General features: G+C 37.6%; 1 protein-coding gene across 2 annotated transcripts; it reads right to left on the bottom strand.

Moving 5' to 3' along the window:
* Positions 1-14,997: 14,997 nt before the first annotated feature.
* On the bottom strand, positions 14,998-69,008 carry LOC132846725 (gamma-aminobutyric acid receptor subunit pi). 2 transcript variants are annotated; one of them, XM_060871432.1, is made up of 10 exons: positions 68,856-69,008; positions 52,315-52,404; positions 23,921-24,033; positions 23,162-23,229; positions 21,890-22,107; positions 20,588-20,670; positions 18,333-18,470; positions 17,622-17,774; positions 16,573-16,766; positions 14,998-15,439 (listed from the first exon to the last, which is right to left on the bottom strand). In XM_060871432.1, exons 2-10 carry the CDS (start codon positions 52,365-52,367, stop codon positions 15,083-15,085), a joined length of 1,377 nt encoding a protein of 458 aa, XP_060727415.1. In that variant the 5' UTR covers positions 52,368-52,404; positions 68,856-69,008; the 3' UTR covers positions 14,998-15,082. The 2 variants fall into 2 exon arrangements, with proteins under 2 accessions (XP_060727415.1, XP_060727416.1); XM_060871433.1 differs by lacking the exons at positions 52,315-52,404; positions 68,856-69,008 and adding an exon at positions 40,314-40,343.
* Between the last annotated feature and the right edge of the window lie 3,081 nt (positions 69,009-72,089).

Raw genomic sequence — 72,089 nt, 5'->3', positions numbered from 1 at the left:
AGATGTTGATTAATTTGTTAGAACAGCACAACTCTCACAGCAGGTCTTTTATATTAAAATGCTTGCTTTAATACGTTATTATTTCTATACAAACAGCTCGTCTGCAGCTCTCTACATAATTCTAAGATTAGAAATAAGCTGTTAAAAAGAAACCCATGAAAATTCTCAGCAACATTTTTCTGTCTTATTAACTTCAATAAAAAGTCAGGAAACTTCCATTTATATCTGCTCTCAACTTGATTCACAGACATTCCATGATATTAAATGTAGCTATAAAGTTCACTTGCCTGATATTTTTTATTGCTGTGTTAAGAGAAATTGAACACTTAAGGATGTTCATTATTGGAAAATATATTGTACAATTTCTTTTCTGATTATTTTCCCATAACAGCATCTCCAATGATGTATTATTCCCTAAATAAACTTTAATGTGAGTTGTAAATAGTCTTGGATCTTTAAATGTGCAATACAGAGACAAAGTAGACTATGTGGGGTTCAAAGGTTTATGATATTTCTAACTACAGCTTTGAGTGGTTAACCAATCATTCAAGCTTAATTGAGTAGCCTCAATAAAACAAATTAGGAGATCTGACTCTTTTTTTTGGTATGAGTTATAGACAATTTGGATGGAGAATCTCGTAAAGAAGCACATGTGATAAAAACCAGTGTAAGCAATGACACATACCAAACAACATTTTCCTGGTAACCAGATGTCCTTGTGGAATAAGTCACCTGCCTACCTCCCTCGCAAAGGCCTGAAAAACACTGGTGTGTTCAGTCACTAAAAATACCAGATGCAATGCTCATTCCCTCTCTCTCTCTGTCAAAAGGGACAAAGATGTGTGGACTGTTGCCACAGATAAATGAGAAGATACTTTCAATTTATGGTTGTAATGTAAGACAATGCAAACCCAGGACAAAGTGTGCACCCCTGTTTCTGTGCCTGAAACAGCTTCCTGAAATGAAGACCTAAGAGGCATGCTAGTAAAGCTGTGTTATTGAGCGCATAATATTAATGAATAGAAGTCTAAATAAGAAGTTAGGCGAAGTGCCATGAGTTGCATTAGACTTTTTATTATAGCACTATTTATAAAATGGGAAAGACTTATCAATGTGATTACCTACAATAAAATTAAGGTAAGAATACCATGAATATAAAATCATCATGAGAATTATATAAACTCCCTTCTACAAAATTCATTAAACACAGAACTCATTTTGATTTTAATCCAAAACAAATCAGAGTCGTAAATACATATAATGTCATAAATATGCTATAAAAAAAAATGATCTTCCATGAGTAAAATCTAGTATGCTTGCTGTAAAAGATATCAATTCTAAAATATCTCTTTAAATTTCTAAATAATAATAACAATAAAATATTGTAAAAAATTGTATAAAAATAAAAAAAAAAGAAAAAGAAGAAGAAGAAGAAGAAGAAGAAGAAGAAGAAGAAGAAGAAGAAGAAGAATGGCAATAAAGGCAAACATATATTTTAAAAATATATTAAAAAAGTGTAATCACAATAATCATGCTCCATGACACCTCCCGCATACAGATGAACAAAAACATAAATAGCAATAAATGAACACGCCGCAGCAGTCTATACCAGTGATGTGACAGCCATCTGTGGCATGTAGTTCAGTTCTATTTGAGAAGTTTGGTATTGCTTCATGTCCTAGAGCAGAAGAAGCACATGCTATCTGTCACCCACTGAGACTGATTATGTGATAGGACAGATTGACATAGGACCTGGCAGCAATTTAATTAATAGGAAATAGACATTTAAAAAGTTTAATAGAAATTAAATAGAAGTTCTGTATTAGCGTTCTGTATATGTAGCGTATGTATGTAGTATTATGCATGCTGATGTCACTCTTCTGTGTATCTGCGCATGTGTGTGTATGTGTGTGTGTGTGTGTGTGTGTGTGTGTGTGTGTGTGTGTGTGTGTGTGTGTGTGTGTGTGTGTGTGTCTGAGCAGTGTTCCAGAATTGCCTGTGTATCCACTGAAAATCTTGGATCCAAAAGGACAAAGTTATTATTGGATATGAACGAATGAATGAATGAACGAATGAATGAATGGATGAATTAATGGATGGATGGATGAATGGATAAATGAATGACTGACTGAATGAATGCTGTGTTAAGATAATAAGCATGCTAATTCACAGTGTTTGTCTAACCAACAGAGGCAACTTCCTATTAACTATTAAACAATGCGCTTAACTTCATTTATCTCAATTTATATAAATGTTTAATTTTTACAATATTGTTTGGTTCAGTTCTGAATATTAGAACATGCGCTTTAAATATTTATATGCATTATAAACAGTATTATACGTATTATAAACAGACTTTATTTTAGAGGAAATAGTTTACAATATATCTCATATGTAGAGAATAAAACTGGTTAACTTCAGCCATTTGATTCAGTGATTCAGCCTTCTTCTAGTGCTGATGATACTTCTCTGCATGATAGATGTGTGTGTTAATTCATAATAAGAATAGAGAGGATTTGGACATATGTTAAATGTGTAGTCAATGACCAGCTTGGCAGTCAGCACAGAAATAAAATGGACACAAGTTTAGTCGCATAAGGGCCAGTTATGGCAACAGCATGTGTATTGTGGGCCAAATTTTTTAACCACATTTAGATTTTGGGCCAAAAATGGAAGTGTGAAAAATGCTTGTGTTTCATTTCAGCTTTTTATTATAAATGGTTCAGCTTTAAGCATACAGTCCAAATGAGGTGGAGTTATGGCTGTGAGTGTGATCTTTGAGTGTGAGTGTTATTGTCCATCCACTGTGATTTGTATGGCAGATGAAGTGCTAAGTATGAGCCACCATTGAGCCATTACTCATATATCATCAAGCTTTGTCAATTACACACATTTATTCAGTCATTCTTGACTCGCTAAACAATAATTGGAAACAAAGAAAGACAGAACGCTATGGTTCACATCAACCCAAATTCAGTTTGATCTTTCCCCAAAAGTAAACATGCCTGCAGACGTTATTTACAGTAGCTGGGTAAAATCTAACTTAAAAACAACAGACAAACCTAAAAGCAAGTTCATTTCAGTGTACTAAACTAAAAAAGGCCCACAGTGTCTGAGTCATTGCACTCTAAAGTTTTGATTCTTCTGATAAACCCACATCTGACAGCTGACCTTGAAATCAATATAAAGATACTAAAGTTTCCTCAGTTGCTTATCTGGCCTTATAGCCAATCCGAAGGCAATCGAGCTATATCTAATCCCACAGATAAAATCTAACTGAAGGAAAGTGCAAACAGCTGATATTGTTACATGTTATTTCATTAATTCATTTCTGTTTCTGATTATTAATTGATCAATTAGAATTACAAGGAAAATTTGGACTTTATGGGGACCATATGAAGGTCTGAATATACTTACAATACAATATTCATTCATTCATTCATTTTCTACCGCTTATCCGAACTACCTCGGGTCACAGGGAGCCTGTGCCTATCTCAGGCATCATCGGGCATCAAGGCAGGATACACCCTGGATGGAGTGCCAACCCATCGCAGGGCACACAGACTCTCATTCACTCACGCACTCACACACTACAGACAATTTTCCAGAGATGCCAATCAACATACCATGCATGTCTTTGGAGTACCCGGAAGGAACCCCCGAGGCACGGGGAGAACATGCAAACTCCACACACACAAGGTGGAGGCGGGAATCGAACCCCCAACCCTGGAGGTTTGAGGCAAACGTGCTAACCACTAAGCCACCATGCCCCTTTACAATACAATATGAAATGGTAAATAATAAGGAATTATCCACGTATTATATACAACATAGCAACTGTACACATTTTGTTATTCTTTAAATGAAATGCTGGTCTTTTAGGAGTACTGCTCAGTGCCATTGCCTGGAGGATAAATAGCATGAGAGTAAGCATGAGCAAAATCAATATTATGGTTAAAATATGAATGAAAAAAGAAAGATATAGCTCTAGGGTCCCTGGGTTGATTCTGAACTTGGGTTGTGTGGAGATTCAAGGCATGTCCTGAGTCCCTCCCACAACCCAAAACATAGTTGGGTTGTGAATGTGTGTGTGCACCGTGCTCACCCAGGGTGTATTTCCGTCATCATGTCCAGTGTTATAACACCGATTACGATAAAACGGGTTGCTACATGAATGAATACCTGCATAAAGGAAAGACAAGCAAGCAAATAAAAGGGCACTTTCCTCTGCTATATGAACAATTTGGTCATTAGTATATGAGAAAATCAGTACTGTTACTTGCATTACTGAAAACTGAAAAGCTTTCTAGCAGAATATGAGGCTGCCTACATTTGTACTGTGTGAATAGTTTTTTGTTTGTTTGTTTGTATTTTATTTAATATCCATGATCCTGCTTGTACTAACGCAATTAAGGCTTTCTTTCATTTAACAGTGCAGCACACCAAAGCTAATTTAGTAAGAGCTCCCTAGTGTAGATTAGCTTTAGCATGTTAAACCTGTAAAAAAAAAAAAAAAAAAAAAAAGCAAAGATCTATTTTTTCAAAAGCACCATGAAAATCATCATAAAGAACATTTTATTTAATAGAGATAGCATTAATATGATGTTTGTGCTGATGCTTGTTCAGGAAACTCTGCAGTAGCTGATAGTTTTAAATGTAGAAGTCACTCACTCATTCTTTCTGCTTTAACATGGATCTGAGCTGCGGCTGTACGGGAATACATTTTGCTCAGGAGCAAGAACGAGTTGTTGAAGATGAAAGTGAGCCTTTCAGAGAGCCAAGCTGAACTGGTGAGCCCTCATCATGGTCGATGTCACAGAGGCAATGCATTTTAACATAGAGATGGCAGAAGGTGTGGCTGAAATATACATCAGAGCTGAGCTCAAGGATGGGAGCAGAGGGATGAAGCTAACAGCAGCATGGAGGATTGGCTCATGAGTAAAGAAAATTCTATTAGGATATTTTTGTTACTCGGTTACTCTTACCACTACACAGTTGTGTTTTTTCTTTTTTCTTCCTGTACCAGCATGTCCAGCCTAAAGAATCTAAAGAATCTATCATTTCTTTTATTAATTAACAAATGAGATGCTTTGCATTTCTGGTTACATTTAACAACTTAAAAATACATTTATATCATAATTTACAACTCTTATTACATCATTTACATTACTCTTAAAGTGTTCTTTCCTAAAAGTCCTGCCCTGGCAAAAAAAACTTACACAATTTTACATATAACATTAAACACAAACTGTGTCACTCACCGTGTGAGTGAGCTGTGACTATAGAAATGATAGTGTATTGAAAAACTTTCTGTGTGTGTGTGTGTGTGTGTGTCTGTGTGCCCAAAACTGACAATGTTTTTCCTTCCTTAAAGTAAATTAATATGGACCTATAAATCAGTTTGCCACTAGAATGTTGAGATGATAAATTCCATATCTAAAGTGCAAACAGGACCAATTCAAATCTGTTCATAGGACAGAGATTGTGGCAACCAAAGGCTAAATTGTTTGGGCTAGTAATTACTCAAAATGCATCAGGAATGCCAACAATGCAAATTTGCATCCTTATATTCTCAATATTTTTGGCCACCTAATTCTATTTACCTACAACATTCTAACATGTAAATGTTCTAAACTTGTTTTGTTTTTGTTTATTTAAAGGCATTATTTACATATTTGGCTCATCATAGCACCATTAAATCTCCACCTATCTCTTAAATAAGGTGGAATTCTAACATCAAAACAAGCATTTGATAAAAATTCTTGGGGTTATCATTTCCTTTTATCTGCATTCTTTCCTTTGTTGATTTGTTAATCCATTAGATTAGAAGTTGTTGAGAAATGTGGTAGGAGGTAAAGACTATTCAGATAATGTAATATGTTTTATCTGGGCTGTATTTAGATCACAACAAGCTTCAATATTAATAAACTAGCATTATTTAAAATTTATTTCAATGTTATTGAAATACATTTGTATTCACTAATGTTTATTCAGTTCATGCAAATAAGTTCATTGAATTATCTTATTATATTAATTGAATTCCTTTTCAGATTGAGTTCAGCCCGTTTTTACCAGTTAACAACCACATGTTCATTTAGGTGATTATTCTATTTATTGTGCAATTTCCTAACATGATGATAGTTTCCCAGTATTATTATTGGTTACTAATGTTGTTTGATGTGAAACTGTACAGAAACTGAACTAAATCTTCTTGTGACTGTCTTGTTGAATATTAATGGAAGCCCCTCAACATCATCCACTCCAAGATTTCACCAATACATTTTGATTGTAATAACCAAAAATGTGATTCTACAAGCATTAGTGAAGTTTTCAGAAGATTTTTTTGTGCTTTTTTTTGTGCTTTTTATTGATTTGACTGATTTTCATTCTACGATTGACTGATTTCATTTAAAACAAATAAACTGAATGACATCAAATCACAATTTTTAAAATTGTAATCTACCACAAACAAAGGAGATAAATGCATGTAATGTAAATGCATGCAGACAGTGTATCTATCATGAACAGAAACTTTTCTGCTGTAGGATATAATGTAAAGATTGCGAGAGGAAAACAGGGATTGTGGAGTGGATCGTTTCTGTGTCTGTACTTTTTGTGTCATGTTACTTATGAGTTTTTTTTAGCTTGCTAGATGTTTTATGTCTGATTTGGATCAGGCCACACAAGTGTTAGTTCTGTGGATGAATGTATATGTCGTATTTTGCCTGTCCTACAATGCCACCTAAGTAAAGACACTAACATGGAGTCCGCAATGTCTATGCCTGCTTTTAAGTGAAGGAATGAACAATGTTTAATGTAAGTGATGATTAGGTAATCATTGTATTACATACAATACAAAAAAAATACCACTTACAAACAATCATACTGATTCATGTGTGTGGATGTGTCACGCATACTTCTGAGAGCTACCTTGAAAACAAATATTATTGAATAGCGCCTTCTAGTGGTTACAGCTGATGTCTAGAGTATTATTATATTACAGGGGTTAATTGGTTTACTGAATTAATTTTCCACTGCGACTGTGTCATGGCATTTGCCTTGCAGAAACACGACATGGGTTTTAGTCTTCAATTTCAGTGATACTTTGTGGATTATTAGGAATAATTAACATTGTTTAACATCCAAAAACACAGTCAGTGATTTTTAAGGTCAAGTTTTCATTTAAAGTATGTTATGAATTTTGCTCTAAGTAAAAATAAAATTATAACAGATAATTATTCTGCACTGCTGTGAATAAGAAAAATGAGATTCTTTCTGTTTATTTATTTTATTTTTCATTTTTTTGCATTGTTGACCGAACTGAGCTGAGCTGTGTAAATAGTGTCTATGAGGAGTCATATCCTTTTTGTATATGCTGAGTTGGTTACATATTTTTTCTATACATATACAGACATGATCTCTGGGTCTATATAGTAGTCTACAGGCAGGAGCTATGTTGTAAAGGTCATGTCCTTGTTGTGTTCTGTAACTACATCCTCCACACTCTGAATTTAATTTTCTTATATCTTTGACCTTCCAGACTGCTGGGAAATATACATCCATATCAGAGAAATAGCAGCCAGAGGCAGTTTTACATAACCTGCAGACACAGATTGAGATTTCAGTCTTGAGGAACAAAAACAAGATAGAAAAGAACTGTTGTACCATGAGTGGAGCAATCTTAATTTTCTTTTATTCATCTTAAGAAACTGCTTTATCTTGGACATCCAGCACACTGCAGGTTTTAAAACAGTTACTTAAGAAACATAAAATAAATTTCAGAAATTAGTATAACTTTGTATTAATTTGGCACCTCCCCATTGCTACACACCCTCCACTGTCTTCCTTTAGCTGCCTGCATCAGATTAAAACACTGATCCTTGCCTATGGAGACAAAAAATAGACAAGCACTCAGCTAACTTAAAGCATTATCACAAACATAATCCTCTGATCCTCAAACCCTGCTCGGTTGGACGCACCAGCTCTCAGGGTCCAAGGGTGAAGAGCCTTAAGGCTTTTGAAAAATTAGGCCTTTGAATGAATTTCTCCTAGATGTCCAAACAGCAGGTTGACTGGCTGTATTCAGATGCTGACTAAAGACCAAGGCCTGCATGAAATGAAATGAAATTGTTATTTTTAAAAAACATTTTTTTTTAAAGAAAACATTTTTTAAATTCTTATTTTTTTTAATACTATACATCTGATATATATCCTAGACTCAGTTAGTCCCTGCCCTAGTGAAGCATTATGAGGATGCATTTATTGATAGAGGCTTCAAGGCTCCTGTAATTCAACATAGATAAGGGCATCTGCCAAATGGCATAAATATAAATGTACATGTAAATTTGCAGTTACTTTTCAGAAGTGGACCCAAACCATGCCATCAAAATGGTTCCCACAGCATAATGTCAGCATAGTCAGATCGTTTTTCCCTTTAAATAGTCATCATATCTGTAGTTTTGGTCTCATTCCAGAAGTCATTCACTTTGTGCTAATGTAATTTCCTTTTTATGCATTATTGTGTTTATACATATGGATCACATGCTCACAATAGTACTGCCACAGAATTCTCATGTACAGAGGTGCCAGGTGTGGATTATGTGTGATCCATATGCAGATTTATTAAGAGTTAGACACAAAAATCAAAGCTGTGAAACAGAGTTCAAAAACACATAAGAATCATTCCTCAGGGCAAAAAAATCCATTAAGCACAAAGAACAAGCAGCATGTGGTCATAAAACAGGCAACGGTTGAATATAACCCGAAGTAGCAAGGTAACAGCTTGGTATGCTTGAACTGAGGCAATACTTCTCGCTGGCAATAGCAAGAACACCGTATAAATACCTAAAAACCTGGAAGTGCTCCTAAATCTGGAGTTACTAAAACCCAGGCTATGGCTCTCTCTGTTGGAGAGAAAGGGGTATTGTCTGTGGAAACGTTACAGAATCCCCCCTCCTAGGAATACTTCTTGGTCTTCTTCTACAGCAAGGCCTCATAGCGGGGCACTCAGAGTGGTCTCTGTTTAATTCCTTGATGGGGAAGATCCAAAACATCATCAGGATAGACTCAGCATCACTCCTCTGGGCTATATCCTTCCCAGTCTATTAGATATTGGAGATGTGTTCTCCTCCTTCTTGAGTCTACAATAGACTGTACAAGTAATGCTGAGGCCCCATCAATCTCCAGAAGTGGAGGGGGATCTGACTCAAGACTCAATGGAGGAAGCTGATGGTAGCTGTAAGTGGTACATTACTAGGTTGGTTTGGCAAATGATCTTGAAAGGATCTTGAGTGTGTACTGAGTTTCTTGCATCTTAGTTTGAGTCTATTATGGGTAAATAGCCATACTTTCTGTTCGGGTTTAAACTGTGGATTGGGGTGTGAACGTTGATTCACATGCACCTCTTGCTGTTGGATTGCTGTCTGCAGCCTCAAATAGGCCCTCTCCAAGACTTATCTGCTGTCGTTAAACCATCCACTAAATCATAAGTTTCACCTAACCATGCAGCAGTAAGATTGAATGAACCATCCCACCTCTTGGTTGGTTCAATCTACCTGGCAGTTGGACTAGGATTGATATCTGAAGGTAAGGCTAATATTAATTCCCAGGCTCTCACAGAAAGCCCACCACATCCTGGATGTGAACTGGACCTCTAAATCCTATACTAAATCTTCAGGTATATCATAGTTTCAAAAACAGGGTTCATTAGCTCCTTAGCAGTTTCCATGGTGGTGGGGAACCTATTTAGAGAAATCAGCTTACAGGCCTTGGAGAATTAGTCACCCACCACTAAAATGTTGTTATATCTATAGAGCTTGGGAGATCTGTAAGAAAGTCCACCGCAATGTGACACCAGACTATGTGGAAGTTGTCATGACGTCTTCACTTGTGTTCAGTTCAAGCAAGATTTTACATAGGCCTTTATATAGGCTGTAAAAGACATAGATCTGTTGGATTCTCAGGTGTCCTGAACTCAGTGTTGTGTGATCTAAATACATAATTTGTGTTCGGACAGATGCAGGAACATATTGCTTTGTTGGGAATCACCCCAGGGGGCTTCCTTGTTGTACCTCCTCCATGAGTTCCCAACTGATGGGGGCTATGATGCCTGAAGCACTTACAGTACAACGGTTTCCAGGAAGTTGTTTCTATAGGGGGTAATAGCTATAATATATAAGAATGTCATCAGTATAAACATTAGCCAGTGCATACGGCATCACAAGCTATTTGTAGTGCCCTGTGTGGTGTGAAAAACGGTTTTCCACTCATACTCCTCAGACAGAAGGAGGAATTGTTGGTGAAATTAGTCCATCTACTATCATACAGTATTTGCTTTTATACCATAGCACTGACTTCAAGTTTTGATCAGTAAGTGTTTATGTCATATCACAGCCTTGGCAGTAGTTGTTGTTGCAAAGAAGTTTAGATTAATGTCGGTTATTGTTTCTATCTTAACAAGTTAGGCTAGGACTCGTATGATGTATACTCCACATAAACAGATTTAAAAAGCATATAATTGGTAATATATATTCTTTTATGCAATCTTTTTGTGAGACAACTGTTAGATGTATCTATAACCAGATAAATGTATAACATGTTTTTCACACCACTGCATTGTTGATTATTTTCCTATAAATTTAAAATTCAAACATAATGGTTGGCTTTTTATTTATGCTGAGACAAAAAATGTTTTATCCAAAAATAAAGAGGACATTACACTTGTATTTTTTATTCTGAGTTCAACTTTTTCAAGAGACATCAAGTAAACATGCAGTTTAACAACATATTTACATCCATTTTTTTAAGCTTTACATCAGTTTAAGAATAGTATGTCCTGATGTCAGCACACTCCATCTACACTGTAAGCTCAACTGGCATGTCATGCTGAAAAAACACAAAAGCGTTTTAGTAGTATAATGCTACTGTAGATTGTTCAAAAGGCTGGAGCCCTGAATAAATACTTGAATAGTCAGATCTACTAAAATACTGAATCAATGTTATGAGTCCCAAAATTGATCTGCGTATGTTTTATCAAAACCAGATAAAACGAAGGAAGGAAGGAAAACATTAAAAAAGATTTTTTTTTTTTTCAGATCAGCAGCTTTAATAGACAGAAAAATTTGTGCTCTTTTATGGTCTGATTGCTCTGATTCTTACTAAACAAAATGCACATGCTACTTGCTGAATAAGCTGGCACTGATCTGACTCCTATATAAGTGACCATTTTGCACAAGGTAATACAACTTTAGAACAAGAAAATCAATACGAGCTTCTATTGTGATTCTAGTAACTATAATACAGAATGAAATCCTGGATGCTCCAGTTAGTATTTGCTACAACAAGCCAGCTAGATTTCACTACTGTAATTGAAAAGGATTTATAATAACAGCTTATCTATTACAACAAACACCATGTCCATCATGTTCTCTTTTAATAAAGTCAAAAACAGTTTTTTGTAACTGTTTCACAGTTTCATCTGTACAGCACTAGAGCCTTAACATTTCAAACCCTTAAGGCACGTCCAGTGTGACATACACTGTGATGGGCATGGATGCAGCTGCAGCTGTATAACATCAGTTAGAGATGGAACAATGGGAAGCGGTTGCTCAGTGATTAGGATGTTAGAGTACTGATTGGAAGAATGAGCTCAAATCCCAGCACCACCTAGCTGCTACTGCTGCCACTTCGGCTTAACCCTCTGAAGGGCTTAAACCCTCAACTAAATAAACAAGATAAATGCAAGTCGCTCTGGATGAAAGTGTCTGCAAAATCCTGTAAATGTTATGGCCATGTGAAGTAGTGCTTATTTATACCTTAATAAAAGGAAGGAAACTGAGGTTTTATCACGAATCAAAATACATTCAGAAATGTACTTCAACTTTGCTAGTAAATTTCCAGCGGTTCTGCTGAATGTTGATTAAAAAGGTCCTATCTTCAAGGATAAAACATTAATTTTGAACTCTAAATGGAATTGTCCTTTAGCTAAGTCAGGCGAAACATTATACACATATAATTCTATGGAATTACTCTTCCATCAGTTGGGGTGGGGTGGGGTGGGGGTTTCTTTATTTTTGGCAACAGCAGCATTTCCAAAAAACTATATGATACACTGATAGATATATAATGCAAAAATTATTTGAATAGCAAAAATAATGAGTCCTTTTTAATCTAATCTTATCATCAGTGTGTAAAGATGTAATGAAAGGTCAGAGGTGAGCTCCTACTAACCAGTGAAAAACGCTCATTAAAAAAAATACATTACATACAAAAGCGCTTATCCTACACTGGGTTACAGAGTTACAGAGAGTCTATCACTCGCTACCACATCACACACACTCTGCAGACAGGTTAGAGATGCTTATAAACCTACAGTGCAATTCTTTGGACTGGGGAGGAAACAGGAGTACCTGAAGGAAACCCCCACAATATCCAACACCAGAGGTGTGTGGAAAATATTTTAAACATGAAGCCACCACATTCGATACTTTCAACATTGTTCTGAGCTACGTTTCGGACATAAGTCAACTAGTCAACAACAAGTAAAGCATACTGTAAGTTGCATTTTTCCATAAGATAATTGAAAGGAAGTCATAATTATAGAATTGTTGAATATAAATCAGATTAAAATGTTATTTGTTATTCAACATACAGTACTGCTGCTGCTAAAAATCTTTTTAAATAGGCTTCATGTAATAAAGATTCATGTTACAATGGGTGCATAAATCCATATTGTAGACATTTCAATTTCAACTGTTATTTACATTATATAAACACAGAGGCTCTACAGCAGATAGCATTTTCTGAATTTTTACAAATAGATAGATTTATAATTACATATCATTGATAAACATAAATTAGAAGGCCTAACACTACATATTGCCATGTATTGTGTATAGCCAAGAAGGAGATAAAATCCTTCACTCACAAATACAAAATATATCACATCTAGGAAGGTAAATGTAAAACGATGAACATCTGCTACATCTTTAGTCAGTCATCCCATTTTGTCTGCTTCATATTTCATATAATCAATATAATCATTTTTTGGAACATCATGCGCATAAAGTTGAAGGTTGGACTAAATGAATTTCTCACTTGTGTGCTACATTTGAGAGTAGCTAGAGCAGAAAGATTCATCTGTTCTGGGAGATCCAACTGTAAAATAATATTAATACCATTTAGAAAATCAAGCACTTGTTTGTTGACAATGTTTGATAATGATGCCATTTGCTGGTTTTCTTTTACAATTTGAACCCTGAAGAGGAACCGTGCATTAATTAGGGTACATCTGATTTGTTTAGATCAAATGTAACAGTGGCCTCAGGGTTGTAGATCACACTGCACCACAAATCCAAGATTATTTGCTAAACTTACACAGCTTGCTAAGGAAGAGATTTACTAACATAAAGAGTCCCTAACTGTAACTGTCCAAGCAATCCAGTCACATATCAAGGGTACAGAGGATACAGTATGGTGGTCCCCAAGCTCCTGTTTGGACCATTTCTCTGCAACCAGACGTGTTCTGGGCACTTTTCCCTTCTTGTAAAAGGGACTACATAATGAATAATTTATTGGCAAATCGTATAAAATCATTTACACTGGCTTATGCTGAGAGTTAATCCTCATAATGTGTAAGAGGGGAAGGGAGCCCAGGCTGGAGAATTTACTGAGGCAATAAAAAAGACCAATAGTTTCTGTTTGCCCCATGCAGCACCAACCGGCAATTCAACCAGGTCACTAACTCAGAGAGCAAACCATTCACTGGCAGAACTAATAACTGGAATCACAATAATGCAGTGACAAGAAAGGAATGCATTACATGTCTGTAACACATGAGGAAATACTATAAAATGTTGATGCTAATATATATGAAGATAAATAGTTAACAGTTGCACCAACACGTACTGTTTAGCTGTAGTGCTTTCTGACCTCATGCTACAGCAATACTAGAAAAAATATGCAATCCTTGCTGTCTCAGCAGTCAGACCAACATATACAGTATATATATATACACACTGTAAAACATAAAATTCCCCTGACTGAAAAATTCTCTCAAGGGGAAAAGACATGGATGTGGGAAAAAAATGCAATAGGCTGAAATTAGTTGATTTTGAAATGCTGGTGCGGTACACAGGAAGGTGAATATACTGTGTGACAGAGCTACTCAATAGTAACTCAATAGTATCATGGGATTAATTAGAAATCTTGTTGAATCGGAGTCGGAGAAATTTAAATCAGTTTAATTTAGAAACAAAATGTATTTTGTGAAATGTAATTCTTTTATTAAAAATAGTACTTTTTGTATATCTGGGTTAACAGATTAGAACTTTTTTGATAAATAGAAAGAGACCTTTGTGTTCCACTTTTGAGGAGACAGTGTGTTTGAATTGTATGAAGTTATGAAAGTGCAAAGATCTTTAAAGTTTGTACAGTGATGCCCAGATTTACAAAAAAAAAATGTCCGTTAATAAACAGTAAATGTTTCACTACAGTTTTTGATGGTTTATTATTATGTGCAACATGTGGCAATTGTTTTGAATTAAGATGGTCATGCATTTTAATTATGGAACCATTTTATACAGTAAGCGATTGTGATCAGCTGGTTGCTTGTAAATCCAAATATTTTTGCAGATGAAGTTAAATATCAGTTCAGTCAGTGCATGTTTTATCACTAATCCATCGAGATGAATTATACACTGACTTACTCTAGGGGTTTGTGGTCTTTTATTAGTATGAATTATTATCTCTATTATATTATTATATTCAGTTTTCTTAGCAGTGTTGGCACTTTTGCATTGCAGATGAAGTCAAATGACACCTCAATGTCTCATATTTAATCAGCCTTCTCTAACATATTATTGCATAATTTTAGCATGTTATGCCTTTAGCATTGTCTGTAAAAGAATACCGAACCTGATACTCAAAGGGTTAATATGTAAAATAAAAAAACAAACTCAAATTCGCACTGTCATGCATACACTGTTACTTCCTCTCAGATTTAAACTAAGACCGCCTCATGCTCAGTCAGACATGAGGTGCACTCTTTTCTGTATTCACTCCCACCAACACACTCTGAGAGATATTAAAAGTACAGGTAGTAAGTCCAGTAGAGCAAGTTGACTACAACAAAGGAGAGGGGAAATGTTACACGGGAGTAGTTGTCTATGTAATGTGGATTCTCCACATGACAGCAGTTTACAGAGCGGAGAACTTTTCGTATGAGGGATAGGTTTCTGATGCAGCGGTTAAGAGGGTCCTCCAGGGCCTCTGGGGTCCTAGGTCCTGAGTGAGATGGGGTTTGGGCCATGAGATCAGGCTCTCCGCTAGGGGTTGATGTGGGAGCAGGGGTTGGGGAGTCTTTACGGCGCTTTGCTCGGCTGGAATCACTAGCAATGGTGGTGACAATGCCGTTGATCTCCTCTTCACAGTCCTGCATGTGCTGAAACAGAGAAATAGAAAGAGAGATTGAAAGAGAGACAATACAATGACCATGCAATGCTAGCAATTAAAAAAATACACTGAATAGAAATAGCTTGAAATGGTGATTTAACCAAAAATGTCAGAAAAAACGGACCTACAGATTTTCCTTCCAGATAAAATTCAGTTTCAATGAATATAGAAATTAAAATCATCAACACACTCCATTCCTACTCCTGATAAACTAGTGCCATATGGCCTGCATTGGCATAGTGGAATTTGATTGGCTTTTAGATTTTATGACACAATTACACGTTTCATACTAGTATCAAGGTTGTTAACTAGTATCATGGTATGTCAACTAGTATTAAAGTTACTATTAGCTTATCATAGCGGTAAGTTGTATTGACTGGTCACTTGGATAATCTAGAGTTAATCTAGGTAGCTCAGTTTATCTCACTTTATATTGAAATGTGTATATAGTTCTGTACTGTAGCTCTGTGGTTTGTGTAGCACCAAGATCCTGGAGGAACTTTGTACTTTGTTTCATTTCACAGCACACAATTATATAAATATATATATATATATATATATATATATATATATATATATATATATATGTATATATGTATATATATATATACATACATATATATAGTATATATATATATATACTATATATAGTATATATATATATACGTACACACTATATATGGTCAAAATAATGATAAAAAGCTTATTGATCTGATTCTTAATGACATGACTTAAAAACCTGACATGTATAAATAATCTATATAACTAAATTTAATCGAACCCTGCTGTTTATATGATATACATTGTTTTGAGTCTATATCTGGTGAGTGTAATTTTCACAAATACAAAACCTTTAATGGCTAAAATAAATAAATATGACGGTATTATTAAATATATCATATTTACCCCATTGTTTTAAAATTAACATATTTTGCGAGATTTTCCTGGATGCAAAAATTCTGAGAACATCAGCATTAAAGGATTGGCCATAGTGGCTGCCATAACAATTTTTATTTATTAAAATAATTTATATTATTAATATTCTAAAATAATGATTTTTAAAATGTGGTAATAATGGTCAATGTAATTATATAATATTATGTAATATTCCTGTGGTCTCACCGTAAACGCACTGTTGCACTCTGGGAGCTGGAGTGTGCAGAAGTGAGCGACAGCGTACTCTATCAATGCTCCAAAGATAAAACTGAAACAAATTCCCAAATACACGTCTATTGCCTTGATGAAGCAGTTAGCATTGGGTAGCGACGTCCTTGCACCCATCATCAGTGTGGTCATCGTTAACACTGTTGTAACTCCTTTAACAATGAAAGATAAATACAAAAACATTACGTTTTATGTGGAACAGATTTCCTAAAATCTCTGGATAGCTTTCAAAATGTGAAAGGTAATAAGAATTCAATCTGAAACAAACTCTGAAATTTTTTTTTTGTACTGGAGATTTGTTACTAATTTATAAGAGCTCTTACTGAGCTTCATTTCGTGGCCTGTTATTAGAATTACACACCAGGGATGAGTTTTATGATCTTTTTTTTAATCTAATACTATGTATTCTATATATATACCATATAACACTAATAATGCTTTGCACATGGGTTTATAATGACACCCTCCCTCCATGCCTAGACCAGGACACTGTTGTTAAATTTTGATATTTAGATCTTAGGTCAACACATTATTATGTTGCTAACTTCTACAACTAATAAAAAGCATCATTCAGGGCATGTGCATTTTTTCATATTTCCTTGTAATTTTAATCGCTCATCAGTCTTTGCCTACTGTATGTCCCATCATTGCTGTGGTAACTCATTGAGTCCGTGTGTTCTATGGTCTAAGTAAGATCTCCATTGTGTAGCTTGTTAGGTCCAAGCATTAGATTCTCGTGTTCCCTGACTTTTATTTCTCATAAATCCTGATTTTCTCATGTCTGCGTAAAGTGTATTCATTTTACCTCCCCGTGCTCTTATCCCTGGTATGAGGAAAATCACAATGGTAGTTATTTTTTAACAATATCAAGCTTTAACATCTGTATATCCTCCATTATACATCCGCATGTTACATATCCATGGTACCATTAAATACAGATTGACTGCATTATAAGAACTGGTAATTATTGAGGCATTACTGGCCTGTTATTGATGGAGATAATTTACCTATACATATGCGAGCAGGCACAGATGACTGACTGATCCAGAAGGACACCCAGGAGAGCACAACCAGCAGACTGGAGGGTACGTAGGTTTCCAAGATGAAGTACAGAATGCTCCTCTTCAGCTCAAAGTGGAATATAAGTTTAGGATAATTACCTGAGAGGAAAAAAATATTGCATCGTTCATTTAAAATATACTCATAAAATAAAGTTTGTCTTATTTGTCTAAAATACTTTTAAACATAGAAATGCCTGAGGAACTAGGCCAACTTAGAAATTCTCATAGTAATATTGACATAACTAATAATTTATTCCTAAAGCTCAAATCCACAAGCAATCAGAGGTCTTTTAAAGAACAATACGTCAAAGTCATATAATTTACAATATAGCTTGACATTCATGGCCTTTTCATGCAAGGCTATTACATGTGTTAGGAAATCTCTAGTTGAACCACTGTAGGCTCTGGGGTGAAGCTTCTTTGTGAAAATAATTTATTTAAATCTGATTTAACTCAAACTATCTAACCATTAGACAAACATTACACCTGCAAAGGTTTTTACCATATTGTAACCTCTTGAGCTATTTATGGGATCACAAAGATTGTTTCGTAAGATTATTGGCATAAAAGTACTTTCTCTCAAAAGACAGAGCATTTCCTGCTAGAACTCAGGCAAAGTTTATTTGTGTTGTGTTGTGGTGTTGTGTTTATGTGTACCTGTCTCATACACAGCCTCTGAGGCAGAAGTGTAATGATCCTCTACTGTGTACTGGGCCAGACGCAGAGTGTCCAACCCACTAACCGAATCATTGCCTCTTGCCCAGTAAAACATCACATCGTTGACATTATAGCCCCCTGATAAAGAGAAAGAAATCCAGGTTATGCAGGATCACTAAAAAAAAGAATGGGATTTGTGACATATCAGAAATGGATCCAAAGAAATTAATAGGTGGCAGCATCTAAAAAGCTACTTTTGGTGCAGAATTATAAATGATCAATTCTTATGTGTTGTATTTATAGCATGCACATCCCACCATAAACTATTATAGTCGGTGCGGTTCTAGAGGCGGGGCCACAGGGGCCCAGGCCCCTGCTGAAATCTGATTGGCCCCTGATTGGCCCCCGTTCCATCAATCGTCGACGAGAAGAGCAACCGGAGATCACAGATGCACAACGATCACAGATGCAATTCCACCCCCAAACAATTGGTGGCACTTAAGCGTTTGAAAAAGGAATGACTGCCGAAATGTATTTGCACCATACTGAATAAATTATTTTGTGTGCTTGAATGTATCCTGTACTTGGCCCCTGAATGTAACATGTGGCCCCTTAATGGCCCCTGTTACAGAAAAATCCTAGAACCGCCACTGATTATAATGTACACAAGTGATGAATTCAGAAATCTTTTATGTTCTATTGAATTGTAGCACATCACTAAAAGCAGTATCAATGTATTTCCTCAAGAGGGAGCTCTGTAATAAAGAGTGATCACTGTAGTCTAACTTCTCGCTTCAGCTCATGCAACACAGCACTTTCACACAAATTCTCTCAATAAGAAACTTTGGTCTTGTAAACGGGGCGGTATTGCATCCCACATCATGAAAAAGCTTTTGAATAGGTAATTGATAGGTGATTATTTAATTCATAAATACTTTAAAAAGCAACCCATTGTATCACTGTGGTTAAAGATTAGCTACTCTTTTAAGGCAATATTAAATATGCATTGCATTATTCTTCTATGTCAACTTTTTTCTAGACGATAGCAGATGGTGTGGGAAGGAGAGGTGAAATGTAACATGATACTTTTTTTTGTTACCAGAAATCAGTAGTTCAGAGGCTGCCAAATGTCAGTGCATTCTGATGCAAGACTATGGACAGACAATATTTCCATATTTAAAGTAACTGGTGTGTTATTTCAAAGTAGTAAAATAAGAAATATTGATTTCTGCACAACTAATAATCCTTGTGTTTCTACACCACGGAATATTCCAAATTGCTATTTCATAGTTTATGGCAATATCATAGTATTATTCTTATTTGGTATAAAAAAAATTATAGGAAACCTTTAATGCAATCTTAATGTATGCAGAGTAATTTTAGTAAAACTGTACATTTTTGTGCACATGTGCTTTGTGTCTGTGGATGAGGAGGCTGGTTACAGTATAGTGAAAGAACTAAATATGCAGGAGGATTGATCTGCCTCTCTCTCACTGTCGCTTTCTGTCTCTTTGGTTCTTTCACTGATTACAGCTTACATAACACTTGACAGAAACCATGACAGAAGCCCAATCCCAGATGTACAGGCATATGTGAAAGAGAGGTTTACAACAACAAAAGGGTTTACAAGCTTGGAAGATTTAAAGGATAAAATTTTCTAAATAGACTAAACAGACTGCTGCCACATATCACTCGCTGTCCTACAACTTCAGATGTATCATTATCACAGGCTGCAGAAAACTGTCCACAATCCACAAATATTTCCAGTAAATATTAGAGTTGACTTTTTTTTGGTTGTATGTGTGTTGGGTTTGAGTTGATCATGGTGTTTGGTAATTTTTGTATTTTAAGTAAAAATATGCAAATGCATATTTAGCAGGGAAACTCACTTTCTTAACCAGACCAAGCATTACAAAATACAAACTAGATTATATAGCCGTACGTTGCTGATGCGACAAGCACGAGCTGAAGACTAAAAAACAGCTTATAGCTTGTTGCCACAGCAACGCTCTCATTAATGCCTCGGAAAAGAGTGTGTGTGTGTGTGTGTGTGTGTGTGTGTGTGTGTGTGTGTGTGTGTGTGTGAGAGAGAGAGAGAGAGAGAGAGAGAGAGAGAGAGAGAGAGAGAGAGAGAGAGAGAAAGGGAGTGAGAGTGAAAGAGAGAGAGAGAAAGAGAGAGAGAGAAAGTGAGTGAGAGTGAAATAGAGAGAGAGAAAGAGAGGGAGTGAGAGTAAAAGAGAGAGAGTTGCTCTTACAGCTTTCAAGTTGTAGGGTGCATGTCTGTTTATCCATGGGGTATTTAGTGAGGTCCATATTGCAGGCCACAGTAGTAGTGATCCTGGAGAAATACACAAAAGCTCATGAAATATTAATGTATCATTAATTCTGAAATATTCAGCAACTTGTCAGAGTAAGACATCTTAGTTTGTGTTTGCCTGAAACTATTTCTGCTCTCAAATTAATATATAATATCAGTACCACTTTATTCGGAGGGAGAATATAATTGATCTTTTTTCTAAACACACATATGTACACCCTAGATCTCAATTAAAAATCCTTTTAGATAAATAAATTAGAACTGCTTATCTTTTAAGAGATGCTGTCAGCTCTAAAATGTAATTATTTAGTTATGGAAAAACATAAAAAGAGAAAAATAAAAACAACTAAATGGCAGTACATATGATGATGCATATATAGGTCAAGAGTGTCAAATAATATTCAAATAACAGTCTGTACATATAGTTTATACATAGAGTTTACATAAAATAGTGAACACTGAGTGACAATTCTGCAGGCAGAAGCATCATGTTAATAACAGATCAGAGGTGAATGGCCAGACTAGTTTGCATTGACTGGAAGACTATGCTAATGATTACTCTTTGCAGCCATGGTAAGCAGAAAAGCATCTCACAATGCACAGCATGCTGAACCTGGTCGGTGGGCTACACAGCAGAAGGGCATATTAATTTTGTCTCCTCTTAGCCAAAAACAGGTATCGGGGACTCTAATTGACATAGACTCACTGAAATTAGGCAGCTAAAGATTGGATAAAGACCAGGTGATGTTTTGGCAATTGGACAAAATTTTGGGTATTGTTCTTCAATTGTCTTGTTTAAGTGAGTTTCTATTCATTTCTATTCTTGGCTATTAGGAGTCAAATGCAGTGTGGTCTGTTGTCCATCTCTTGTTTTGTAGTCCATCTGCCTCCATGCTATACCTTGGACTAAGCTGGTATAACAGAAGTGCTAATAAAACATGATTCCACTTTTCAGTAGCAGTTCATGCTCTGATTATATTGATGAAGATATGGTACACGAGATTTCTTCAAAACCAATCAACATGTTCATTTTCTCAAGGTTGGACATTTATACTTTGGTTTGTGGGTTTTCATTTCCAAATTCTTGCATGGGAAAAATCTACAATTATGAGACTTGCTTATTTAAACCTATAGCATTGAGAAATTCTCTGCTTTTATAGAAATATCATTTAATATATACTCTGTTGGAGGTCTGGTTCACGTCCATCCTTTAGTGCTGAGAGGAATTAGGTCAACTCACCGAAGAGCATAAAGCACAGTCCCATTGGGAAAGATTCGGATCAGCCGGTTCTCCACTGTGATATCATGCAGGAAGGATTTCTTGGAATCCACAATAAAAGTATCAGGAACCCATAGCAGCTCCACCAGACGCCCATCCAGACTCAAGCTCTTATTGCCTTCAAACACCAGCCTCTCGTCTGTCCAGCGTTGCCGCAGGAAAATGGTAGCGGTGTAGTCCTACACAGGAGAATCAGTGACACAACTTTATTGTGATGGACTTCGCAACAGACTAAAATTATTGAGTATTTAAGTGGATTTCATAATGGAATTCTCTTAAAAACATCAAGTCATTAACAAGATACATACTAGAAGACATGCATCAAGCCTCTGTACATGAAGAATGGAGTTCCCCCAACTGACTCCAAACTAACATTGATGACCTTCCTCTGCAGCAAGCACTTCCACACTCATCGAAGAGACCCAACTTGTACTATTTTAGTTGCAGTGTTAATTCATTGTACTGACTTTTCTTAAACAGAGTTTTAGCTTGATATTTTTAGACCCAGGCCTATTCCTAGAATAAGGGTGTTTTTTGATGGAAACTACGAAGCACTTTTTAAAAATTCTTTGGATAAGTCTGTCTGCCAAATGCTGTACATAGTTGTCAATATGTGGAATATTTAAAGGCAGTTGTCAATTCTAAAGATCAAGTGATAATGACTGTGCCATATTCCCTTCAAAGATGGCATCCTTTAAAGTGAGAACCCTTCAAAGTGAGAAGAAGGGTCTCCTTAGTAGGGTTTGAAAGTAATGGCCATTTGGAGCACACTTGACTATTGTTTTATAAAGCTGAGACTAGTGTCTCACTAGCACTATGACCTGTTCACACTTGAGCAAGCTTCTTGGTTCACACTTGAACAAGCTTCTTAATAATGAATAAATAGTCACATTCCCTCACTGCCTCGTTTTAATTTTGGAGCTGCCATTCAACTGTCAGATTTTCTATATTTTAACCTGAAACAAAATGCAAATAACAAAAGCCACTGACTTTTACCAGAAGTAATGATAAAAAAAACTACACCAAACACTACTCCTAAAGTATTCCCAACTGTTTGATTAAGTTAATTTTACAAAATATTGTGTCTAAGCTACATTTAAGCCCATCTCTTGACACTGACACCTTTTACTCTCGAAAAATCTCAGAAGCAAAGTGTTCCCTTGCTCAAAACATCAAATAAATAAAACATCCAATATAAGTATTGAGGGTGATCTTTAATTTTTTTATTCTTACCATGTTGATCTCTGATATTGTGTCAATGCTGGCAATGTCCAAACTCATCCCCACAGTGACAGGACCATCTCCAAAAAAAATGTGGAATAAAAAAGAGAGACAAAGCAATATGTTTGCATGTTTATGGCTCTCAACAAATATAATTTTGATGATGAATGAGCATTCATAACTATTCCTGGCAGAATAAACATTACCACTCACTGAGAAACTTACACACAAAGTTTGAAATACATAAAAGGCAAAAAAAAAACACAGTGCTAATAGCACAGATTAAACAAAATTACTTCTCAAACAATCATAGCTGAATTTCTCAGTTTCACTTGGAATAAAGATACACTGTGTAATCATGCCCTATCTTCTCTGATAAAGTGCATCTCATGAGGCGGCTGCAGAATTCAACATGATCGAAAGCATTAGAGTTGGATGTTATTTTTGTGGGTAGGAGAAGTCTGGCTAGCAGTTGAGCAGGCACAGGGTGGTGCCATGGTGAAGAGATAATGAAAGATTCTTTTTGAAGAGATACACAAAAAGACAACTGACTGACAAATGAGAGCAGAGGGTAAGAAATAGATGCAGTATGGAATTTACTGTACTAAATTTGTCTAAGGTTTGTGTGTTATCAATGTAGGGTTTTTCATGTGTCAATCGAAATTAAAATATTTTGTAAAAATATTGATTGAATTTGTTTCTCTGTGTGTGTGTGTGTGTGTGTGTGTGTGTGTGTGTGCTTTTGTGTGTATGAATACAGACTTTGCTTACTGTCAAAGAAAGGCCTCAGGTACTTGTTGTATCCTTTCATCAGCTTCTGAATGGTGGGAGGCAGAATCTCTCCCTCCTTCACCTCAGCACTCAGCAGTGGCTTCTCCAGGATGCTGCCGGCACATAGGGAGATATAATGAAAGGAAAGAGAGAAGGAAACCAAATCTTTTGTCTCCTTTTTTTTTTTGATGCGATAGCTGGGGGCTCCAGCTCCTGCTGAACTACGCCACATTAGTGGAGCAGTGGAGTGATGATGAGTGCAGTGTTACAGCCCAAATTGCATACTAACAGAGAACAGGAGATTAAAGCTTCCAAAGCTACTTTAAATTAGAATTTTGTCTGTCAAAGGCAATGTTCTTATGTAAGAGAATTGTGTATTATTATCATAATTGGACAGGTAGTGCAGAGGACTGGGATATTCCCATCAGTGTGTTGACCATTTTTTGATTCCCCTAACAAACTTCCAGGATGTTTTAGAATTTTACAGCTAGAATCATTATTTACCAAGTTTGGTAATGAGTATTTTGCAAAGCCCAGAATAATGCACATCCGCAGAAGGGTAGAGTATTTATAGAGCATGGTGCTTGGCACCAACTTAGCTTTACTACATGAGAAACCTTCATACGCAAGGCTATATTATAAAGCACAATGGGTGAGGGGGTTGTTTAACTAAATAAAGCGAGTGATTTAATACCCACCCACTCACTTTATCTAAGTCAGAAACTGCAGCAACTTCATAGTTGTGTTTATACTTTATTTATTTGTTTGTTTGTTTGTTTATTTAATGCAAATTGTTCTGCATAATGATTATCCTCTAAATCAGGGGTTCCCTTTTTTGTCAAAACCCCGCACGATTTGTCGCAAGCAAACATGAAGTCAAACATTTACTTGCTGAAACTTATCTGTCTTTTCTAGCATTTTAAGCAATGCAACCTTCCAGGAAACATTCAACTGGTTTGTGTCCAAGTGTCTTCATACAAATAAATTGTAAATTCAGCTTGCTTTATTTTCAGGATGTTTTCCATGCTGGAACATTTGTTGTCATGGTTTTTGTGAATTTATCTGTAGTTTTAGGCATTGATTTGTATTATTGTCTTGATAAAATAAATAAATATACATACTATTATACTATTTTAATTATATATAGTATTATATAATTAAAATTTAATTTACTGTGACACTGGTTTTCCATCACAGTCTCATGAACCCCTGGTGTGGAAACCTTTGCTATAGATTATTGCACACATTCTAAAAACTAAACATAAACATACACATACAAACCTACAATCATTAAACTGGTTGGTTGGCTAGGAACAAAATGTAAGGAAGAGTCTAAATTAATCACATTTCATTTCATTTCATTTCATTCTTGTTTTAGGTTTAATCCAGAAGTCTCTGCATACTCTAATGCACATGATATGGTATTAACTAAATACATATTGTTCCAATATATACATTTTCTGCAGAAGGACTGTGGGTATGTGAATTAATTAGAAATAATAATAGAATTTGTAAATGTATATTTAGTTCTGGGATGAAGATGTTCTACAGGCTCCACAGTCTAGGGAGTCTGCTGACGGGACTTTGTCATTCAATGAGTTGAGCACTGGAGCATGTAGAGATAGTAATATAGCAATAATAATACAGTCCTATGCAAAAGTTTAGGAACCCCTGACAATTTCCATGATTTTCATTTATAAATATTTGGGTGTTTGGATAGATATTTTCAGTAGTGAAATGAGGTTTATTGGATTTAGAAATTAGACAGGTGCATAAATTTGTGCACCCTTGCCCTTTTGTTCATTTGAATACCTGTAACCACTTAGCACTGACTAACTGGAACACACAATTGGTTTGGTGGCTCATTAAGCCTTAAACTTCATAGACAGGTGCATCCAATCTAGAGAAAAGGTATTTAAGGTGGCCAATTGCAAGATGTTGTTCTCTTTGACTCTCCTCTGAAGAGTGGCGACATGGTGGCCTCAAAACAACCCTCAAATGACCTGAAAACAAAGATTGTTCAACATTATGGTTTAGAGGAAGGCTACAAAAAGTTATTGCAGAGATATAAGCTGTCAGTGTCCACTGTGAGGAACATATTGAGGAAATGGAAGACCACAGGCACAGTTCTTGTTAAGACCAGAAGTGGCAGACCACGTAAAATATTGGAGCGGCAAAGGCGAAGGATAGTGAGAGCAGTCAAAAACAGCCCACAGACCACCTCCAAAGACCTACAACATCAACTTGCTGCAGATGGTGTCACTGTGCATCGTTCAACAATTCAGCACACTTTGCACAAGGTGAAGCTGTATGGGAGAGTGATGCAAAAGAAGCCTTTTCTGCACACACGCCACAAACGGAGTTGCTTGAGGTATGCAAACACACATTTTGACAAGAAAGCTTCTTTTTGGTATAAGGTGCTGTGGAGTGATGAAACAAAGATTGAGTTATTTGGTCATAACAAGGGGCATTATGAATGTTGAGGAATCAGTCACAAAGACAAAGCTACGCCAGGGCTGGATATTTCAACAAGACAACGACCCAAAACACTGCTCAAAATCTACTCGGGCATTTATGCAGAGGAACAAGTACAATGTTCTAGAATGGCCATCCCAGTCCCCAGACCTGAATATCATTGAACATCTGTGGGGTGATTTGAAGCGGGCTGTCCATGCTCGGCAACCATCAAACCTAACTGAACTGGAGATGTTCTGTAAGGAGGAATGGTAAAAAAATACATTCATCCAGAATCCAGACACTCATTACAGGCTATAGGAAGCGTCTAGAGGCTGTTATTTCTGCTAAAGGAGGCTCTACTAAATATTGGTGTGATTTTTCTGTTCGGGTGCTCAAATTTATGCACCTGTCTAATTCCGTTTTGATACATATTGCGCATTTTCTGTTAATCCAATAAACCTCATTTCACTACTGAAATATTACTGTGTCCTTCAGTTATTTGATAGATCAAAATGAAATTGCTGATCCAAACACCCAAATATTTATAAATGAAAATCATGGAAATTGTCAGAGGTTCCTAAATCTTTGCATAAGACTGTACTTTCATATTCTGAGGGAAAAAATGGTGTTGAGGTCTTGGTTTTTCCTTACTGTCCCTCCATTTCAATACTTTCCATTCTGTCATTCTTACACACACCCATTCTCTCAACCCCCACATTTTTATAGGCCCTCCTGCTGTTGCAGAAAGGCTGTCTTGTTCAATATAACATACACACAATCACATTTTGAAAGCTGGCAGACTTGCAAAGCATACAACATGGGATGGTCATTATTGTCCTATTTATGAAAGGACAGGTGTGGCAACCTTAATTTTCAATGAATGTGGAATAGAGTAATAAAAAAGGCATAAAATAAAAATTCAATCGTAGTAAAGCCATTGCAAATTAATATATAACTAGTCTCATGTTTACAAAGTGTCCAATTGCAAGGTCCACTGATGTGGCGTGTGCAGGAACTATGTTGGAGAATTGCATCACTTTCTCTCATATACAACAGCTCAAAAGATGGATGCTCCATTCTAAATTGATTTTGCACAGACAGAGCAGGTGAAAAAGACAGAAGGAATAGAAAAGAGTATGCATATAAACACAAATGTGTCTGTCTGAATACAAGACATGGAATAATAATGATGTGATTATTTCCCCACAGATATTACACTCCTGTCTGGTGGCATCATGTTGCCCATCATCATTCTGGGATTTGAGCTGCTCACAGATGAAACCCAGGCAGGGATACATGGAGGTCAGTTTGAAGTCATAATGGGAAATCCAAGAGCTTATAAACTTGAGACAGCACAATCGGACTGACAAAAGTGGATGGTGATAGCTTCTGAGGGAATTCATTTCAGAAGAACAGGAAGAATTTCCACGTTTTAACACAGCTAATTAAACCTCAAACCTGCATTTGAACAAAAAAGCATCTCTTTCATGTTTGCGCTGGGTTTCTGCTCTCTGTCTCTCTCACTCAACTCCCTTTTGATTGAAGTAAAGCCTGAAAGCATGCAGCAGTGGCATAATGACAGCTTCTACTCAGCACTGTCAACCTTCTTGTTCATTATGAAATATGCAATATTGACAAAATGTCACATGCTCCTACAAAAAATCCACAAAAAAATGAAGGGTTTATATATACTGTGTATTGCATACATGCATTAATCATTCAAATACAAGTCAAGAGCAAGTGCGGACAGTGAAATGTGAAAAGTGCGATCTCTTTGACTTGCCACTCTGTGGTATGGTTGTTGGCACCAGATGGGGTGGTTTGATTGTGTAAAACTGCTGATCTACTGAAAATTTCACACAAATTAGTCCTCAGAAAAACATTCTGCAGGCTGAAACAGCTTTGTGATGAGAGAGATCAGAGGAGAATGATCAGACTGGTCTGAAGTGTTAGGAAGTAAATAGTAACTCATTATAGCAAAGGACTATCAGGTTCCACTCCTGTCAGCCAAGAAGAAGAATCTCACTCTATCATTGGCACAGACACTGACACAAACACGGGATAGTTAAAGAATAGCCTTAGATCCATGTTTTAGCTGACAGAAGTGGAGCCCAATATGGTCTTCTGCTGTTGCACACCATCCACCTCAATGTATGATGTTTTGTGTATGGTGAGATGCATTTCTGCTCACCGTTGTTGTAAAGAGTGATTATTTGATATCCTTCTTGGCAGCTCAAACCAATCTGCTGATCTCTCTTATCAACAAGCTGTTGAAAGCTGCATTCACATGATGAATCTAGTAAGTAATCTTAACGAGATCAGAGTCAGAGTAATGACTCTAATCATATACCTACAGTCAAAATTCTTTGAAATGTTCATTTTGTAAATTTAACACTTTCCAAGCAACTAGGCCTAATGCCTAATAGGATAACAAAGAACCCAGAGAAAAACACATGGACATGGGGATATCATGCACAACCCTACACCTATAGTAACCCAAGATCAGAATTAAACTGGGTGCCCTGGAGCTCTTAGGCAGCAAGGCAGTAGATAATATAGTAGCTGTTTAAAAAAATTAAATTAAAAAAAGGTTGTCTACTAATTACATTGTTGGAAACTAATACAAGGTAAAATGTTACAGCTGATACTGTGTTTATTAAATGCCATCTTTCTTGAGTTTCCTTGTGTGGACTATGAAGGACAAATAACCAGAGTATGATGAATGTATATTGTGGCATTGGAATGGTTTTTACAAGTTACATCATCCATTTTTATCTACGTACATTTGAAGTGGATCAAAAAAGTTCATCAAAGTTTTCCGACGACAAGAACAGGTATAGTTCAAAATTCATGTATAGCGTGTAAGTCTGCTATTAATCAATGTTGTCATCAATGGAATTTCATACCTCACCACTTTTGATGGTGCCCAGACATGATTGTTTGTCATAAGGTGTGAAGTGGTTTGTCACACATTCGTGAAGATATGAGAAAAACCTGTTGGCTGTTCAATACTTCTGTGATTCATCTGAAGTCACAATGGACTGGAAATGCGTCTTAAGCATTATTGCCTGCAGTGCAATACTGTACTGTGCTGTACTGTTCTGTAGTCACTCTATGTGGAGCAATAGCCTCACATCACCTGTGCATGCTTGAGATGAGATTTTGGATATCAATGCTGTTTGCAACTCCACACAGGTTCCTGGAGAGACCTGCCATGCTTGCTGTCTTAACTGTAGCTGCTTCCAAATGTGTTCAATGGGGTTCAAGTCGGGTGACCGAGCTGGCCACTCCATCCTTGAGATGCCCTCCTCCTCCAAGATTTCCCTCACCAGCCTTGTTTGATGTGGGCAGGCGTTATCATCCATAAGCATGGAATCTGGCCACGCACCAGAATACGATCACACAACTGGTCTCAGGATTTCATTCCTATACCTCTTGCTTGTTCGTTTGCCATTTTCGATTGCTGGTGAGTCCTGTGAACCTAATGCTTTTAAACAACATGGTTACAACTCGAGTAGCTAATACTGGTATTCTACCACCCCCTGTGCGGCTTGAAAATAGATATGAAGCACTAGTGAGTTTGGGCGAAAAATCCCCAAATGTAAATGGACACAGATCACATCAGCCGGTAGCTAACAGAGCTAAGAGACGCTCAATATCATACAGGCAGCGGCGCTCCACTCAGACAGCAGCCGAGCCAAGCACACTGATAGCGGGTGACTCTATTATCAGAAACATTGGAAGCAAGGCTACCCGTACATACTGTTTTCCTCAGGCAACAGTTTCTGATGTTAACAAGGAACTTTGCAGCATTCTAATGAAACATAAGTCTGTCAGTCGGATTGTCATACATGTGGGAAAGAATGATATCTAGAAAGAGCAGTCTGAGCTCCTTAAGAGGGATTTCAATGAACTTTTTGAAACACTTGCAAGACTGAAAGTTCAATCATTCATCAGTGGACCTCTCCCAGCCAGAGGAACAAATATGTTTTCTCGGCTACTAAGTTTAAATTCATGGCTGCAAAAAACCTGCACCAAGAGAGGACTGAATTACATTGACAATTATAATATATTCTGGAATCAAGGGCAACTTTTTAACACAGATGGTATCCACCCAAACAAACTAGGTGCTAGGTTGCTTAAAGACAATATCTTTTTCTCCCTTCATCATTCATCAGCTGAGTGTGCCAGTCCACTCCTGGACGGCCTAAATGACCACAGGATTTCACACCAACACCTGGATGGACATTCAGTTGACAAGGATAAAACTCCGCAGCCACAACAACTACTGTTCACAGACACAGCTTAGGCTGAGCCCTGCCCACAGACCTCACTACAGCTGGATGGTGAATCAACACCCAAGGACGTTTCTGTGAATAACAACCAGGAAAAACAAGATAACACTCCCAGCCTCCAGGAACACCAGAATCACAGCTGATGTCGTCACACTCTCTCTCCTTCTCTCCAACATCACCACTTCTGTGCTTTTCAGAGAAAATGGATAAACTGGTATCTGCTGGAACCTCTATTGCTGCGAGTCCCCAAATATCAACCAAGAAACGAAAAAGCCTCCGGGCCCAGCCTGCCCTCCCCCTCCATCTGAGAGAGCACTCCGACCTCTGCCTCAACGTTAGGGATCACACCAGCCCTCATCTGCAAACAGCACTGGTAACTGATACTGTATGTGTTGGGTCCCCGCTATGACAGCAGTAACAATCAGAAATGTTTTCAGAACAAGCGGGAGCCCAATGTCCCTTTAGCTTTCCCTATCTCTGTCCTGATATGTGATAGAAAGACGAAGGCCCTCTCCAGCCGCACGACAATTCTATCTAATCTACTGCCTATTAGACGTCATTCTGAGATGGATACAGGGCCAAAACCAGTTACTGTTAAATTAGCACTTCTGAACATCCGTTCATTAAAGAACAAATCATTTTTAGTTAATGATCTTATCACCACTAACAACCTGGACTTCATGTTTCTAAATTGAAGTGTTTACAATTATTTATATGCCTCCCAAATACACCCCAACATTTGTTGATGAATTCACAGAACATTTATCAACAATCTCCTCTGAATTTGATTATTTTGTTATTGCTGGAGATTTCAACATTCATATAGACAATGCAGAAAACAATACTGCAATTGAACTGTTAAATGTTTTAAACACTTTTGATCTGACCCAGCACATGCAAGGTCCTACACACAATAGGGGACACACTCTTGATCTGCTCATTAGCAAGGGTCTAAACATTTCATCCACTGTTATCAAGGATGAAGCGCTATCTGACCATTTCTGTGTTTACTTTGATTTATTGATCTGTCCTGCCACTGATGCTAGATCTGTCTATGTCAAAAAAAGGTTCATAAATGAAAACACCAGTGAGGTATTTATGAATGCTATATCAATGTTGCCAAACATATCGGCAGACTCTGTTGATGTTCTCCTTGAAAATCTTTAACTTAAAAGTTAAAGATGCTATTGATGGTATAGCTCCAGTAAAGGTCAGGATGATCACTGGCAGACGTAAAACACCTTGGAGAAACACAACAGCTGTACAGAGCATGAAAAGAACATGCAGAAAAGCTGAACGTATGTGGCAGAAAACAAAACTTGAAGTACTGTACATTATAGCATCTATAAGGACAGTCTTTGTGCTTTCAATGTAGAACTAGGCACAGTTAGACAGATCTTCTTCTCAAACATTATAAACAACAACATAAACAACACTCGCACTCTTTTTGCTACTGTAGAGAGACTAACAAACTGTCATTTTCTCAGAATTTGACATAATTGATATAAAAACCTTGGAAGAAACAGTACAACATCTTAAAGCATCAACGTGCAGCCTTGACGCCCTCCCCACATCCTTTCTCAAAAAGGTACTTAACTGTTTAGAAACTGACCTCTTAAAAATAGTAAATACTTCTATGCTCACAGGCACTTGACCAGAATCCCTAAAAACGGCAATTGTCAAGCCTCTCCTAAAAAAGAGTAACCTAGACAAAACCATACTTAGCAACTACAGACCAATCTCAAATCTTCCTTTTAAAGGCAAGATCATTGAAAAGGTTGTTTTCAATCAGCTGAACAAAATTCTTAAACTCAAATGGCTATCTGGACAATTTTCAATCTGGTTTCCGCCAACATCACAGCACAGAGACAATGCTCATAAAGATAATAAATGATATTCGCTGAAACTATGATTCAGGTAAAATATCAGTGCTGGTGCTACTAGATCTTAGTGCTGCCTTTGACATGGTAGATCACACCATACTCTTACATAGACTGGAAAACTGGGTAGGGCTTTCTGGGATGGTCCTCAAATGGTTTAAATCATACCTAAAAGGGAGAGGTTACTATGTGAACATAGGTAACCATAAATCTGAGTGGACATCCATGACATGTGGAGTCCCACAGGGCTCAATTCTTGCACCGTTTCTCTTTAATTTGTATATGCTCCCAATTGGTCAAATAATGAAAAAGAACCAAATTGCTTACCACAGCTATGCAGATGACACCCAGATATACTTAGCCCAGTCCCCTAATGACTATAGCCCCATTGACTCTCTATGTAAGTGCATTGATGAAATTAACAGTTGGATGCGTCAAAACTTCCTCCAGTTAAACAAAGACAAAACCAAAGTCATTGTATTCGGAAACTCTCAAGGTTAACGCACACCTTGACTCTAGGGGTCTAAAGACACAAAATAAAGTCAGAAATCTTGGTGTAATTTTAGAGTCTGACCTTAATTTCAGTAGTCATGTGAAAGCGATAAGCAAATCAGCTTACTACCATCTCAGAAATATAGCCAGAATTAGATGTTTTGTCTCAAGACAGGACTTAGAGATACTTGTTCATGCTTTCATCACCAGCAGGGTGGATTATTGCAATGGACTCCTTACTGGGATCCCCAAAAAGACCATTAGACAGCTGCAGCTCATACAGAACGCTGCTGCCAGAATTCTGACCAGAACCAAAAAATCTGAGCACATCACTCCAGTCCTCAGGTCCTTACATTGGCTTCCAGTTACATTTAGAATAGATTTTAAAGTATTGTTACTCGTTTATAAATCACTTCATGGCTTAGGACCGAAATACATGACAGATATGCTAACTGTATATAAACCAAGCAGACTACTCAGATCATTAGGATCAGGTCAGTTAGAGATACCAAGGGTTCACTCAAAACAAGGTGCGTCAGCATTTAGTTATTATGCCACCTATAGCTGGAATCAGCTTCCAGAAGAGATCAGATGTGCTTCAACAGTAGACACTTTTAAATCAAGATTAAAAACACATCTGTTTAACTCTGCATTTACTAAATGAGCACTGTGCTGCTTCACACTGACTGCACTTTTTATCCAAATCACTTTTACTCCTGTTTTATTCTTTTTAACATATTTTAAACTGTTTTTATCAAAATCACATTTATTTTTTTTAATTGTTCTTTGTTTTTATTATGATTTTATCGTGTGTCTCTTATTTTCACATATATATATTTTTTTCTCTCTTATAAACTGTTTTCTAATTTCTATGTAAAGCACTTTGAATGACCTCTGTGTATGAAATGTGCTATACAAATAAACTTGCCTTGCCTTGCTCTGGAAAGAGGCATAAAACAATTTCTGTTGGCATGCAGGGTCAAGTATCAGTCTTGTTTTGGTGTTGTGACCCATTGTCTGCCTCTACCATGCCTTCTACGCACACTACCAGACTTTCTTAAGCTGTTCCAGGCTCTGAAAATGACACTTTGGGACATTCCCACTTAGTCTGCAACTTCACGCTGAGTCACACCTCCTTACAGCATCCCAATGGCCCTGTTGATGTCAGAATTGCAGACCTTCCAGGTAGGAAGCAAACCATTCTCATGCTGATCCGCAAATTCCAAGACTCCTGAGGGTGACCGTATCAAAGAATATGCTGAAAGGTCGAAGAGGATGAGGACGGATGGCAGCTTGGCTGATCTAGCAGCATGTAGTTTCTCAGAGACATCCAAGAGTGCAGTCAATGTCGAATGTGCTGCTTTAAAGCCAGACTGGTTGGGATTTTGCAGGTTGTTCTGTGATAGATAGACAGACAGTTGATTATAGACAATGCATTTAAGACTTTTTGATAGAAACAAGAGAAGTGATACCATTCTGTAGTTACAGATGACTGGTGGATCCAGAGCAGATTTCTTCAGGATGGGAATAACCCTTGCTCTCTTGAAGGTAGTTGGTACATAACCAGATGTTAGGGATCCTTTAATAATCATAGTGATGAAGGGCAGAAGGTCTTGCAAGATGGTCTGGAGCATAGTGTTGTCCAGTCATGGTCTGGACCAAATGAGTTAAAAATCTCTAGTAAAATCTTTTCTGCTGCTACGGTTGATAAATGTGAAACGAATCCTGACTGTAAAATGTAGGTGCAGTCAGGGCAGAAGTGAAGGTCCAGCAGATTTTCTCAATCTTCACATGGTAAAAAGAAGCAAAGTCTTCTGCAGTCAGGGAAGATAAAGCAGTCAGAGCCGGGTGGATTGAGAAGAGAAAAGAAGATGTTGTGGAGCTTACGAGGGACGTGTGCAGAAGCTTAAAACTTTTCCTTGTAGAAGGAAGTCTTGGCAGAAGTCAGGTCTGAAGAGAACTTGGCCAGAAGTGTACGGTACGATGCAGGATCTGCATCGATTTTCTGCACAACCCATATGAAAAGCAAGGAGAAGAACAAGAAGATTTATTGGGTTTAGAGGACAAAGGGCAAAGAAGGTCCATGGTTGAGGAAAGAGAGGAGAGCAAAGTATCTGTGGCTGAGTCCAAAAGGTGAGAAAAAGGAGTGAGAAAAGGAGACAGGATGAAAGAGTGTCAGAAGCTACAGAAGAATGGAAGACAAAGGCTGCTTGCGGATAAAAGATGCTGAGATTTCAAATGCTGAAAGTTGGTTTTAAGTAGGATAGGGAGAGTGATGGTGAAGGATACCAGGTGATGATCAGAGATGTGAAGTGGGGTAGGAGCTGTAGCTGGGGAAGGAGGGGTGAAATCCAGGTCCAGGTCACTTCCTCCCTTGTGTGTGGGGAGGCAGCTGTTAAGTGTCAGAAAGAATGAGTATAGAAGAGTCAGAGGGGAAGAATGTGACGTGACATATGGCTAAGTATGGTGACCCATACTCAGAATTTGTTCACTGCGTTTAACCCATCCAAAGTGCACACACACAGCAGTGAACACACACACACTGTGAACACACATGGAGAGCAGTGGGCAGCCATTTATGCTGCGGCGCCCGGGGAGCAGTTGGGGGGGTTAGGTGCCTTGCTCAAGGGCACCTCAGTCGTGGCCGGCCCGAGACTCGAACCCACAACCTTAGAGTTAGGAGTCAGACTCTCTAACCATTAGGCCACGACTTCCCCAAGAAGCTTGTCAGAGGGAAGGTTCAAATCGCCAAGCACTGTCAGGGGGTGCTGAGCAGTGTGTCCATTTCTTCCAGGAAGTCTCCTCAGGAAAATAATGATGACAAGATTGATTGGATAGGTAACTGAAATGGCATGAAATTCAAAAGAGGAGATATTTAATGAGACAAGAAGAGTGGTGTGAAACACCATCTCCTTGACAACAGTAGACCTGTACCACCACCTCTGCCCTTTCCTTGTGGTAAGTGAGAAAAAAGCATGGGCATTGGATAGAGCAGCTGGTGAAGCGGTGTTCTGTGGGGATATTCAGGTCTCAGTTAGCACCAGAAAATCAAAGGAGTAGTGGGAAATTAAAGATGTGATAAAATCAGCTTTCCTTATGGCAAACTGGCAATTCCATAGCCCACCTACGACCACTGTTTGAGACTCAGACAACAGAGGAGGGTAGCTCTGTGGATGAGAGCGCCTATGACTGTAAAGGATGTCCACAGAGATGGGTTTGAGGCACATATTTGCAGTCAACCAAAAGTGAGTTTGGTAAAATAGATCAAAACAGTACTAGACACTTATTTAGAAAATGTTAGAGGTTTTGGGGATACTTACAAACCTTCAATTTAAATAGGTATGCCATGCCCACAATTCACACTTTTAAGGGAGACTGAAACTTCTCCTGATTAATCAGCTGAGAGAACGACTAAGCAAACACCAACACTATAGGGATAACAATGCTATATAATACAACAACGTTCAAATCACACAACTCTAGAACAAACCGAGTTAAGCAGACAGTACACAAAAGTTCTACCTTACCAGGGGACAATATATTCAAATGAAGAGATAAAGCACATACCTGACACAACCCACTACACTTCAGGCCTCCCCACCTAACATCAGTGCCTGACCTCACTAGGGTAAATGAGCAAATCATTACAGCCATGCTCCAAAATCTGGTGGAAAGCTTCCCAGAAGATTATTATTTTGTTTTCATAACACCTAAGGGAAGACAACGTCTGGAATGGGATTAAAAGAAACACATATGGGTGTGATTTTTAAAGTGTCCTTATATATATTTATATCACATCAGTGTATAGATATTTTTCTAATTTAGTAAATGGACACAGTGGAAAAAATACTGACCAAATCTTACCTTTATTGGCTATAACTTAAACCTTTCCTTGTCCTGTAAGGAGTCCTAAATGTGTAAGCATTATATGTTCAGATATATCACTTCTAAAGAATAAAATTACAGTTTTCAGCCTTACATATTTTAGACCTGAATGCTACATATTTTGGGCATTAAAAATAAGATTTTTGTATTATTCTAGACACACTGTTTTAATCTTTTTTATTACTAATTTGGAGAGAGGTGCCATATCTGCTTTCTCCCTCCAAATAGATTGCCTTCTTAATGTCAGTCTGCTCGACACCCTGACTAATGTGCTTCATGACACCCAGTTATCTTTCTGTCTCTTTTTCTGCCACAGAACATGTCATCGTCAGCCAAACCCTGCCTTAGATATTTCTCCTCCTTCTCTTTCATGCCTTCTTCTTTCTTTTCTTATCAAGTCCTTATCTGTTCTGCTGCCCCATTCTCTGTATCCCTGTGCTTTATCTCTGCATAGTCGCTGAACATGAGGAACACCAGGCAATATGATGACGGCTGGATGGTTTTCCTTCTCATCTTTTCTTATTGTGTAGCATTTAAAAAGAAGATTTCATGTTATTATAAAACTCATTTAACGTTCCAAACATTTCTCATACTTCCACTTAAAAATACAATTACATTCATACTACCAGCAGAATCTTAACCATTTAAAATATATATATGTGTAGTTTCTAAGAGGATAAAAAATAATAACTGTTGATTAAATACAGTTAATTTCTTAATATAAATAACATACCCATGTGTGTGAATGAATAACAAAGCTAAATTCTTTACTGTAGCTAAAATACATATCACCTAAATATAGTAAGCATATGATTGTTTATGACAGGGTTGATATGACAGTTATGAAATTGAATTTGTCAACAATTATATTATGTGAAGTCAAATTCAATCTACACCATGTAATAAGCATACGTTTCTGCTGAATAAGCAGTGATGAAGACATTTCACAGCAATTACTGCTGTGCAGCTATATTCCTGTCTGAATCTGTCAAATCTGGGGAACCTGTGTATTAAATCCGTATATAGTTTAAAAAGAAACATTCATCCAAAAATCATCAAAGAGGTCTGCAAGCTCTTTTACTCCTAGAGGTAACACTTTATGGGTCTATACACAAACATTTACTTAATGCTTTCACAGTGATAAATTAATGCATGTACACTATGAAGCATTGGAGAAATATAAGCAGGGGCTTTATATCAATTAGATCTTCAGTTACTAAATATCAGTATGGGCAAAATGGGTTCTTAGTGACTTTGAATTAAACTGGGCAGCTGAAGACTAGAAAATGACCAGGCCATGTCTTTCTAATTTTCACTGGTTTTGGCCCATTGCTCAGTAGCCTCAGATTCTTGTTCTTAGTTAACAGAATTGGACCGAGATGCAGTATTCATGTCACATATCCAGAGTCAGTTGCAAGTAAACACAGTATTTATTGATTAAACAAAAACAAAACAAGAAAAGATCCACAATCCACGCATCCTGCTTGGTGATTAAGGAGTGAAAATGAATAACGTCTCTAGGTTACGACCGTAACCCTAGTTCCCTGAGGAACAAGACGCTGCGTCGAAACGCTATGGGAACGCCCATGACCGCGCACTGAACCACGTGTGTAATCTGACCAATAGGCGTTGGGACGTGACATCATCGGCGGGTGACGTCGCGTAAACAGGAAGCTACAAATGGCTGCGAGATGGACAAGACGCTAGCTCCTGCGAGAGAAGGTAAGCGCCGCAGGGATGCAGGGAGTGTGGCACGGAGATGCAGCGTCTCGTTCCTCAGGGAACTAGGGTTACGGTCATAACCTAGAGACGTTCCCTTTCGGAACTCGAGCTGCGTCGAAACGCTATGGGAACGAGTGTCCAATCACGCCACACTGACCAGACCCTGCTTAGAGAGTGAGGGCCTCGGCACCTGCAGGTAGGACAGAGGAGCCCAGGGTGGCTCTGAGGTCAAGGTCATAGAACCTGACGAAGGTCAGCGGGGTGGACCAACCGGCAGCGTCACCGATGTCTTGGAGTGACACTCCAGCGAACCAGGCCGTAGAGGCCGCCACACCCCGGGTGGAGTGAGCTCGGACCCCGAGCGGTGCGGGGAAGCCAGAGGACTCGTGAGCCGACACAATCGCATCCACTACCCATCTGCTCAACGTCTGCTTAGCGGCCGGGAAACCCTTCCTGTTAGGGCCATAGTAGGCGAGCATCTGCTCCAACTTTCTCCACGGACTCGTCCTGCAAAGGTAAGTGACCAGTGCTCGCACTGGACACAGTCAGTTCTGTCGCTCCTGTTCGGGGGCTATAAACGGAGGCGGGCAGAATGCCTGCAACATGACAGGTCTTGAGGGGGCCGAAGACCCTCAGGTCACCCTGCTCCTTCTTGGGCCTAGAGCGTCGCTCGGGCCCTTAGGCCCCGCCCACAGAGATCGGGTGGCCACGCTCTGTCTCTGGGCTTCGCGGTCCCCGGAAGGACCAGGCTGGGGCTGCCGCCGAACAGCCCCACGAGATCGCAGAGGGAGGTACTGCTGAAACGCAGCCGACTGCTTTTTAGACTCCTGGAACTTGTGTAGGACCGCCGTCACAGCGTCACCAAACAGTCCAGGAGGAGCCATCGGTGCGTTCAGTAGCACAGCTCGATACTTAGTCCCTCATCCAAATCATGTAGCAGGTCAGCCTGGTATGACTGCAACACACCCATGGTGTGGAGGCAGCCCGCGGCCTGACCTGCTGCCGCGTAAGCCTTCCCTACTAAGGCTGACGTAGCACGTAGCAGCTTAGTAGAGAACACCGGAGCCTTTAGCGAAGATGCTACGCTAAGGGAGAGATAGCTAGCCAGCTTGGCTACGGCTCGTGTCACAACCTCGAGGAGCTCCTCATACAGCACAGGCTGTGAGGCGCCCATGGGCTCACTAGCATCCATCAGCTCTCCTTCCTCGGAGGGAGAGACATGTAATGCCGCACTGCTCGTGCCAGGAGAAGAAACAGCCATCTGGCCTGCTTCTCCGCGAGAGCTGGAGCTCGATTCAGCAGACGAGGCTGGAGAGGACTCATCCGATTCCAATCCCGCTGCTAAATCGACCTGCGAGCCCCACGAGCGCCGGCGCCGCTTTGCCTCGGCAAGAGCTGGACCGGAGCCGCGAGGGAGAGCGCTCTTCTCGAAGAGCGCTCTCCGGGAGCGAAGCGTGCGCATAGCCATGCGGCTGCAATGCGAGCAATCGACTTCCTCGAGAGCCGATTGTGCATGCTCCAATCCCAAGCAAACAACGCACCGATCATGCAAATCCTTCCCGGTAATAAAACGGGGACATGGATAAACACACTTACGAAATTTTTGTCTGCTAGCCATCACTCGATCAGAAAAACACAGTATCAGAAAAACACAGCGCATACCTGAACGAGCAGAAGCTAGCGTCTTGTCCATCTCGCAGCCATTTGTAGCTTCCTGTTTACGCGACGTCACCCGCCGATGACGTCATGTCCCAACGCCTATTGGTCACATTACACACGTGGTTCAGAGCGCGGTCACGCAGGGGCGTTCCCATAGCGTTTTGACGCAGCTCGAGTTCCGGAAGGGAACATAAATAGGGTGACTAATAGGAGCGCATTAAACAGGTGTGTATAAACAGGAACTGAATGGAAGAAATTTTAAAAATGTGAGTGGTGGTCCAGAGGGATGGAAAATGCGAGACTTGAAGCAAATAAAGTTCAAGGTTCAGCATGTTGTGCATTATGAGATACTTTTCTGCTTACTCATACTGCCTAACTATTTTGTTTGAACATAATTTATTGATTCCAGATTCTTGCAGGCTGTTTTCTAGTTTTAGTCATGTCTTTGAGTCTAAGATCCTGTTTCCTCCTAGTTGTAATACTATTTTACTTAAACAGGATCCATTTTTATTGGTTTTATTTGGTTTGTGGTGTGTTTCATTCATCTGCCTACACGAAAACCAACTGCTAGTACTCGGATGCCTCCTATGGATTATGACAATAGCTCTCATACAAGCCTGAATAAATCCTCTCTGCAATAATATGGCTGTTACTCTGCGGCTTAAATATCACTAAATAGAAGCAAAATCAATTGCAAAAAATACCTAGATATTAGCATATCTTTATCAATCTGTATAAATAGCATATTATGGCAATGGCAAGTAACATAATATATAGTGAGCTATTTATTTATTTATAATGAGAGGGCATATTTCTTTGTGTTTTAGGCTCAATGTGGGCACAGGTTTGACATCATTGGCACAGCTTGTGCGTGACAGCAAAGCCTCAGACACGGTCTATTTAGTCTGTCAAAGATAGCCAGCTAGATACCTGCAGAAGGAAAAGCCACCAGAGATCACCTCCTCTAGAGGATTTCCACTTATGAAAAATTCATGCATACAGAATCAAACTGGTAACGAACGTGCATGAGGAATTTATGTCACGTCTTAGCTATGAATTTCTCTCCCATAGAACAAGTGTTCAAGAAATATGTCTGACACAAAAATATTCACTCATAACCAAATCATCTTACCAAATATAAAAATGTTTCACAAAGATGGACCAAGACTGGGACTAATCCATAATTTTAATTAATACTTAAGCAATTAAGGGAAATAACCACCAATCCCAAGGTGTGAGTCATGTAAGTCATCATGCTAATACTTTGTGTGATGTTATATGAAAAAAAAAATCAACAACAGCCTTCTGAGATGCAGCCCAACATAAAACAAAGTTAATAATCAACCCAGAGTTGATTATTTCCATCCTTCAGCAGTTTCCTAATAATAAAAAAATACATTTATACATTTTAATTGTATGTATTAATTCTGAATATTATTTATTTGTAATGTTTGTATTTATTTGTAGTTTAGTTTAATGTTGGAATGTCCATGAAACAAATTAATTCCTGTTAGCATATGCATCAAATAGCTAGAAACCGTGATTCCTTCAATAACTGTTCACTGTTCTTTTCTTACGACTTTTATTTAAAAATACAGTTTATGTTATAGAGAAGCCAAATCTGTCCTCTAGCCTGAAGACATTCTCCTAAGTTACAGATTTACCTCTGACTGCTACAAAGTGCTGACACTGGAGACTCCTTTCAAAAATGCTAAATAAACCTTTTAAATAAACCCTCTCACAGAAAACTTTCCACATCCACAGATACAAGCTCAAGGTCAAAGTCAACTTTGTTGTCATTTCTTCTTTGTCATTACAGATGTTCTAGAAAATCTAGTTTCTCCAGGAGACAGTGCTACATTTAATATTAAAAATCTGATTATGTGGTCCATCATCCAAACAAATCCCTGTGCAAGTTGTTACTACTGTATAAAAACAATAATGTAGTAAAATGAACACTTTGATATAAACCTTCAACTTTAAATTAGAAAACACATTCTAAGCAATCAGATTGGAAACTTCAGAGACTACCTTGTGTCTCATTTGTGGATATCTCTCCTAAAGTATAATTGGTCAGCAGAATATTCACTCATAACCAAATCTTACTAGCAGCTGATGTAACACCTAATGTTCAAGCCACAAGTAAATGAATGAGAGACAGATGGAATAACAAACTGAGCCAAATTCACACATTCCTGCTGGCTCTTATCCTTAATTTAATTTTCTAATTAAACTAATTTTCACAGTTATAACTGTATATTTACACAACTATGGGATGTGTATTTAAAGTGATATGTCCAGGTTTTTCAATGAAAAAGCAATTACTCCAAGCCAGTTATCTGCCTAGCCCTAGTGCTGTCACAACTAGGCAATATTAATACCTCACTGGACAAGGGGAATATGGGACAACTCTGGCGCCACACACTGTTCACACAGTCTGAGGTTAAAATGAGCACATGTATCTGGAAAACATTAATTTTCCATATGCTAAGTTTAACCTGGTAAAAATTTTTAATGAAATAATGACGTTTAATGATTAAGTGATGACTTGCTAAGAGCTAGCACTCTATTAGCACTCTAAGAGGCAGCACACTATTATTCATCACATAGCCAAGCATCACCATGAGTACACTAAAATCTAATTACAGTCATAAGCATAATTCACCTTCTATTACAAGTCTTTTGTTTATGTCTCATACATGTTGAGTCAAATTATGGTTAACCATGCAGAAAATCAACTCAGTGGAAAATTGCCGGGTTTTCTGAGGGCTACACAGGATGAGCCTCATAAACAAGCTCATTAATCAGTGTGACATGGCACTATAAGCACAACCGCATCACTTCTGGCCCCTGAGCAACACAAGTAGGGGGAGGACACGGGAAACTTAGTTACAAGCCAAGTTTCCTCCCTGAGCTGAGTATCAACTGGAGAGACAAAATTACATTATTGGAAAAAAGTTTTCAAGAAGTTTGGAACTAGTCTTCTCTAACCAGAAGCAGATACAAACTGTAGTCAAATATATAAAACATTGTAGCTCACTGTTTTTCCTTTTTCTTATCTTGTTTGGTTAGCTTTGGGTTTAGTCAAGTATTGTGACCTAATATATACAAATTACTATGATATAATAAGAAAGGCAACAAAGATTTAAATAAACATTTTTTATATTGACTCAGCTATTCAAACTTAACACAAATATAATTTCTATGTATCATGTAGGAATTTGGAGAAAAAGAAATTTGACTTTTATTATGAATGTTTTTAATCACTTGATAGCTAATGCATTAAAATAGTTCCACTGACCTAAAAATGTTTCGTTGTTGATTTGTTGTTAGCATCTGATGTTTCACATTGAAGTGTGCAACAATCATTTGCCAACATTTTGGGTTCCATTGTACTGCTAAAGTTACGCAATGCCCTGAGAGCTTTCACTAAGTGCATTGACTCCATCTGGTTTCCTCAGAAGAAGTCTAAATGTGAGTGGAGAAAATTTAGGTCCCAGAACATTTCAGGTAGCAAAATATTTATATAAATTATAATTCCTCTGCTCTCCAGAAGATAGAATAGACACTTTCAAGAGCAGCAGGAAAACTTGATTCTGATGAAAAATGTGTGAATCTTTAATATACTCTGACGTACAAGGTGGAGAACTGCAGTGAAGGTTCAAATACAGGGCACACAGAATTATAGAAACATTCTTATTTGTTGTTATTTTTCTCTGAAACTCAGATTAACGTTCTCCAAAAGTGTTAACTCCATATTTAATCAAATTTTTGTTTATTACAATTGTTAAAGCTATAGAATGTGCCTGTTGAGTGAGTTACCATGGTAACACCAGTTTAAAATGCATTTATTTTCATTTCATGCACATCATATCCAGACACTTGAAATCCATCCATTTTCTGCACTGCTTATCCTACACAGGGTGGCTGGGACCCAGGACTCTGTCCCAGGGGCCACACAACACAAGGCAGGGGACACCCTTGAATAGTCACTCACAAATAGATTCACAGTTATTGTTCTTGAGTGTAGACCACACTGACTAAATGACACAAAAAGTGAATGCAGAACTAGGAGGTTTCTGTTTTGTTCTAAAAAGCCAGAAAAAACACAATAAAGACTCTTTGGTAGGAGTTGATGTATAGTAGGAAGGAGATGGGAAGGTCGGTGGATGCAGAAATGTCATCCGTAGTGGAGCAATAGAGAGATGGGATTTTATCAATATGTTAACTAAGAAAAATGAATGATGGAGCTTCAGGCATGGTCTTTCTCCCAAATGTTGGTCATTTCATAAGCAGGACAGTTGTGGCTCAAACACCCAAGGCTTCATCTGAATGGATTGGGTTCAGGCCCTAGCATTGCCATGTTTCTATAGCTGGGTCCTTGAACAAGGCCCTTAATCCTAGGCATGATTTTAAAAGTATCCAAGTACCCAAGGCCAGGTTTTATTCTTTGATTTATTATAATAAGTGTGTACTGCTGGAAGGGAAATGTGTTTATGTGTTGCCAGTAGGTGTTATACCTGCATGTCGCTGTTTGTTTGTTTGTTTGTGTTCACAATTCTGGCACACCTGCTGGTCTTTTTCTCTTCGGGCCAATTTGGTGACTAACCCACTAACACCAAACCTCAAACCTAACCACCTCCTGTATAAAAGATAAAGTGCATTGGTTTTTACATGGCTGCCCGATCTAGAATCTTTCATGCAGACCCACTAGTACATAATAGTTTAGAATTAATTGTGAAATTGTTTCGCTAATTCCAGTTAAGCTTTAGCCCTGCAAGTCATGCAGGCTGATAAAAAGACTTCCTTCTGCATTACAAAATCCCTCAGCAGGACATCTGATATTGTTACTATTGTAATAAGAGGCTAATCTAAGATTCCCACTGTGCTAGGTAAATGAATTGTGTGTGCGTGCGTGTGTGTGTATGTGTGTGTGTGTGTGTGTGTGTGAGAGAGGGGGGGGAGAGAGAGAGAGAGAGCGTACATGACAGAGTGAAGCTTTTCAGAGTGCTCCTTCTTTTACTTAGCCTCTTGTCTGTTTGTTTACTCACTCAGCACACAGCATTAATATTTGATTTAGCTCTGGTATGTCAGTATAAGCTTGTTGCATGTGTATGAAATTACACATTGCTATATACAGTTTATGACTGAATTTTGGTCAAGGAAGCAGACTCTTTCTCCCAAATGTTGGTCATTTCATAAGTGTTTGATGAACGGTTTGTAACTGTTTCATGAACTGTTTGTAAAAAACTAAATCGTAACCTTAAAACCTTGAAAAATACATTTTACAAAACAAAAGTGTTTTTCTGCTGGCCTGTGGATTTATTCAGAATGATAATGTAGATCATTATTAAAAGATGTCCTCTTCAATGTTCTTCCACCATGTTCCCAGCTGGTTTGTATGCTAGTACAATATAGCCATATTCCACATTACATGATAATGGATGGTTGCAATAGCACCAAATAAAACCGCATTAAGTTCCAGCTTAGGATTCAGCCCAATGCATAAGTAAACCATGTGGCTGTTGTAAAGGCTGTGTGTGAGCATGAAGAAGAATAAATAGATCAATAATAATAGCATGTAAACAGGTATGCTACTAAGTATTTTTAGATCAGTATGACTCATTAGAACAAAATGCTAAAACTTATTATGAACGCAGGAAAACGGCAGCAATGTGCAAGGAGTCTCAGGCTGTTAAAAACGTTTTGTTCTTGAATTAACTCAGAGAAACCTGAAGAAAATTTAAAATAATATAAAATAAAATATTTGTCACTTTAAAAAAAACACTGTCACCTTTAACAAAAACGGTTACTTTTCTCTCGTAGCAAACTTTTTTTCTATCTGTTACAATTTAGTCTTTGTCAAAATTGCTCAAATCCTAATGTGTACATATTTTTCCTGCTTCCAACACATCAACTTCAAGAACTGTTCATTTGCTGCCAGTTTTATCCCACCACTTTACAGGTGTCATTGATACAAGATAATCAGTGTTATTCACTTCACCCCTCAGTGGTTTTAATGTTATGGCTGATCAATATAAATGAGGAAACAGTAGCTGTTCAGTCAACTAGCTGTAATAAAAGTTATAGTAAAGACCTGCATGACAGTGAGTAAAGTCTGGAGCAAATTACAGTTTTTTCCATTTTGTTTCACCTTTTTCCACAGAAAAACGACAAGACTGACACGTGCTGCTCCTCTATCTATCTATCCATTTTATTGCTACATGGGCAAGATGCATGCCTGTCTGAACAGTCGTTTCTCAGCACAGGTAAATAGTCGAGAAAAACAGCTTGGCCGTAAGATTGGTTAATAGTTTCACCTTGTTCCTCACAACAGCTCACAGCCTCCATATTGTTCACTGTAACAGAAGAATGTTTTGATCGGACATATCTCTGCTACACCATTCTCAAAGCTTTTAAAAAAATTTCAGTCACCTGTGAAAAATATCTATCTGTAGTTATAGATACGTGCTTCTGCTATCATTCTCAATGTATTTCAAGATTTGTTTTTTGTTCTTTAGCAGATGACAGAAAGACAGAATAAAACATTATACTTTGAGAGATTCTGAAAGTTTCAAGGACAAGAATATTGCCTAACCACATACGTCGAACTTTTCTTCTCTTATCCAGTACCAGTGAATATGGCTTCATATGATGTTTTCATACATTAGACATTATAACACTGCAATTCTTCATTGTGTCTGAGCAGTAATCCAGAGACAAGCTGTCACATTTGATCGAACACTCTGGTTTGTCTCTATACACTCTCTGTGGTGGTAGATGCATGACTTATCTGTGGTTTCGAGCTCTAACCTACTGTTTCTATGGTTCCAGATGAGGAGTAATGAGCTCTTCTTTTAGACTACACACAGGCCTGTAGCTTGTTTCAAGATGAATTTTTATCATATGCTGTATAATTTCATACATACATACATACATACATACATATACACACACATACATACATACATACAAACATACATACATACATATACACACACATACATACATACACACATACATACATACATACATACACACATACATACATACATACATACATACATACATACATACATTCATACATACACACATACACACATACATACACACATACATACACACACACATACATACATACATACATACATACATACATACATACATACATACATACATACATACATACACACATACATACATACATACACACATACATACATACACACATACATACATACATACACACACATACATACATACACACATACATACATTCATACACACATACACACATACATACACACATACATACACACATACATACATACGTACATACATACATACATACACACATACATACATACATACATACATACATATACACACACACATACACACACACATGCATACATACATACATACATACACACATACACACACACATACATACATACACACATACATACATACACACATACATACATACACACATACATACATGCACACATACATACATACATATACACACATACATACATGCATACATGGATACATCTCAGTTGTTTTGCTAAATCTTCTTTTCTTCTTTTTTCGGCTTTTCCCTTCAGGGGTCGCCACAGCGAATCATCTCTCTCTACCTATCACTATCTTCTGCATCCTCAACACTTGCACCCACTAGCTTCATATCCTTATTAATTACATCCATAGTTGTTTTTCTAAATATAAAACCATATTTCAAGTTTAACCAACTTTTTATGAGCATTTTTAAGTCATTCCCAACATTAATTATATTAATTATAGTTTCTCCAATAGTGCAGGATAGCTGTAACACATTCATGCAGTGAGGCCTAATACAACAGAAGAACATTAAAAGCACATGTTTATTTGTTTTTAAATAGAAAGCCAATCAACCAAATCCACCACACATTAGATATATATTTGGAATCTTAGGCAAAATATAATAATCATAAAGCAAAATGCAAATGCTAATAGCAAATGCTGTTTGGCTCTAAAGACAGTATAACATGGCAAACCACCTAAGATCAGCAACTGACAACTGTCGCGCAACTGACAAACCCTGGCATAACACTGACATAGAATTGCATAGTGATAAAACACTGATAAGACACTGAGAAAACACAGAGAACAATGCTGTTGAAGTACAGACTTTCTAAGCTTTCTAATTATGAACAATAATTCCAACAAGATGATTTTCTTGGCTCTTTTATTTGAGGAAAAAAAATATAAAAAAAACATAAAATAAGGTTATAATTGAATCTTTTTCTCTCTTTAACTGCTAATGAGTCTCAACTGCCAAATTCATTCACTCATACCGGACTGATCTGAAAGCTATCAATGTTCTTTTCATGATTTGACAAAGTTCTTCCTTTAATAACTGCATTACATTGTTCAGCATAAGTTCGGAATAAATACTTTTCATTAGTCTCTGTAGCTAATGTAATTAATAGATATGTGAACACTACAAAAATAGTCACAGACTACAAAACTAGTCACAGTTTTGAGTGTGTTATTAGAGATACAGTCATTAGATTTAGTAATCAGAGTCAGATTATGCAGTTTCCCTTCCTTTGTGTGTGTGTTTGTGTGTGTGGTCTGTTGCTTGTACTGAATATGCCTCATAAGCTGTGTGTGCGTATTTTCTTCTGTGTGTAGTTGTTATTGTATATGGATGTGTATTCATTTGTAGACATGTGTTTCTAAAAAGTCATCTAAGTTTAGCTACACAGCATGTGTCATTAACAGAGCGTAAAGGGGTAGGGTCACAAATGAACCTTCTCTAAACTAGCCCATCATCCTCCTGCATGTGTGCCACAGGGTTCTTGGCTAATGTGGTTGGCTGGCTGCAGAGAAGCATGTGGTGATTAGGATTTCCCTGCACACTCACGCTGGTACAGTCAATGACAATGTTCACACTCTTTGAACAGCTTATCTAAGGTGGGGTGTACTGCACAAGTCTCTAGACTAAGCAATGCTGTATACCACAGAGAGTGATACACTATCATCCTCCCATCTCTTCATGTGTCTTTTCCACTGCCTCTGTCTTACCATCTCAAAAGCACATATGCAAAAAAAGCCTATTATGAGGAATAAATTGGTAAAAAACAAAAAATTATTAAAAAAAATACCTACAATGAATGACAGCTTATTTCTTAATAATGAATACTACTAATAAAATATTATATGTCACTCAAATCAATACAAAAATATTTTTACTGATTACTTCTATCCTATGAAATATTTCTTTTCTTGAAGGATTCCACCTTAATCAACATAATAAAATTCAGTTTGATGAGTAATAAATCATTCAATCATAACTGGCTCAAAATTAAAATACAGGCTAGCATGAATTCTAAGTAAAACTGGCTAGCAGAAATTACTAGCATGTACTGTAGTATGACTAAAACTGACTTACTAGAAAAAAATTAAAGACTAGCATGAACGCTGTGAAAAATCTAGGATACAAATATTTAGTTGACTGAGGATATAAAAATAAGTTTACCTGACAGAGAAAACAGAGAGCCTAAACACACAAATGAGTCAAACTATTGAGTAAAACTAGCATGTATGCGAGGTAAAACTAAGCAACACAAATAACTGGTAGCATGAAACTTATTAAATTAAGTGTATCAATGACCGGAAGTAAAATATTTGTAAAAATGACTAGGAATACTAAGTAAAATTGGATAACATAATTTCCAGTCACAGCAGATATCAACCCAACTATGGGTGATTCTGGAGCAGTGGGTTAGACAGCACTCTTCACTGCTATTACCAAAACACCAATGGATTGTGTTCTTCATTAGTGTTCAAGAGACTTGTAGGTTGTTCTGTAAATGAACCTGGATGATTAAATAAATCATATGAGGCACATTTCGCAACATCTAACTCGACATGATTAGGGACTAGAATAGAACTGCTCATACATTTATGCATAGAAAATTTGAAAAATATGGGAATATAAATTGGCAAGTATACCTGTAGCCTGTTATTATATTAACCTCTTTATTCTAATGCTAATGGGCTCATGTAATGTAGGCAGTTTGGTTACACAGATTCTACAATGTTGTTGAGAGACTAAATATGAGTAGCACCAGGAGCAGCAACAGCAGACAAACAATATTTTTTATATTGCAGTGCTCAAAAAATCATCAAACATAACTATTTATACAGGACTACAACGATTAGATGAGCCCATAGTTGAAAAAAAACTAAGACATGGTGGACAGATGGAAATAAAAACACAGGGGATTTCAGCAAATCATGGAATTACCCATGAAATCCTCAAGAAATTATTTTCTCTTCCAAAAAGCAGTAGAAGGTAGCACCACGGTCCCAGAGGAATGTTGTTTTATTTCACTGTGTATTGCACCAGCTATATATAGTCAAGATGACAATATAAAGCCTCTTGACTCTCTTGACTTTTGAAAAGAGGCTCAGTGCTTTTATTGCCTCCAAGATAAGTAATTGAAGAAATGTCAAATTTAAAGTCAAAATTAATCTTTTTACAAACCATTTTACTAAAAACAAAATAAAATATAGCTGCAAGCAGCGATGACGGGCCTTCGCACGTTTTTTTATCGCTATACGGTGCCTTCCAGAAAACAATGCACGGTGGGCAAGTGCATCAATTGGGTAAATATCAGTGGACAATTTTATGTTGTTACTGACCCATTTGGGGACTGTAGGTAAAATGAAACCCCACATTTTAGACAAACGGGGGCGCTAGCGAGCCACTTAAGAGACACACCTTTGTCTGACCTTTTTGTCCACACTTACAGTAACAGCCGACAAATGTGATGTATGTGTCAAATTTCAAGTTAATCTAAGCACGCCAAAAGCCTTAAATATGCCTGAAATAAAAGTAAACTTTGACACGATGCCATGGCAACAGTGTTTGAGATATCAAAAATCCGTTCCCAATTTCGCATCTGCAATATCTCTGCGTCATGGTGGCCAAGTCTGGTCTCAATTGCATGAATCCCCTAGGAGGAATATTTAAAAGTTTACCGCATGCAGCTGTCAAAAAATCCACCTTTGTGACACACTTCCTGGGGCCTGTTGGTGGCGCTATGTCCGAGATTCACAATAGGCACATCGATGCGATCGGAATCCTTGGTCGAACATACACACCGCGTGTCATCCCAATAAGATTTTTTGCTTTAGATATTAGACACTTCCTGTTTCTCTGAATTCGCCATAACTTTGTCGCCTCGCCATGGCAGCACCGTTCGAGATATCAAAAATCCCTTTAGGGATTCCTGCAAATTAGCAAGTGCAATGTCTCGGCATCATGTTCACAACGTTTGATGTCAATCGCATGAATTCCCTAGGAGGAGTATTTAAAAGTTCACCGTATGCACTTATAAAACAATCCAAAATGGCCGACTTCCTGTTGGGCGGAGCTCATAGTTTAGAGCGCGAAAGTTGTTCGGGTCGATGAGATCTATATGCGTACCAACTCTCGTACATGTGCGTACATAATTGCCCGATCTGTGCACCAATGTTTGTTTTTGCATTACAGGGGGCGCTACAGAGCCCCCCTGCCACGCCCATATTCCAACCTTTGTCCAATCCTAGTGTCGCGCGACTCTGACGTGTGTTCAAAATTTCAAGAGTTTTCGAGCATGTTAAGGGACCCCAATTGGCCAATGTGTGGGGAAAAATAAATAAATAAATAATACTCCCGAGGAAAAACAATAGGGCTTCGCACCATTCGGTGCTCAGGCCCTAATTAAATGAAGCATTGTGTGCTTAAATAAAAGTACAGAACATCATCAGATGGTTATGCTGGAAACATCACTCAATGCATGTACAATTCTTTTTATATACTAATTATCATGTAATTTAATAATAAAGCTATACTAACCAATAACTGATTACCTGCATCTCAGTGTAAATTAAAGGCATTTATAGCCACTGCACATTCTAAAACAACAACCTGAAGCAGCTGAAAGGAAATCACCAGTACTGAGTAACTTACCTGCTGAAGAGGATGAAGGCAAACAGAGTGTAACAGGAAGGGATCATGGTCATAATTTCAGGAAGACAGCAGGTGTCTCCTAGAGTTTAACTAGGAAAAAAAGCAAATGGAATGTTATGTACATCATGTCTGTTAGCTTTAGGATAAGTTTAAATCCACATTTACACAGTCCATAATTTATTAATATCTGAAGGCTGTTTATGTCATGTGAATGCAAACAAGGTTGAATACAATAGAAAATGCGTTTTGTTCTCACTCAGTGAAAATGTATAGCTCCTTCTGAAAAACAGACAAATACTTCTGTACATATACTGTATATTTTTAGCATCTCAGAGGGCTTTTGCATATGAAACCACGCACGGCGAACATCACTAGAGCTGACGACTACGGGCTTGTCAACAATTTATCAGCCTGAGGGGACTAAAGACACTCACATTAGATGTTATATTGGTAAAAACACCCAGTTCATGATGTATTTGTACATTGTAAGAAATATGATTTCTGTTGTTTTGAGATGGAGTAAGTACAGTGTGAGGAGTTGAAAGGTCAGTCTGTGGTCATGAAATGCAAATACCGTTCTGTTTCCCAGCTTGTCAGACTAAGGGTTTCTATAGATTATTAGCATTTTGTGTGTTGCTTAGCGCAATGGTAGCTGTATCATACAAATTATTAACCTTTTGCCGTGACCTTGAAGCATGGCTGCATCATTTCAATAATTGTTTCGACTTTGCATTCAAAAACATTTCTATATGTAAGGAGGGCATTAGACTTGGCAAACAATTGCCAATTGTTTCTATGACATTTCTCCATGCTACCTTTTTTCTGAAAGTCAGTTCCTCTATTATAACTTGTGCCACATAATTGCTATGTTAAATATAAGGGCTCATTTTATTGGTTAGTCTAAAAGTGGAAGAGTGGAAGTTGAAAGAGAGTGAAAGATCAGATCCAAGCAGCCCAAGTGCTGGTCAAGTAGAAATGCTTTTAGGCACAGCAGCACAGTTATCTTCACAGGGAAACAGTGGCTTTGCTGACGGTAGGTGGCTTAGCTGGTGATCATCTTTATGCAACCCAAGAATTTCAGAGACAAGATATGAAACTTGCTGTCAAAAATGCCATTTTTATAAGATACGATATCCTCTATAAATATCCTGAAAAGTAATAAGTAAATACATTTGTTATTATTATTGTTGTTGTTGTTGTTGTTGTTGTTATTATTACTATTATTATTATTATTATTGTGTGTGTTAATCTTTTTTGCAATATATTAGATATACTATAGGGCCAGAAATATGTAGACACATTATCATAGAACATTCAAACCATGCACATTAATATGCAGTTTGTGAAGCTAATGTTCCTGATTCATCCTAAATGTGTTTAGTGAAGTTTGACTCAGGGTCTGTGCAGACTAATCATGTTCTTCCACACCAACCTTGATAAACCAGGTCTTCATCACCTCATTAATGCTACAGCATGTGAAGAAATTATTGAAAATACTGTTTTTCCAACTATTATGACAACAGATTGGGGAAGTGTTATGGTGGGATGCTTACATAATATGGAATTATATCATATATATGAAATGCATATATTGACATAAACGATGTGGATACAAAAATATATTCAGGTGTTTGTTTTAATGAATCAGTGAATTAGAGAACACTTTACAAGTAATTCATGATCACAAAGAATTCCATGTCAAATTCTTGCTAGTGTGGTACACTCTACGGAGTTTTTTTCTTTGTTTATACACTATATGACTAAATATTTATGGATACCTGGGTATCACAGCTAACTCATTTGCTTTTTTAACATCCTGTTCCAAAATCATGGGCATTTATAAGAATGTGGTCCCAAATATCAGCTGTAACAGCCTCCGCTCTTCTGGGAAGCCTTTCCACTAGAGTTTTAAACATGGCTATAGGGATTTGTGTTCATTCAACCACAAGAGCATTAGTGAGGTCGAGCACCGATGTGACGATTTGAGGATAGCTGTTGCACCTGTGAGGGTACGTTTGCACTGTGCTTCACACAGCACATATGGTGTTTGCCTAAAAGCTGCTTAAAAAACCTGGAATTTCTCAAGTTTGTTTCTAAACTAACTCTTCCCAGTGGGCATTACAGCTGTCTCAGGCCTTCTGGGTGTGATTTCTCTCTCAGAACCATGTCTTCTGTTCTATCACACAGACCTTATTCTTCTTATCAAACTGCCCTGTAACTCAACTGCCTGGGAAGCAGTGCACTCTGTGTTTATCCAATGGTTTTGTAAAAACAAAATAAACAAAAACAGGATTAAAAAGTTAAACATCATAGAATAAAATAGAATTTTACTTGTTAATATGAAATAAAGGGGGCATGGTGGCTTAGTGGTTAGCAGTCGTTCGCCTCACACCTCCAGGGTTGGGGGTTCGATTCCCGCCTCCGCCTTGTGTGTGTGGAGTTTGCATGTTCTCCCAGTGCCTCGGGGGTTTCCTCCGGGTACTCCGGTTTCCTCCCCCGGTCCAAAGACATGCATGGTAGGTTGATTGGCATCTCTGGAAAAATTGTCCGTAGCGTGTGATTGAATGAGAGTGTGTATGCTCTCAATGGGTTGGTCCAGGGTGTATCCTGCCTTGATGCCCAATGCCGCATGAGATGTGCCAATGGCACAGGCTCCCCGTGACCCGAGGTAGTTCGGATAAGCGGTAGAGTGAGTGAGAGTGAGTGAATATGAAATAAAATAATATTCATTTTCATACACGTATGCCACAGTGCACTGGTGAATTCTGCAGATAATCGAAACTAACAATAAGCAGTACGTTTTTCACCACAGCAATATCTTCAGAACAGCACTTCTTGGATGTTGATGGATGTTGAAAAAAAGACTGGTTATACAGTAGCTACTATAACAGGTGATAACACGACCCAAGTTGTTTTCTGTGTATTCCAAATTAAAATGAAGTAAAATTAAGTACATTTTAAAAGCATTAAAATCTAAACATTACAATGAAATTTGAGAAATTAGAATTAGAACAAGTATGGCATTTATTATTACATTTAAAAAAAGTAATTTTTGGAAAATTGCTTAATAAAATTGTTGCCACATGCGTACGTGATTATGATTAAGTTTGGGTTGATAAGAGTAGCTATGCTTCTCATCGACCCAGTTCACACCACCCTGTCACTCATTATTTTCATATAACACCTTCACCGTTTTATTTCATGAACATAAATATTTAAGCCTGTGATATACTGTATTGTATTTCTTCCACTATTGTTTCCCCCAAAAATATACTTTCACCTCAAACAAGTAAAACTAGGTAAGTTAAAACTTAATGAGTTAGAATTCCAAGAAATTATTCATTCATTCAGCATACAGCATATATCCTTGTATACAAATATTTTACTGGCTCATAGAAAGCAACAGTAATTTTTATATATATATATATATATATATATATATATATATATATATATATATATATATATATATATATTAGGGCTGGGCAAGTTAACGTGTTTTTATCGCGTTAACGCATTAATTAATTAACGCCGACAATTAGTTTATCGTGCGTTAACGTACTTTTTATTTTGAAAGTCCGTTGCTCACTGCGTTTGAATACACATAGATAGACTGTAATAATACAACCGAATACAACACAAACCATGGATCACAGGAGGGGTGGGATGTTTATCAGTAGGCTACTGGCTGCTTGGGATGAGCGTCATCACGCGTCTCAACCAATGAAAGCATTTGTTGTGTGCCTAAGAGAGCTACAGCGCGAAACAGAAAATATCTGGTGCGGACAGAAAAATGGAAAAAGGTACCGAAATCTTAAATGGACATTTTTATTGTAAACCTCTTCCACACGGTGGAGTTGATAGAACTAAAGCTATTTGTAACCACTGCAAAGCTGAATTGTCTTATCATCGGAGTACTTCGAGTCTGAAGTATCACTTAAATGTAAAGTTGGAAGAATGGATACATGCAGTTAATTTTGTCCACTCAACCTGCATCACTGAAAGTTTTTTTTTTTTTGGACTGAGATTCTCAGTCTCTTAAAGGAGATTGATGTTGTTGCTCGGAAGGGGCCAGTTATAATATGATCGAGGTTCTGGACATAATCTTTTTTTTTTACAAACTAAACAAAACGTTAATGTTTTATTTAATAAAACGTTATGTTTTAATGTTTTATTTATACGTTAATGTTATATTTAATTTGATTACATTAATGTTTAAGTTAAGATTTACAAGAAGTGTTAACTGCTACTAACTTTTAACTGCTGTAAAAAAGCACTTTATTTGTTTAAAGTTTTGACAAACCAAATGTTATTGCACTTTTGTTCATACAGCAGTACTTTGAAAGAATAAAATTACCAATACACTACTTTTGATTTCATTATTGAATTTTGTGCATGCTGCGATTAATCGCAATTAAAATATTTAATCGTTGCCCAGCACTAATATATATGTATATGTATGTATATACATATACACACATATATATATATATATATATATATATATAAAAATATAATTGATAACAGACAAATGCAAAATAACAGACATGGCAATAAGAAAATGCAGTGATGTCACAACAGAATTATGAGTTATTATACCTGTGGTATTTGCTCCATCATTAGAGACTATGTTTTCTGGATACTAAGTGACATCAAATGTGACATTTCTACTGAGGTGATGCTTTTAACCCGGCCATATATCTGAAGCAGTAAAACAAACTGCTGTGTGTTCACTGTCTGTCTGCGATCACCTACAAGTAACCAGCTACAAACTCTAACTTATAACCGATTATTCGCACAGAGTAAAGCATTGGAATTTGTGACAAGAGGGACATGGCAGCTCAGTGGTTAAGGTGTTGGACTGCTGGTTGTGTGTTTGAATCCCAGGGCCACCAAGGGCCCCTGAGTAAGGCCATTAACCCTCGAATTGCTCAGCTGTACGAATGTTGCTCTGGTTAGGGGTGTCTGCCAAAATGCCGTAAAAATGGTGGTGGGTGAAGCTTGGGTTGCCATATGAATGGAGTTTTGCAGGTTCTTCCAAAATCTGTCTGGGTTTCCTTTACTGGTTTCCACCCTGATTTTATTTGGCCTGCTTACTCTACATTGGCTTAAGGTGTGTATGAGTGTGTGAATGTGTGTGTATGGTGCTTTGTGAAGGACTGGCATTCCTTTCAGTGTGTATTCCCATGTTAGGCTGGATTGGTTCTGGGTCTACTGCAAGCCGGATCAAACGGTTAAAAAGCGAGTGAGCCGGTTAGTAAATAATCAAGTGCCACAACAGTTTAAAGTTTTAAGTGATGTGGTAGCTCAGTGGTTAAGATGTTCGACTACTGATCGGAAGATCATTGGCTCGAATCCCAGGTCCACCAAGTTGCCACTGCCGGGCCCCTGAGCAAGGCCCTTAACCCTCAATTGCTCAGGTGTATAAACTGAAATAAGACAATGTAAGTCACTCTGGACAAGAGTGTCTGCTAAATGCTGTAAATGTAAATGTAAGTCTTTTGAAGACAACATGCAAGCCTTCTGACACAGGAATTCATGACTTGATGTAAAACTCTATTACAATCAATATTACTAATTAATGTGGTAAAACACATGGAGATTTCAGCTTAGACTTTTAGACATATAGGGCTAATATATATATATTAGGGCTGGTGAGCGATTAAAATTTTTAATCTAATTAATTACAGGATGTGGCGATTAATTAATCTAATTAATCGCATTTAATTGCACATAAAAATATTAGTTGAGAATTTCTTGCAAAATGTCATTTAAAATGATTGTGTTTGAGGAAGATTGAACCAATATAACAAAAAGCAGTTTTTTTATTTAACACAAGCCTATCACTTAGGCTTGTGTTCAATAATAAAAAAATGTTATGGCCATTGTAGCCTATCACTTAGGCTACAATGGTCATAACATTTTTTTATTATTGAACACAAGCCTATCACTTAGGCTACAATGGTCATAACATTTTTTTATTATTGAACACAAGCCTATCACTTAGGCTAAAATGGCCCATCACTTAGGCTTCACTTAGGCAAAGTAGCCTTAACAGCCTCTTCATTCCGTAAGAGACGTGTGATCATATCGAGTGATGAGTTCCACCTCGTTGAAACGTCCTGTATCAGTTGCTCTCTTTGTTGTCCGATTGCTGGCTGTGCTTAAAATGTCCTACAATTTTGCCACACTTTGTCAATGCATCAACAAACCCACTGTCCGGAAGGCAAACAGTAATGGTCCTCTGCAATATGTGCGCGGCACCGGGGATGTGATCAAACGGAAGTTTTCTTGCTGCTGCAACCATATTTCGAGCGCTGTCTGTTCCGATAGTGGTCACTTTTTCTGTAATGTTCCACTTGTCTGCCACCGTTAGGAACTGTTCGGCACATGCATCCGAATAATGCCGTGTCTCTGTTTTAAGTAACGTTAACGCGAAGGACTGAAGTGTCCAGTTACGATCGATGAAGTGAGTACTGTAGTAACACCTAGATAGTTGTGATTACTGATTGAAGTCCAGTGGTCTCCGGTCAGAGCAACATATTGTGCTTGAGTCAATTTTTCCTGTTTTGATAGTTTTTCGGTGTCATACAGCTACTGTACGTCTTGCCGGTAGTGTGTAGCTTGTATCGGAAGACGCAATTCGAAAAGCATCCATTAATCCCTTGTCTTCCACAATATTAACAGGCCTACTGTCCATTGCAATCCATTTAGATATTGCATTTGTTAGTGTTTCTGAGGACGACTTACTTAATTTGCGGCGATTTTCAGTCAGCGTGGTTTGGCGGAGCTTGCCTGCAGCATCCGGGGTTGTGCTAACTGCAGAGCTCGCAATATGTTTTGAGTTCAGGTGGTATTTCATGCTAGAACTACTTCGATGGTAGGCAAATTCCTTATTGCAGAGAACGCAAAGGACTTTGGTTTTATCAGTGGCTCCGTTGGAAAGAGTTTTGAATTTAAATTTGCCCTTCAGAAAGCCAGGCAGATCTGTGTCGTTTGGCATCATGCTTGACTAACTCGCCACTACAGCTTATTGCAAGATGTGTAGTTGTTGGTACAGGTGTGGGGAGGGGCGGGGCGCGTTAAATGCGTTAAAAATATTAATGCGTTATTTTTCTCATAATTAATGAATCTAATTAACGCGTTAAATTACCAGCCCTAATATATATATATATATATATATATATATATATATATATATATATATATATATATATATATATATATAACACACGGCATGCAAAATCATTAGCAGTTAAGCTCCAGCCTGATGAGTTCAATACCACTGACGATGCTGTTTGCAAACCATTTAGACCAGTACAAGGTGCGAGACAAAACAATTCACAGTGGCACAACATAAGCTACAGTATCAGAATATTAAGATCCAGCATGGCTGATAAGTAGCCTTATTTAACCACAAACTCTCACTGACCTCTGGCTTGCCAAATTATCATTAATTTGCATCCAGTATTCTCCTTTGTGTTTGAGTTCTTGTTTAACATTTATTTTCTTTTATATGCTCCAATACTGAGTTTATATGAAATAACCTTCAGGTACATTAACATGTTTTTCACAATTCCCTCTGTGGTGTGCGGAAAACAGATGGTTTAAAAAAAGGATATTTTTTCTTGTAACACATTTAAAAGAAGTCACATAACTAGAGGGACTAAATCAGCACTAATATAAACTAACAACTGTTTATTCAACACACACACAGATGAAGAAATATAAAATAAATAACACCATCTGTCTAAATGGAGTAAGTCATCTATAAAATCTTGAGAGTAGTCCAGGACACATAATCCTTTAAAAGATGGGTGAAACCTATGTCTCCACCAGCACCATCACCACTAATTAAAGGAATATCTTTTGGAAGCTTGTTGTTCATCACTCTAGTACAGTTCCAAAGATTTTGTGCCAAGAGAATCTATTCCAAGGCAAACTGAAGCATTATGGCTCATGATAGTCAGCTGCATGCCAGCACAATATAACCTCCATTTTTTCCTTAATTTGTCTCCATTCACACATTCATGACGCTGACTGAATCCTCACATTTCTGTGCTTCCTATTACTGTGGCTAGTACAGACCATTTAACCAAAAATCTGCATATTTCACAAGGGCCTAGATGTCTACGGTAAACATTGTGGTTATATTGTCACAGTTCAACCACTATACAAATCCTAGCTCCTTTTTTCTGCTATAAGTTTTATTTTACTTCTCTATCTATACAAAATGCAAAAGTGCATTAAATCATATTGCTATAGCTTTCACGGTTAGCAGATCTCAATCTAACTGATCGCCCAAGGGAGACTCGGAGCGATGTATTATATAATATCACCAACACCATCATTTAAAGACCAACTAAAGGACTATAATTTGAAAGAATAGCATTTTTGCAGTCCAGTTTCAGAGACTTGTAGAAACTTTGCATAGGTATACTGAATCTGACAAGCTCTGGAAGCTTGTGATAATATGTTGCTTTTTTCTTTTAATTTTCACATGTCTGTATATACAGTATGTGTGTGTGCTGTAGGGTAGCTGTGTTTTTTACTGTTTGGTGAGACATGCTGTAGCATCTGTTTTAGTGTCCGACCAAACCTGCAATAACAAAAGCAAATATTAAATACCTAAAGTGCATCCTTCTTAGGTAATGCATACTCAAACAACATATAATTTTACTGTATCTACTCTTCTGCCTAATCTCATAATTACATTTTATTCTTATCCTTCGGAATATAACCCAGTGATATGTTTGTACTCCTGATAAAACATAGCCCTCCTCTGAGAAAGTAGAGAGACAGAGAGACACTAAATTTAATAAAGCAAGCATTCAACATCTAGCTTGTACTTTCTTTAGCTTTAGCTTAATTTAGTTTATTGGTATTCTTAGACCCTGACTTAGCACAATGATTTTTTTAAACAGGCTACAAGGCAGCTTTGTAAGTCACTTCTTTATTCTGCTGAGAAACTGATCCTGGGAACACTGCAAGTAAGAATACATCCTGAATAGGACACCAATTCATGACGGGCACTGTACACACTCATACACATTCACACATTCATTCACACATGGGGCATGTTTTTTGACAGTAGACAGAATCCAGAGAATACAGAAAAAAACATATGGACCCTGTGAAAACACCATGTAAAATACCACAGTGACAGAGCTCATGGTCAAACCCTGGAGCTGTGTTGTCAGTGTTGCTTGTATCCTAATTTTACAGACTGGTAGCTTTCTATCTAGCCAATATGAACACGCTAATGTATGTACGCTAAAATACGTTATGTAGAGGTATTATGTAATATTATGTAATTATGTAATATTATGTAATGTATTATATAAATGATCATACATTGGAATACATTGTATAACAATTGCACATATTATTTGATCCACAAATGCAAATATAAAAGCAATATTAGTATTAGCTTTATTATCTCATGTTTTTTTAGTATTCGTATTAAATAATATCTCATTAGAAAACTGCAGGTCGAAGTATTTGTATCAGTATAAACCCTACAGCATATCACATCATATTTCTTGACTTGACATGCATGCATTTCAAACAGTATGTTTAACTAAATAATAAAGTAGGCTATTGGTTAAATAATACCACAAATAAACAATTATTATATAAACCAAAGCTACAGTGAATAAGGAGAGTGAATAAGGAGAGGCTATGGAGGTTAAAGTATTCCCAAGTTAATACACTAGCATACTGACATTTTAGATACAAGCATACTAGATAAAATAGCAATATCTTAAGTTAGAAAGACATGGGTATGGGACATCCTTGAATACCTGCTACGTTACAATGCTGACAGCCAGTAAAAAAAAAATCTATATAATGTGCGTTTTGAAGTCCCATACTGTATTTTTTCTCTAACTTTCTTATATTATTCTGTTCAAGCTCTAAGTTTGAATTATGACCTATTTATTTATAATGCCCTGAGCCAAACAATATTGTTAACACAATACACTAGAATTGCCAACTATAACCTCTGACCACTTCACTGAAGCAGAATTGCTGTAGTGCTGTTAGATATTCTGGTAGAGAAATCTAAAGATCAGTAGGTCTCTATCAGGACTATTCATGTGATTCCACCAAGCCTGAAGGATAATGGAGAACTCAGCAGCCATGCTTATAATCCTGACGGCTAACTAAGTGTATGGACACACACACACTTATATACAGTATATATACTCACCAATAGTCAGAGGCATAAATGACTCATGCACGCATTATTTCATTAAGCTTAAATGGTTTCAGTGTGAATTTCATTCATTTAATTATTAATTAAAGCACATATTTGTATTCAAGCCCTACAGGCCCATGTAAAAGCTTTATACCCATTTTTAATGGCTGTGCTCAAGCTGAACACAACAACCCGCTAAGTTTTAACATGCTCCACTTTAATACCTAATTTTGCAGTGTAAAGCTAATTATTGTGTCATGCTGCTTAAATGAACAATTTACACTAATTTTGCCATCTGTTATGACACACAGTGCTGCTAGCTGTTTCTTGCTATAAGTGTTTGCCAATCTTTCCACTACAAATGCTACATCTTTGTGCGATATAACACACAAACACACATTATAATCACCATGGAGTTCAATCATTTCAGACAGTGAGAGTGGGAATTACAGGGCATCAAAACGGCTCTGAGGAAAATTAATTGTGGTAAAACACCTATGACAGATACTCCACCATTGTTCATACAGCATTTGCCTCACATCCTCCATGGGTGCTTCAACACCTATATAGTATTACAGTATATAGTAGTACAGTATTTTGTCACTTACAGTGGTGTGAAAAAGTGTTGGCCACCTTCCTGATTTTTAATTTTTTTGCATGTTTGTCACACTTTAATGTTTCAGATAATCAAACAAATTTAAATATTGGTCAAAGATAACACAAGTAAACCCAACATGCAGTTTTAAAATGAAATATTTAAATTTGTTTGATGATCTGAAACATTAATGTGTGACAAATGTGCAAAAAATATAAAAAATCAGCACCAACACTTTTTCACACGACTGTATCTGACCACATGTGTCTGGATCTTGAAGCTTGCAGTCTGTCCTGCTTTCTGCACTTCCATTTGTACGCACTTCCATGTGGAAACTTGAACCCCATGACAGAATGAACTTTTTTGGCTCATACTGTACTGTTACTGGATTAAAAACAAGCAGATAAATGTTGGTGGCATTTAAAGCATTAAAGCAATCTGGTGGCATTTAGGAGGCAAGTCTTGGCCAAGGTTCACAGTTTATTGCACAAGGTTCTCAAGTGTAAGCTAAAGGGCCTAAATGTATTTAGATGAAGCGGAAGCTAGAGTTTTTTAAAACAGAAAATAAATGTCGATAGATGAAGCTAGAGGTCTTCAGATGAATTGGATGCTAAAAGTTTTCATAACAATCAGAACCATTTCATATCAAGGCTTCATAAGAAATATAAGCTAGAAGTCTTTAGATGAAGAAGAATCTAGAGGTCTTCATATGAACTGGAAGTTAGAGGTCTTCAGGTGAATTTGTAGCTGAAAGTCATTCTATGGATCAGAAGCTAGAAATCTTCAGATGAAGCATAAGCCAGATGTCTTCCATTTGGGCAGGAAGTAGAGGTTTTTACATGAAGTGAAAGCTGGACATCTTCATATGAAGTTGAAGCTAGAGGTCTTTGTATGAAGTAGATGCTAGATGGCTTTATAAGAAGCAAAACCTAGAGGTCTACACAAGAATGAATACTTGAGCAATACAGTGAACTATGTACCCTGTATATCATTCATCATCATATGCATGTTTTGAGCCGCGAAGGACCAGCTGTGTCAGGTTCCCTACTCGGATAGGCTTGATTTAAAAATGTTAGAAACAGAAATTCATATATTAGCCCACAAAATCTGTAGAGAATGACTAAAAGCAATTTACAGAGATTGAGTTCTTTATAGTGTTTCATCCACAAAATTTAGTCTTAATAGACCCTGGTTTAACCATGTGAAAAAAACTTTTATCTTTCATTATTCATTCGACTACAGTAATTGCTTTATGCTGTTCAGGGTCACAGTAGATCCTATGATAGTAGCAGTGGGTGAGAGGAATTTGCACTGAAAGGCACCCCAGTTGATTGTAGAGAACCATGTACACAAACACCTCCCAACCCAACCCCCCAACCCGCATGCCATCTCACACCCTCCACATTCTCACCTAGGGGCAACTCTTACTCCTATTGGATTCTTTTTTACATGGGAAAAAACTTGGAAGAAGTCCATACAGTATGGACACAGGGAAAACAAAACTTTAGTGACGCTACTTGCTACACCACCTCCCACATGCTGAAATTGTTGCAAACATCTTCATAATGGCAAGTGGAGGAAAGCACATTAAAAATAGATCAGCACATCAGATACTAGACCTACAGGACCAAATCTTGTACAGGAAGTCTGACCTTCATATGACTCTGCCAATGTCCCATTGATCAAAGTGTTTAAGCCCGCTCAGTGACCCTTTTATAAATATTTAAAAAGACACCTTTCACATTTTTTGCAAAAGTAACAAGTGGTATCATCTGCACCATAAATGACAGACTATGTCAAGCATCAAAGACTTCAAATAATAGTATCCTGTATTCTTTTCTCAATTGGAGAGACATCTCAAGTTATGCAGATAACTGAGAAAAGGGAATTCAAAGAAACCCAGAAAAATATAATTCAGTCAGACTGGAGTATGAGTTGTAAAAAAAAAATGGATGCCTGAACCGGCTAATAATCCAAACCACAGCTGAAGCATCAGTCAAGCTTCGAGTCCCAAAGGGTCATGCTTGCCAGCTGTCCTCAAACTGTGGAATACAGCAAAGACATATGGATTATGGAGGGGCTCCTTCCAAACCTCAAGCAGTTATAAAAAGAGAATGAAACTTATTTAATTGCATGTTTTGACTCACCATGGTTGTAAACAGTGGTTGTTTGAGCCTTAGTGACAGCTCGAGCCAGTCTGGCCATTCTAATCTGACCACTCTTATCAACAAGGCATTTCTGATCACAGAATGGCTGATCAATAAATGGTTTTGGTTTATTTTTTGCACCATTCAGTGTATAGATTATTACACCAGAAAATCAGGAGATCTGCATCATCTGGCACCAACAAATATGCCATGGTCAAAATCACTGAGATGACATGTTTTTCAAATTTGATGTTTGATTTGAACCTTAATTAAAGATCTTCACATGTTTCTGTATGATTTCATAGACAACACTGCTGCTACCTGATTGGCTGATAATCACATTTATACAGGTGTTCATAATAAACTAGACAGACAGACAGACAGATAGATAGATAGATCTATAAACTAGCTGTATAGACTGTAATTTATATATAGATTAAATGCAATTAGATATCACTGAAATTTTCATATACACAAATGTAATCATACTTGGAAAGGACTGATGTATAGCCTGACTGGAGGAATTTGGAGGATAATGCTAACCCCTTAAGGGCAATGTGATTAAGTGTGAATCTAAACCAAATGAACAGATGAGCTTTTGTGCTTTTATTTATTTATTTATTTATTTATTTATTTATTTTACAATAAGTAAAATAAAACGGCAAGTTGCACGTCTACATTGTGCTAATTGAACTGCAACAAACAGCTTCACCTAATTCTAAATTCTTGCACTATTTGACTAGCCCCTTTTTGCTTCCTGCCTGATTGCTTACAACTTAAATGCTTATAATTAATAGCTAAGCTTAAGCTGCCAATGGATTTAATCATTTCTTTATGATGGGCTGAGCTGTTGACTAGTGCCATGTGCACTGCATTCTGATTGCTGGAATTCCTTCAGTAAAGTAACTTAGTAATTACAGCCAGCCTCACAACTCAAAGCTACATGAGCCAGGAGAAGGAATAAATAGAAATAGAATAAAATAGAATCATGTTTCTATGTCTTTCAATTTTATTCACACCATATTCATCCAATTCCATCATCCATATATTTCATCAAGAAATCAAGCTAAAAAATATCTAACAATGGGCATCAATCATTTTTTTTCATCTTATTTGGTTACTCACTTTCTTATTCCTATTCACTTATTATTCAATGTATAGCAATAATATAAACAAATGGTTTTCACAAAACCTTCTCAATAGTGTTCTACATAATGAACTCTGGATCAGAGTATCTGCTAAAGGGTGTAAATGTAATACAAATAAGCAATTTCAAGGTGCCAATATTTTCCATACAGGGCTGCGTGACATGTTCAAAATCTTATATAATGGTATGGATAATTTCATATCTTTCTATAGAAATTCTGAAAAAAGAATATAATATTAAAAATTTCTACATGCATTTCTGACTGCATTTAGATAGAACTGTGAACTAAACGCCACTAAAAGGCGTTTTTCTTTTCTCCTTTTATTTGAAAGTCACACTGAACAGAGCTATCACAAACAAGAACAAGAAAAACATAATACTGTTCCTCACAAAAAAGAAGAATATGTAGTATAAATGACAAAGTATAAAAAATAAACATTAAAACAGGACTCCAAATGGCAGAAGTACCATCCTATTTTATACAGTCAAAATTGGCATTATTCTCCAACAGGATCCCATTCATATATTTGTAACAATTTGTATGATTGTATGAAAGCATTCATACATGTGGTAGCCTAGTGTCTAAGGCATTGGACTACTGCTTGGAAGGTCATGAGACTGAATGCCAGGTCCACCAAGCTGCCACTGCCGGGCCCCTGAGCAAGGCCCTAAACCCTCAATTGCTCAGTTGTGTAAATTGAAATAAAATTGTAAGTCACTTTGTATAAGGGTGTTTGCTAAATGCTAGAAATGTAAATGTACTTCCCATATTCCACATGAAATCAAACAAAATCCAAACACATACTCTTGCTCTTTTGGTGTTGCATTATTTTCCCATTGGATCAGGTTTAGATTCTTATAATTATAGTTATATTGCATCACCCCAAAAGGCTAAAACCCTCGATACACTCACATAGACACGCACACACATATACACTATTCTCCCTGCTGCTATTAGACTTTACAATCAAAGCTGCTCCCAGTGAACCAGTCACCATAATACACACCATTATTACGGTTTTAACTGCAATAATAAACAATAACAAAGTATTTTAAACTTGTGCAAGAAATTTTGAAAAACGTGCAATATTACCTATGTGCAATATGTCTGTTAGTGTAACAACTTACTTGTGGTCTCTTTTTATACATTATGTTTTGTATATACTGTATATTATATTATATCTCTATTCTTTTTATATATTTGCATTTTCTTACTCTTTGCTACTGTAACAGTGAAATTTACCCCATTGTGGGACGAATAAAGGTATATCTTATCTTATCTTAAACACGCACGCACACACACACACACACACACACACATACACATGGACACGCGCACACACACACACATATACAATCACATGGACACGCACACACATACACTCACATAGACACACACACACATATATACACTCACATGTACACACACACACATGCACACACATGCACGCACGCGCACACACACGCACGCACACGCACGCACACACACGCGCACATAGACACACACACACACTGGCTTGATCTGGGCAAGTCTGGAGTTTAAGAAAAAAAAAACATGCCAACTTCTGCAGTTTTGATGATAAAAGTGGGTTCATTCCTCTTCAGCAGTTTATTCCTAAAACCTTATTTATGGTAATCCTGTTCACTTCCACTCCTGCTTTTACAGTACTGTAATGCCTGACAGAGCGTTCTGCAAATCTGCAAAACCTTAGGAGCTGATAGGGATACTGTATAAACCACATGTGCCATATTTTTTGAATGTTTCAGTAGTGCTAGAAGGAAGATCCTGAAGGAAAATGCAAACACACAAACACACACACACACACTCACAAATACATGCACACACACAAACACACACATGCACACAAACACACACACAAACACAAAAACATGCACACACACAAAAACATGCACACACACAAACACACACACACACACACAAACACACACGAATACACAAACACACACACGCACACACAGACAAATACACACCCACACACAAACAAACACAAACACACAAGGCTCGTGCATGATCTTGCATAACCCAATTTCCTCCAAACCTGTCAGTGAACCAAATCCCCTAGTCCATAATATTGACTACTTATAGTCATAAATCAGATTGTCACATACAAAACAACTTACTGTTTCATAACACAATTCACAAAAAATCCATTTATAATCCAACAAAATGTTATTGTGAAGTATCATATTGCGCATATGCTTAATTATTGATGAGATTTAATGAACAGTTTTTTTTATACATGTATGAGTGACGTATTAATGCTGCACGTGCACAGTAAATGACACATGATCAATAACCGCATCCGCTCAAAGTTACTTCTAACATTAATGCATCCACACGCTTATAGACGCAATTAAGAGAAACAAGGTGCGAAAATATTAATAATACAAGAGCAAAGTGAAGATTTGGGCAGTGAGCGATCTCCAACTTACCCGTAATGACGTTTTAAAGCGTTCATTTCTCTCAGAACATGCGGATGTGTCGCCACCGATAAGGAACAAAAGCAGCAAATGGCGCTGCGCCGCCGCCTCGCTGACACGCCGTGAAACTGAGCGCGAAAACACGTGTTAATCCGCGCGCCTGCACCTGCACCTCCACGCGCTCACTGCGCTCGGCACGCGCTCACTCGGCACGTTTACTTCCTCCAAACTCCACCTCAGTCTGTAGATTATAGATTATAATAGACAAATAATTAACAAAACTTCTATCTATCTATCTCACTTTTCATCTCTCTCTCTCTCTCTCTCTCTCTCTCACACACACACACACACACACACACACACACACACACACACACACACTCTCTCTCTCTCTCTCTCTCTCTCTCTGCCCTGCTGTTTACACTTTGTTGGTATAAGATAACTGCTGCTACAAATAGCTCATAAATCGTTCAATTCAAATTTATTTGTATAGCACTTTTAACAATGGACTTTACAGAACATAAACATCATACAACAATAATATTATACAAACATTAATACAATACAAAAATTCAAGATTACTATTAGACATATTTAAATGTGTCTGTATTTGTGTCCCTTGGGTAGAAGAGGGAGAAACCTTGAGAAGATCCAGGCTCAAAAGGGAACCCACCTTCCTTGATGGTTCATGGGGTTGTCTGTATTTATCCTAATTCCTTAAGCAGGTAAATCTGCAGATACACACGTGGACAAAATTGTTGGTACCCTTCGGTCAATGAAAGAAAAACTCACAATGGTACACACCATGTCACCAGGCAACACAGTGACTACCTGGAGCCCTATATATAGGCCCACTGACTGACTACAAGATTGTAGAAACCTGTGATGCTAATTAGTGGACACACCTTGAATGAACATGTCCCTTTGGTCACATTATTTTCAGTCTTTTCTAGGGTTACCATTTTTGTCTAGGCCTGTTCCATGAGTTTATTTTTTAAAATAATTCCGTTGAAGCATGGTTGAAAAGCAATGTCTGACTTTCATTGGTTAACATTCATAGAATTTTTATTTATTATTACTTTTGTAGATTAAAGTTTTTTCTGTGAGTTTTTCTTTCATTGACCGAAGGTTACCAACAATTTTGTTCACGTGTGTTTCTTCTTCATCCTTCCAGAAACTCATCCTCAAGTGTCATGAATCATTCATCCCCAATACATTGATTAAATAGCAACAGTTTTACTGTTTGGTCCATAGTTACCACACTACAACTGAAAAAAATAATAATTACGCATTATGCTTTCTGCTGCATTAGAAAAATCTGGTCAAATGAAAGTGCTAAAATATTGAAAGTGCTAAATTGAAAGTGCTAAAATATTGAGTATTGTGGAACTCCAGGTCCAGCGTTTATCGTGCTCCAGGGGGCTTTGCGTCAGTTCGGTCCGCTTTGCGGTTTTCCTCTTTCTGCTGAGCAAGTTTGGATGCAGAGTTTGCCCTGTCTGATTTATTTCTCCTGTTTCCAGAGAGAGCATATATACGCTGTTTATGTGGTGCCAGCCGGTACCTGTAACAGTTTATTGGGGGCTCGTCCGGGATCACTCCCACCTTCTGGCCGGAAGCTGATCCAGTGATACTGCAACCTTGGACCAAAAGTGACCTGAGACAACCAGCGAGTTGCAGCCAGTGGAAAAGATCTCCAGATACTATCGATGCTGTCTATGGATGAAGAGGTTGCCTGGAATGAATAAAGACTAATGACGGTGCTGTGCTGAAATCAACACTCATCAAGAACCGAGCTTGAATTGTGATCCTGGACTAGTGACCAAGTGCGAGGAATTGGGAACCAGTATGGCAGATGGTGAGAGGAAAAGGGTGGTGTGGGCCATCAAAAAGACCCTCCTCACTCTCTCCGTAGATGAACTGTTCCAGATTGCCAAGTCAGTGGGTCCAGTGCCAGGAATGGACGAGTTTCGCTTCAAGTTGACAGATGAGGAGGGTTGTTTTGAGTACATTTGCAGTTTCATGTCCAGTGAGTCTTTATTGGAGTTAGAGGATTCTGGGATGGCACATTTATTAAACTTAAGGGATTTAATTGACATAGTCATTCAGGGTCATACTTCACAAGTTGCTGTAGCAGTTGATGTATCAGGCAGTGAGGATGTAAGTTATGCTAATGAGAATGTTAACCCAACTGATGATAGTGATGCTACCCATATTGGGATACAACCCACATGGCACCTAATACAACCCACATGGCACCATCTACAGCCAGTAACACACATGACACAGAGCTGCAGAAAATACTTGCTAGTTATGAGGAGCTGAGTAAGAAAATTATGCAATGCAAACACACACCCACTCCACAGTCTGTACCTCAGTCATCTGTAAAGATAGGATGCACCATGCAGAGTAGTATCATAGCAGGCACCAGAGGTTTAAGTGAACATGCGACACCATTAACACAGGACAAGTTGCTCTCCTTAAGAGAGTTGTCTTACCTTCATCGCAGGGAGCTGAAGATACAGGAGGGTCAGATTGGGGACCAGGGGTCAGATCTCAGCTATAACAGTGTCTGTCGGCAGATGGAAGACGGTTTAAAGGAGCAGTTCAGTGATGCAGAGGTTGTAAGAGCCGTCCTCAAAGTCATCAAGCCAGGAACTTTTAAAGACATGTTGATGAATAAGGATGATCTGACTGTAGAAGAGCTAAAAGCCTTCCTCCACTCCCACCTGGGTGAGCAAAGTAACACCGAGCTGTTCCAGGAACTCATGTGCACCAAACAAAAAGACAATGAGACACCTCAACAGTTCCTATACAGAGTCATAGGACTTTAGCAGAAGATCATGCTGGCCTCCAAACATGCTGACACAGAGGTCAAGTACAGTGCAAGCACAGTGCAGGATATGGTTCTCCACACTGTGTATCAGGGCCTAGGTCATAAACATGATGATGTCCGCAGAGAGCTGAAGCCATTGCTTGTGGACCCCAGAGTATCGGATGAGGCAATCTTAAAACAGATGAAGAAAGTGATGTGTGATGAAAGTGAAAGGCAGCGAAGGCTAGGTCCCGCCACCCGCCAAAGACTAACAAATGTGCACAGTGCTCAGTCTGAAGTTAATGCTGCACAGTGTCCTAGTGTAAAGGAGAAGGCACCAAAAACAGATGTGATCCAGCAGTTAACAGAAAAACTTGAACAGCTTACAAGTACAGTTGAGCTCATGAGACAGTCAATGCAGACACAGGTGGCAG

This window comes from Tachysurus vachellii, chromosome 6 (genome assembly GCF_030014155.1).
Source record: "Tachysurus vachellii isolate PV-2020 chromosome 6, HZAU_Pvac_v1, whole genome shotgun sequence".
NCBI lineage: Eukaryota > Metazoa > Chordata > Actinopteri > Siluriformes > Bagridae > Tachysurus > Tachysurus vachellii.
The sequence above is the reverse complement of the archived record's forward strand: the minus strand, read 5'-3'. Positions and strand labels throughout refer to the sequence as shown.

Bases quoted from the DNA above. Each gene is read 5' to 3' on its own strand.
- LOC132846725 (XM_060871432.1), bottom strand. From the start codon at position 52,367: ATGACCATGATCCCTTCCTGTTACACTCTGTTTGCCTTCATCCTCTTC. The intron at 24,034-52,314 runs GTAAGTTACTCA...ATGTGCCGGCAG, and splicing joins GCCTTCATCCTCTTCAGCAG to CATCCTGGAGAAGCCACTGC. The intron at 17,775-18,332 runs GTACACATAAAC...TTTTCCTCTCAG, and splicing joins AGAGGCTGTGTATGAGACAG to GTAATTATCCTAAACTTATA.